This window comes from Barbatula barbatula (assembly GCF_947034865.1).
Source record: "Barbatula barbatula genome assembly, chromosome: 4".
NCBI classification, from domain to species: Eukaryota; Metazoa; Chordata; class Actinopteri; order Cypriniformes; family Nemacheilidae; genus Barbatula; species Barbatula barbatula.
The window spans coordinates 27,116,440-27,188,328 of record NC_136768.1 but is presented as its reverse complement, the minus strand read 5'-3'; the positions used below and the strand labels follow the sequence as shown (position 1 = coordinate 27,188,328).

The 71,889-nt window shown below is 40.4% G+C and overlaps 2 protein-coding genes across 2 annotated transcripts; one reads left to right on the top strand and one right to left on the bottom strand.

Annotated features, from left to right (window-relative positions):
- Window positions 1–36,871: 36,871 nt before the first annotated feature.
- On the bottom strand, window positions 36,872–53,796 carry LOC306893326 (C-type mannose receptor 2-like). The gene is made up of 8 exons (XM_079455106.1): window positions 53,718–53,796; window positions 53,400–53,438; window positions 47,136–47,486; window positions 42,940–42,993; window positions 42,705–42,840; window positions 38,321–38,430; window positions 37,695–38,039; window positions 36,872–37,591 (listed from the first exon to the last, which is right to left on the bottom strand). The coding sequence occupies exons 1-8, from the start codon at window positions 53,722–53,724 to the stop codon at window positions 37,224–37,226; spliced, it is 1,410 nt and encodes a 469-aa protein (XP_079311232.1). The 5' UTR covers window positions 53,725–53,796; the 3' UTR covers window positions 36,872–37,223.
- Window positions 53,797–64,512: 10,716 nt separating this feature from the next.
- On the top strand, window positions 64,513–67,469 carry LOC306893349 (uncharacterized protein). Its single transcript, XM_079455135.1, has 4 exons — window positions 64,513–64,717; window positions 64,938–65,249; window positions 65,456–65,598; window positions 66,635–67,469. The coding sequence occupies exons 1-4, from the start codon at window positions 64,636–64,638 to the stop codon at window positions 66,800–66,802; spliced, it is 705 nt and encodes a 234-aa protein (XP_079311261.1). The 5' UTR covers window positions 64,513–64,635; the 3' UTR covers window positions 66,803–67,469.
- The last annotated feature ends 4,420 nt before the right edge of the window (window positions 67,470–71,889 follow it).

Below are 71,889 nucleotides of genomic sequence, written 5' to 3'. Positions count from 1 at the left end.
TGTCAGTGTCTTCAAGAGATGTGCCAAGAGTTCCTTCTCCGTCCTGTCAAAAAAAAGAAAAGAAAAAGTATTTTCAAATCACTTCACTTATGTTTGAATATCTTTTCTACATTTCTGGATATGTAAAACAAAAAAGTCCTGCATGTTAACAAGGCAAATCCAAACATAATATAAAAATATACACTTATTTGGGTAGTTTATTTAAGAGTACATTAAGGGATCTCTAGGATTAGTAGTTAATTTAAAGGAGAAATTTGAGCGCTGGTTGTATCATGGACAGCTGGCTATCATGGATGGAATGAATTCCATTAGCTGCAGTTATTTCTGCAAAAGTGGGTCAGATCAGTTACTGAAAACAAAGATTCACATACTTTTGCAAGATTTTTAACACTGGATTATTTTGAGAAAGTACACATTTTTCTCCTTTGTTTGGTTTGGATTCTCTTTGTCTACCTTAAAAATATGATGATGTTTTATATAGGTTTAAGCAAAAACATAGAAAATTCTTCAGAGTGAATAATTGCTCAGTGAACATAACAACTTACAGGTGTAATGGCCACCTTGGCACGATGAGGTGCATGTTTAAGGGTTTCCCCAATGCAAGCATCAATCTGCTTTTCAGTTTTTTGGGGAAACTGTTTGGCACATGCACCTAGAAAAGAAGGTACAGTAATAAATGTTAATACATTGATACAACACAGAGGTGTCACAGTTCGCTATGTTTTCAAAACAGCAAAAAGAATGAAATGTCTGTCAAATTAGAAACCAGACCATTTATTTTCCCTTTCCATAGAGCGGATAAAAGGTCCTTTTAAAGTTAAAGTAAAATGCACACATGTAGGCTGTGTTTTACAAAGATGTAAAACTCTAACAAACGAGCTCACCATCACAATGTAATATAAGACATATTTCACACACTTTAAGCTCTTATTTTCCAAATGTAATAGGGTTAGTGCAACAAATCTTTTTGTTTTTAATTCGTAGGCCTACAGAAGCGTCAGCCTTGTACCGAACGATTCAATAAGAATTCATGTATTGTTACACTATTAGCAGACATGGTTTATCATTTTCTCCTTAAAACAGTTGCAGGAATGAGTAAGAGGAAAAGAGAAGCTTTGAAAAGCTTACTTAAAACAATGTGGTGGAGGGATGTTCCCATGAAGGCCAGCTTTCCTTTTCTGCCTTTCAGGCTGTAATTGGACCAGACCTCATTAGAAGCAATTTTACGGAGAATTCTTCTCACAACGTCCCCGATGCTGCTGCCGCCGACCATGCTCAAAAACTGGATCTATGTAACATATAAAGAAAAATATTTAAAAGCAATTGTTAGTGTTGCAATTTAAAACATTATCTTTAAAAGCACAATGGGTCTTTAAAGTACATTTTATTCCACCCCAAAATTAAATTGTTGTCATTTAACACTTAACCCAGTGTCGTTCCAAATCTGTAAAAAAAGTTCATCTTCGAAACACAAATTAAGATATTTTTTATGCATTCTGTCAACTCTATGGCCCTCCCATAGACAATATAATTAACATAATCAACGTCCAAATAAGTAAGGAGATTGGTAAAATAATCCTTGACATCAGTGGTTTTGTATTTCAGTGGATTTTGAAAAAAAATTGCTACCATTTGGGGCGAAGCGCTGAACGCATGAAGTTGGAAAAAAGTCTACTCGGAACTCAAAAGTGCTTGAGGTCATGTGCCTGGATAGCTTTTTCAGTGGTTCGGTCTGATCCTCCACTCAGAATGCATAAAAATATCTTAAATTGTGTTCCAAAGACAAAGCTTTTATGGGTTTGAAATGATATTAATGGCAAAATGTTTATTTTGGGGTGAAGTATCACTTTGACATACCATCTTTCTTTTTTCCTCTGTGCCCTCCAGTTTTAAAAGCAACACTTGCAGCTCCTGCATTGTTTTGCAGGGCCCCTCAATGTTCTCCTGTGGTGGTGTTGAGGTGGATGCAGGGACAGGACGGTTCTGCTGAATGGCCTGAACTAGGCGCTCAATAGAATTGGCAACGTCTGTCTGCATTCTTTCTATAGCTAGCAGCACCCGCTGCTCAGATTGCCTAATAAGTTGCTGGAGATCTGACAAATAAAGATAGAAAAAAAAGGCATTTTGACATTCAATTATTTACTCTGTGTATCATATGCGTGGTACTTAAAAAAAAAATAGGTCCCACTCTATATTAGGTGGCCTAAATTGGTATGCACTTACTAATGTAATTTGATACAATGCACAAATTATGTACATATTAGGGATGTTAATGATTAATTGAGGATCGATTGATTGTGGATAATTATTTACTCGACTAAACTTGAAGCAAGGTCATGCACATGCGTGCGAGTTATGCGCAAAACAAATACAGCAGACTCGATGCAAATTAATTTTAAAAACGCAATGGCTATCCACATATTACATTACTTGGCTACCAAAATAACTTATTTTTGCATTTTTCTAAAAATAAAAGATACTTCACTTGGACAATGGTTTATCATTTGCTCCGTAAATAAAAGTTTGTGAGCACGCCTGTCAGCCCGAGCTGCAGCCACAGCAGGCAAGAGGATTGACAGATCAAGGCGAAGAAGAGGGATGGGTAAAAAAAGAGTACTTATTTGTTTGATGTAAGTACATAGTAGTAGTAGTAATAAATTATAGACATTGGCATGAAGGTGTTAGCAGATGCAGTGCTTTGGCCTAATGTCGATAGTAATATACTGTAATTAAAAAGTGTAAAGATACAATTACCTGCATTTACTGCACCCTCTGCATGACTGGTTTCTTGGATGTCATGGGTATTTTCTGTAATTGAAACATTTTCTGTGTTATGGTTATTTTCTCATATTCCCAAACTTTATACATTTCACCATATGGTTTACTTAGACTTATGCATAGGTCATATTTAGGTCTAAAACCTGAATAAAAAGTTAAAACAAGCTATAAAAATATACACACCCTCTCATTTGATGTTTTTAAAGAAGTCTCTTATACTCACCAAGGCTGCATTTTTTGATCAAAAATACAGATAAAATAATAACATTGCAAAATGTAATTCAAAGCTAAATTCTCATCGGCTGTTACTCCAATCCTAAGTGTCAGAAATCATTCTAATATGCTGATTTATTATTAGAATGATTAATTTTATATATTTTAGAACCTATGATTTTTTCCAGGATTCTTTGACAAATAACAAGTTAAAAAGAACAGCATTTATCCAAGTATTTTCAAACAATTTAAATCTGTGCTATGACTTTTTATTAATTTAAAACATCCTTGGTAAATAAAAGTACAGTAAAAGTACAGAACAGTAGTGTATATTGTTAGAAAACATGAATTTAAAATAATTGTTGTTCCTTTTTAACCTTTTATTGATCAAAAAAATTAGTAAATATAAAACTATTAATCAGCACAACTATTTCCATAAATGATAATAAATCATCATATTAGAATGATTTCTGAGGATCATATGACACTGAAGACTGGATTAACAGTTAATAATTTTAATTACAGATGTAAATAAAATGTTTATGGTTATTAGTGTAAATTTTTTTTTACATTGTTATAATAATTCATGTTATAATATTATTCTGTATTTTTGAAAAGCAAAATAAACTTCTTTTAAAACATTAAATGAAACTGGTATATTAAACACACACACACACACACACACACAGATATAGCAGATGTTTAGAAAACTAAACATGAAATGCACATACCATGAAAAAGATCATTCGTAAAAGGTATGGCACATCTTCCTCAGATGGATGGGCAGTGACTGTGATATCAGTAGGTTTTGAGAAGACATGGATGTTTTTTTCCTTTGTTTCGGAGGCATCTCATTTTCTCCTATTAATTCAGGATAAAACAGTGAGTGTGCATTTTAATCACTATATTCTGAATAAACTACAAACAAAATATATATATTTCTTTAGTCAATACATACATTTTACTTCCAATTTTTTTTTTATCTCTCATTTTAGCTGTTCCATCTCAGCAACATTCTGTACTTAAAAGCTCATTATGCACTTCTTCTCAATAATTTAACATTTTTAGTTTTTCACCAAGCATGCATAAACACTGTTTTCTCAAAAACACAATAATTTATAAACATTCTGTTTACATATTATTATAGCAGTTTGTTCTGATTACAGTGTTTTCAAACTTTTTTAACTGATAACAACATAATACTATTTACAGTAATATAATGAATGAAAAAACAGTAACTTTACCTTCACTATCTGTCCAGTATCTAACTGGGACTTTTCTCTTGCGCATGTTTTCCACATCGTCCTCACTTTCCACATTAGATGTTTCCATAGCTTTTTTGGCTCGCTCTCTAGCTGTCTTGTAGTTGTCTAAGGACACAGTAAATTTATGTTTTATAATTTTGGTAATCAATTTTCATGTATGTAAAGGCAGTGTACCCTCCATATTAATTTATTTTTATTAAGTTTTCTCACCAGTCTCTGAGAGAATTCTTATTTTATATCGTTTCCAGAGCTCCTTATCTGGCCTGTGACAGGCCTTTGACATGGCATCTGCATTTCTACGGGGCCAGTAGCAAGTTAGAACCTAAAAAAAAGTTAAGAATATAATAATTTTTCTTAATAGACTTGTGTGTGTTTGTGTGTTGGTGTGTGTGTGTGTACTCTTACCCCATTCACCTCCTCTACCCATGATGCAGGCGTCACAGCAATTGAGTTTTCCTCGATAAAAACCACTACGTAGAAACGAACCTATTATAGACAGAAAAACACTACTTACAAATGAGGGTAAAGAAATATCATTCATGAAATTCAAGCAATTTGAGGAAAACATACTATGTACATATTTTCTTCTCTTTGTTAATCGAGATCATGGAGAAGAGAAAGGACAACTCGGCGGCCATGCCCATCCTCAAGAATCATTGCTCTTCCTTGTAAGCTTGTCTTTTCCAGAATCTCCATCTTTGATTGACCACATACAAAGGCTCCATAGATCCTTTTATCACATGGCTCGCAAAGGTATGATGTCAAGTTCAAGAATACTCTACATAGGAGCTTTCCAGAGTTAGTGCTTTCTAGAACTTCACAGCAGGATGTTGGGCTAACAATGTAAACATTGTTAGGATGTTTCATTTGAATTGTTATTTCTTCACCTGTTTCTATTGGAATCTGTGAACGTTCTTGGAGCCGTTTTGCTGCTTGGATTAGAACATGGTTTCCTGATCTAACCATCTTTTTCAGCTGGTGCAGGTAGCTTTCAAAAGAAAAAGCACTGCATTTGTCTAATGATCCATATGTGGTGGCATCAGCAGTGAGGTGAAGCAGTGAGTGCACATTGTACACTAAAAATTCCTCGCCATATATGTGACGGCCTTGTTCGACAAAATATGTGAGTAGTTCATGGGCATATGTCACCCGGTGACATGGCCGAGGGTTATTTACCACACTCCGGAGGAGCAGACACCAGAGAACACCAAGAGGCGGACAACAAGGATGAGTTTAAAAAGGTAAGTTTCTTTATTAATCTAAAAAGGGATAAAAGCAGGGGTGGGGATGCTCGTGGCTGTAGCGTGGACGCAATGAAGGACCACGGTTCCTGGTTCGTTCACCCGGTGACATCCTCCCCCACCGGATCCGTTCTAGTCCCGAGAACGGGGTCTAGACTCCTATTCTCTATACCTGATAGGAGGTACTCCTCGGGTCTCCCGCTGGGAGCGTCGAGCTGGAGCAGCGGGTTCTTCCTCCCTGAGTTCAGGAGTAGGGGCTCTAGGGAACATAGCCCAACCCACCCAAGGTGGTGCAGGGGCCACAGGCGCCGGCGGCTCCTCAGTCTCTTGCCGCGGATAGTTAGGGCAGGGGCGAAGCAAGTTTCGGTGCAGGATTCTTACAGGGCCGGCCTTCCCCTCTGGCCGGATGGTATAGACGGGCTGGTCAGGTCACTGTCGTTGCTCTACCACATAAGGCACGGTTTCCCACCGGTCGCTGAGCTTCCCCTTCCCCTGGCGCCGGTTATCTCGCACCAGCACCCGTTCTCCGGGTAACAAGGGGGCCTCTCTGGCAGTACGGTCATACAGACGCTTGTTCTTCTGGGCGGCCACGTCGAGATGTTTGGACACTTTCTCATACGCAGAGTGGAGTTGGCGGTGGTGTCGGTGTACCCATTCGGTGGTGGTGGCGGGGGCCTCGACCACTGCTGCTCCAAGGAGCAGATCCATGGGTAAACGCACATGTCTCCCAAACATCAGGTAAGCAGGGGCATAACCCGTAGTGCTGTGGACGCTGTTGTTATAGGCCTGCACCAGGGCCGGGAGGCTATCCGTCCAATAACCCTGGTGGTCCGCATCCAGAGTCCCCAGTAAACTCAGAAGCGTCTGATTGAAACGTTCGCATCCCCCGTTTCCCTGTGGGTGGTATGGAGTGGTGTGGGTCTTCCTGCATCCGTACAGTTGGCATAGTTCTTGGATGACACGGGACTCGAAGTTCGGCCCTTGGTCCGAACCATGGGGGCCCTCACAATTCGTCGGGACTTAAACAACACACAGCGGGGGCATCCTTGTACGTGCCTCCCCACTGATTCTTCCATCCCGCTCCAGAAAAAGTGCCGGCGCAGCAGTGATACCGTCCGTTCTTGACCCTGATGTCCTAGCCGATCGTGGTAGGCCTGGAGCAATGGGCTTCAGGCACCACCACCTGGTATACCATCTCGTGGGTCCTCGAGTCCAAGACAGACCTACAGATCACTCCTTCCTGCAACTTCAGTCGCTTCCAGTGCCCCAGAAGCTTCTTTAATCCCACGGGCTGTCCCCGTCGTTCATCCATCCCCGGGAGTTTGTTCCGCTCCAGGTAGGTCCGCAGGGTAGCCAACCCTTCATCCTGTTCTTGCCTCTCCTTCCATCGGTGGGGGTCCCATCCCCAACTTGCCGGTACTCCCTCCGATCGTGTTCCAGGTACCTCCACTATCCCTACCATCAGCCCTTCCTCTGATTCTGGTTCTGGGGTTCCTCCTTCCCCCGACGGTGGTAATCGTGACAGAACATCAGCATTTATATGTTCGCGGCCTGGCCGATACTGCAGCCGATAGTTGAAATTGGCGAGCTGAGCCACCCACCTCTGCTCCACCGCCCCTAGCTTTGCGGTTTGGAGGTGGACCAATGGGCTGTTGTCGGTCACCACCAACACTTCGGCTCCCCACAAGTAGTCCTTAAACTTCTCACACAAAGCCCACTTCAGGGCCAGCAGCTCGATTTTAAAAGAGCTGTAGTTGGCGTCGTTCCGCTCTGCTGGGTGGAGACTCCGACTGGCGTAGGCGATGACCCTTTCTGTTCCGTCCTGTCGCTGGGCCAGTACGGCTCCCAGTCCGCTGTTGCTAGCGTCGGTGTACAGTACAAAGGGTCGGGTGAAATCAGCGTAAGCCAGAATGGGGGCCTGCAGCAACTCCTGTTTTAGCCTCTGAAAGGCGGTCTCACACTCTGGGCTCCAAGTAATCGTGGGGGAACTCCGGCTCCGTGAAGAACCGGATCCGACCAGCAGCTGATTCAGGGGCTTCGCAATTTTTGAAAAGTCTTTTATGAAGCGTCGGTAGTAGCCGACAAATCCCAGAAAAGACCGCACCTGCCTGACGGTCTTTGGTGGAACCCAGCCCTGTACTGCGGACACCTTCTCCGGGTCAACAGCCACTCCTGCAGCGCTCACTCGATGCCCCAAGAACTGGACCTCCCTCTTAAGGAGCTGGCATTTCCCTGGCTGGAGCTTCAGTCCATACCGTTCCATAGCCCGGAAGACTTGCTCCAGATGTAACAGGTGAGAGTCAAAGTCGGGGGAATAGACGATCACGTCATCTAAGTATACCAAGGTGGAATCCATCAGCTGTCCCCCCAGACATCGCTGCATCAGCCTCTGGAAGGTCGCAGGGGCGATGCAGAGTCCGAAGGGCATGCGATCCCACTCAAACAGGCCAAAAGGGGTGGTGAAGGCGGTCTTCTCTCGATCTTGCTCCTCCACCTGTACCTGCCAGTAGCCACTCGCCAAGTCAAGGGTGGAATACCAGGCAGCATTGGTCAGTCCTGTAAGGGAATCCTCGATCCGGGGCAGGGGGAAAGCATCCTTCTTGGTGACCAAGTTCAGTTTGCGATAATCCACGCAAAATCTCCAAGAGCCCGTTTTCTTTCGTACCAGGACAATTGGGGCGGCCCATGGACTGCTGCTCTCCCGAATAACTCCACGTCCCAGCATCCCCTTTAGTAAGGCACGAACCTCGGAGTATAACGTCGGGGGTACCGGACGGTACCGCTCTCGACTGGGTGGAGCGTCTCCGGTAGGTATAACGTGTTTGACGATGTCGGTGCACCCATAGTCCTCATCGTGGGTGGAGAAGACGTGTTGCCACTTGGCCAACAAGCTCTGAAGTTGGTGGGTCTGCTCTTCTTGTAGGCCCTCCCCCTGCAGGGACTCACTCCGCAAATGGGTCGGCATGCTGTGGGTAGCGGGTCCATGACCAGATTCCTCCCTTGCCAAACCGACCTCAACCACCGTTGCGCTTACTTGGCAGAAGCGAACCTCCTGCTCCTCCCTCACCTGATGGGAACTCACTGGCGTGATACGGGTCAACCGTTGGTGACGATAGAGTTGGACAGGGTAAGTGTTCGTGTTTCTCACTTTAACTGCAATTCGGCCCCGACGGGCTACCGTTAACCCCCGAGCAACTTCGACGGTCTGACATTCCCAGTGGGGCTCGACAAGGACACACTCCTCAGGACCATCGGCCCGCTCAGGAAGACGGACCCAGACCACAGCCTCGCTCCGGGCAGGAATGGAGACAGCGTATCGACATGCCACTCGGCCAACGTCTTCCCGATCCTGTTGGGAGCTGGCGACCTGTACTCGTCGACAGTCGGTGATGACACGTTCCCACTCTCGCTTCTCGGCTACAGAAGTGGAACGAAGAGGACCCACGCGAAACGGCTCTTCCCAACAGTCCATGATTACGTTCATCCCCAACAAGGCTCGATGTTCCCCCAGACAGGAGTCCCGCACAATCACCACTCCCTTCTGTGGGATCGTGGTGCCCTGGATCTCAAAGTCGGTCACCTGATATCCGATATAGGGGATGTTCAGGCCATTTGCTCCTCGCAGGGTGAGCCAGGGGACTTCAGCTTCAAGTAAGTGATGGGCATCGAACAGATCTTTAGACAGACTCTCGGCAAACATGGTGACCTGGGATCCTGTGTCTACCAGGCACCGAACAGTAACTCCATTGACTTTAATCTCCACGAGGGGGCAACGTCCCACCAGGCCGTCTCGTGGAGCTGAGCTTAAAAAGGGGTCCATACGGGGGTTTCCGACCACTTGACCCACAGTGGCCGGTCGTCCTAAAAACCCCCCTGTGAGTTACGTCGGGGGCCGCATTGGCGGCTGTAGTGTCCTGGCTCTCCGCAGTTGTTACAGATCGGGCGCCCTTGCCCATCCCACTGGAACCTGGAACTGAATGGTCGGCCGGTACGTCTCCCCGGATCCCTCCCCCCGTCAGAATACGACCGGTCTCGGAGCAAAGGCGGGGGCTCTGGCCGTCCACGACGGATCTCTCCCAGAAGAGTCTTCGAGAACTCAGCCATTTCTTCTCGAACATCCTTCATCAACTCTGCACGTAAGGCCTGTTTCCAATCCGTCGGTTCAGGCAGTACTGGGGCACTAGTACCACTTGCAGCCATACACACCGGCGACTCCACGGTCTGGTGGTGATCCTGTTCCAGGGCTAGGGCCTCTTTACGTAGGTCTTCGAAAGTCAGTGCTGCGTCCCGTCGAAGCTGCAATCTCAGACTCTGTCGCACTGGACCTTCTCGTAACCCCAACAGGAACTGGTCTCTTAATAATGTCTCTTCGTCTCCTAGACCATGGTGCTCCCGACTCTTCAACCTGGCGAACTGTTCTCGTAGCCGCAGAGCGAATGCTCGCAGGGTCTGCCCAGGTCCCTGCTTACAGTTAAAGAACTGAGCCCGCAACACTGCCACGGTAGTGGAATCGCCATACTGTCTGGACAAGAACTCAAAGATCGCTTGTGTAGTGGCTCGGACGGCTTCAGGTGCTGCTCGAACTTCTCTCTTTGCCTCCCCCTCGAGCGAACTCAGCACAAACTGTATCCTCTGGGTTTCTCTGAGCCCTTGCAGTCCGGCCAGGTACTCGACTTGCACTCTCCAGTCTGTCAAGCTCAACTCTGAGCCGGGCCCACCGTACTTCTGAGCCCACGGGGCTCCCATAAATATAGATGCCATCGGCTGCCGGGCGGCTGGCAAATCCTCATCCGCCATCCTGGGTCCTCTGGCCGCTCAACCCCGAGTGGTAATCCTGCCGACTACGCCAAAAGTTATGTCACCCGGTGACAGGGCCGAGGGTTATTTACCACACTCCGGAGGAGCAGACACCAGAGAACACCAAGAGGCGGACAACAAGGATGAGTTTAAAAAGGTAAGTTTCTTTATTAATCTAAAAAGGGATAAAAGCAGGGGTGGGGATGCTCGTGGCTGTAGCGTGGACGCAATGAAGAAGCGGGGGCTGGTAGGTACTTCTCCGTCCTTCAGGTAAGGATATTCCTCTCTTGGTGGGCCTGTGGCTGTAGCGTTGATGAAGTGAGGAAGGGGGGTGCCGGTAGGTACTTTTCCGTTCTCCAGGTGAGTATACTCCTCTCTAAGCAGGAATACATCTACATCTTCAAGGTTATAGACCAGTTTCATCCATCAGAGACTCAGAGAAAACAGTTGTTCGATCTCACCACACTCGTGCATAAATCACTCTGGTAAATCCTCACACGTGTTGGTTTCACTCTATCAGACACTGCAAACTCACTCTCTCTTTACAGCGATTAATCAACTCGTTTCTCTCCTCTTCATAGGGTGAATGATCCAAAGGTAAGTAGTTCCAAACGATAAAACCCGTACTCGATGGTCTCCCCAGCTGGTACAGTTTCTGTTCCTCACTCACCACTCACTGCCACTACGATGATCCTCGGGTATTCCTACAGCGCTTCACAACTGCACGACCACTCTCTTCCCCCTTCCTCTTCTCTCTTTTACCATGCTTTCAGCCTCTCTCTTTATACTGAAGCACATGCTTCAATGAAGCGCTAATCATTAGCTTCAGCTGGCGCTCGTTATGGTGTCGCACCGGCATTTCTTCCCCCTAACAACGAGTCGCAGTCTCTCTTCGGTTCCTGGTTCGTTCACCCGGTGACACATACATGTTGAATGTTTGTGTTAAATGTGGAGACACTAGTATACACATTGCCACACTAAAGACCATGAAATGACTGTAAAGTGTTTCTGGTAGGACTCCCCGAAGAACAACTTTGCCTGTGTAGAGCATGAACTGTCTGAATTCAGTGGCCTTCCACCTCTCTAATTCATCCAAGCTGCGTGGCTTCCTGGCAAATACATGGGGTATGTCACATCTCAAATTCCTTAGCCTCTGATTGACCTCCCTCAGCTGAGCTGGCGATACCCGATGCCCTGACTTGCCCCGTGACCACAGTGGGAGCATTTTTCTCATCACTCCCAGGCAGCATTGGTGCATGTAGTCAGCAGGAAAAGACTTGACCATGTCAATTGGGAGATTGCTGAAAGGGGATGCAGTATTTTCCTGATGGTGTTCTGGCTGGTGTTGCTCTCTGAATGAGACATCATCTCTCAAAATAAGGTCATGCACCTGTTGATACGTTATGCGCCCCACCAAGTTTCCTTTTTGGGTGCATTTGTCACAGCCATAGTAACCCGAAATTTGTTTGATGCACTTCAGCATGGCTTTTGCTGGTGCATCACATGTTATACTTCTCTCAGCTAATATCCTCTAATAAGAAAAACCCCAAATTCTTGTTTGACACCATTAATTCTATGGTTTCGCCTTCTGTGTCTCCAACTGCGGTGCTCTCTCTGTCAAACAGTAATGTTTTCCTTAATTTCTTTGTAGAGAAAATTCAGAATATCAGAGCTAGCATTTCACCACCTCCTGCATATATCAAGGCTTGTACTTTGGCTCTTTTCCTTCCGTGTTTCTCTTTCAAACTAGTGTCATAAGATGATGTTACCACTCTCCTAGACAAGTTGAAGCCCTCTAATGGCCACAGTGATGTTCTCCCGACTATACTGTTTAAGCAGGTTTTTGATAGTATTGGCCCCTGTGTTGTAGAAATGATCAATACTTCTCTTCTAACTAGTGTGGTTCCTGACTTCTTTAAACATGCTATTGTTGAACCTGTTCTTAAAAAGCCCAGTTTAGACCCATTGCAACCTATTAATTATAGGCCTATATCCAGAGGCGGACAGAGTACACAGCTTCATTACTTGAGTAAAAGTACAGATACCCCTTGCTAAATTTTACTCAAGTACAAGTAAAAGTACTACAGTCAGATGTGTACTTAAGTAAAAGTACTGAAGTACATGTTTTTAAAAGTACTTGAGTATCAAGAGTACAAGAGTACATTGTCTAAATATTGCATTACTACTGCCACAGTGCTTACATTTATGTACAGAAACGTCCTACATGGAGTTATGAAAAATGTTAATACCTTGGAGAATGTAAAAGGAATTTAAAGTAAAATCAAGTAATTTTAATATTTTTACCATGTTGCTTTATTTAACATTTCTCACTTGCCAACAAGGTAATAGCACAATGGCAACGCTCTGACAAACCTCTACTAGAGGTTTAATGGATTTTTGCACCCACATTTGAACCAAACCGTTTAAAACAGAAGAATACTCAAGAACATTAAAAAAAAATTTACAGATAGCGTTTTACATTATAAATGAAATACAATAACAAGTGTAAATTATTAGATTTATTAAAATTATTAAATGGATGCCAACTAATTGGGAAAATAAAGACCTCCCCACTACCCATAACCTCACACTTGATTCCAAAACCACTGTTAGGCATTTTGTAAGCGGTTTCTTTATTTTATTGAAAATAAATGCCTGTATATGATCTTAAATGTGGAAAAAGCAGACAAACGAGTTTAGCCAAAAAGAGCTTCGAACCAACATTACGATGATGTCACGTCAAAACTACATATCTTCGGTCTTACCGACTATACGTCAATGAAGCTATGTGAATTAACGGTGTTTATACATTCTCAAATACACATGCTTCCGACGCCTATGCTACATGTACACATCAGTGTAAAGTAGTTTAATTATCTATAATGAGTCTCATTATGCACACGTACTTTGTTTCAACAATGTTTTCTGAACGCTAGGGCCATACACAAACGCCGCCCCTGAAATCAATAAACCTAAAACAGCAAAGAAGGCGATATAGCAATGTTCTGACACACCTCTGAACCTGACCGTGTTATACACGCAGCATAGAGCAAAGAAGAGAAAATAATAATGATTAAAGAAAATCAGCTGACCGGTCGCGATGTTTTCAAGTTCATTTCATGTTATATTTAGCATTTTATATGACGCTATTGGCTACTCTTCCCTTTATTCTTTATTCATATAAAAATACCCCCAAATCGCATGAAAATAACACACAAAACACATATTCTTCAATCGTGCATTTATTAGCTTCTTGTTTTGGTGAAGAAATGTCACTTTAGCTTCATCGCGGATGTCCTGAATGAGGAAGTGTACACAGGACGTGTCATGCAGACGTGAGATGATTGACAGCTGTACAGCAAATGATAGAGCTCTGAGGTCTGGGTGATTGTTGCTGATAGGCTGTCCCAATAAGTGGCGCCTGCACAATCCAATCACGTTTGAGAGGGAAAAAACAAATTGGTGGTTTCCGAGATTTTTCTTTTTTCCTTTTTAGAAGTAACGTGTACTTACGGTTATGGATAGAAATGTAGCGGAGTAAAGAGTACAATATTTGCCTCTCAAATGTACTTGAGTAAAGTCATGAGTACTCCCCAAAAATGATACTCAAGTAAAGTACAGATCCCTCAAAATTGTACTTAAGTACTGTACTCGAGTAAATGTACTCCGTTACTGTCCGGCTCTGCCTATATCTAAACTCCCTTTCATGGCTAAGATTTTAGAGAAAGTGGTAGCAGAGCAGCTTACTACTTTCTTAGAGATAAATGATATTTTTGACAAATATCAGTCAGGTTTTCGTAAAAAGCATTCTACGGAAACTGCACTAGTTAAAGTTTCAAGCGATATTTTGATGTCAGCAGATTCTGGGAAGCATACAGTGTTAGTTTTATTGGACCTTACATCTGCCTTTGACACTATTGACCACAATATCCTGATTAATAAACTTCAGGATCTATTAGGGATATCTGGATCAGCGTTAAAATGGTTTACATCTTACCTTTCCGGTAGAAGTTTTAGTGTTTTTATAAACCAGATCATGTCAGATACTGCAGGCTTATCGAGTGGTGTTCCTCAGGGTTCTGTCCTGGGACCGATTCTGTTCCTTCTGTATATACTCCCTCTAGGACAGATAATTAGTCAGTTTAAAGATGTCTCTTATCACTTGTATGCAGATGACATTCAGTTATACTGTTCTTTTAAGCCTACTGAGTTATTTAAACTGTCATCTTTAATCAACTGTCTGAGTGGGATCAAGCAGTGGCTAAATGATAACTTTTTAATGTTGAACTCGGCTAAAACTGAAACTTTAATCATTGCCCCTGAGCAGAGCATCCCTCTGATAAAACAACATCTCGGTGACCTAGGCTCGTCTGTTCAGCCGAGTCTCAGGAGCTTAGGTGTTGTTTTTGATGCGGCCATGTCGTTGGAGAAACACTCGAAGCAACTCATTTGAAATTGTTTCTTTCAATTAAGAAACATTTCTAAGATAAGACCTTTAGTGTCAAAGGCAGAACTGGAGATGATAATTCATGCTTTTATTTCGTCTCGATTAGACTATTGTAATAGTCTCTTTATTTGCCTTAATAAGAAGGATCTTGGCCGTCTCCAGACTGTACAGAACTCCGCCGCTAGGCTTTTAACGCACACAAGTAAAAGGGCACATATCACTCCTGTCTTAGCTTCACTCCATTGGCTACCAGTGAAATTTAGAATACACTTTAAAATATTGGTTCTAACTTTTAGAGCCCTGCAAGGACAGGCGCCCGCATACATCTCTGACCTGATACAGCTGCATACACCCTCGTGTAGTTTGAGATCAACAGGTCAGAGACTTTTAGTTGCCCCCCGTACTCATTTTAAAACAAGAGGGGACCGTTCGTTTCAAGCTGTGGCACCCAGGTTGTGGAACGCCTTGCCTCCTTCCACACGCTGTTTGGACTGTGTGGAAAATTTTAAAACCCAGTTAAAAACCCTTCTTTTTAAAGAGGCTTTTAACTAGACTGTAGGGTGGCTAGGCCGGTCTAATGTGTACTTCTGTCCTTTTGATTAGGCACTGTAATGTTTTTCATAAATGTTGCGTATTCTTCCTTTTGTTGTGAAGCACTTTGTGATTTTTATCTGTGAAATGTGCTATAGAAATAAAATTTACTTACTTACTTACTTAAATCTCAATCTCACGTTGACTCTTTTTTTCTCTCCATGAAAAGCCATTCATTAGAACAATGCTTAGCTCATTTGCTATGACTTTAATGAAGTCCAGTGATTTAGGCTTGGCCTCAGTAAGGGCGATGGCCAAAGGAAATGTGCTTGCTGGTTTTAGATGTACAGTGCAGAGTACAGGCCAGAAAGACTTACTAGTGCTCTTAAAGAGGGGCAGTCCATCTACATTGAGGGAAATCTCAAGCTCAGAGATGTCTCTTACATAATTGTAGGTATACCGATTCAAGCACAAGATAAATTGTTCAGTCACTCCAAATTTAACAAATTCTACTCCAGATACCATTTGGCTTTCAACGGGATCAGTTTTTAACAGTGTTTTAGCAGTGAATGGAAGGTTTTTATGACCTTGATTCCTAAGAATTTTAAGCAGTGCATCTGCAGCATTGTGCTTGATGTTATAGCCAGTGATCCATTTCCTTAACTCCTCAGAAAAATGTTCAGTGGGCATATTAACGTTTGCAGTCTTCTCAAAAAACACTTCATCAATGTCGCTACCAGAAGATTCTCTATCCATATTATCTGTGTCTACAGCCATTGTATGTTATATCGGTGTGTGACCATTGAGTGCATTGATCCCAGTATTGAAAAACCTAATTTCCTCATTGCCACTATCAAATACTCCAGTCATTCCATTTTCTAGGCCTGAGTCCTGGACTGGCATAGTCTCTCTGGGATTCTGTGCTCCAATGTCTAGCAAAGTACTAGGACCAGCGTTTTTTGCTGTGCACATTTTTCATTTTCCTTTGAGCCCTTTGCCATAGCCGTTTGTATTCTCTTTTCCTGTCTTCTGCAGGCATCCAGCTGTGTGACACAGCTCTGTGTTTTCTTCTCTGCAAATGGGTATAATGATGTTTACTTTTTGTAGCCAACTTTAAGATTGTTAATTTTGTATGCAAGCAAATTTCTGACACACCAGAAAAAAGCATTTGTATTATTTTACAAAGTAAAAGATTTATTGTAATAACTAGGGCCATGCGGTATATCGTGTTTGTACATGACATAAGTGATATGTAGGGCCGTTTTATCCGTTTTATTTTTCCCAAATTCCATTTTGTCTGTTTTAATTTTTGCAAATTCCGTTTTTTTCCATTTAAATTTTTTTTACCCTTTACTGTTATTTTAGTCGTAAAAAGTTGGTGAAGGCTGCTTACATTTTCAGGTAGGGCTCCTCCCTGTTCTCCGGTCACATAAAAGTCATGTGGGAACTGCTCAGCTCGGAACTGAGCGTCACATTTAAAAAAAAATTCGCTGACGAAAGCAGAGCCGCGGAGAGCCGCGGAGAGCCGCTTCGCCATGGTTTCAGTGTTTTGAAGGGGGTGTTTTCTGCGATTCCGTCCGCGATTCCGTGAACACGGAAATTATAGGGCCTTAGATATGGTATATCTACATGCATTCTAGAATGTTTACGTGTATGCAGAGATCAGCTGCTGTCACTGGTGACCTTGGTCCCCAGTATCAAACAACGGAGTGCACTCTGCTAGGCAGTTACATAATTTACATGCATTTGATCATTACACGCATTGTGTTCTGCAAAAAAATTAAATGTATATCGGTGGCATATCTGCATCATAAACGCTGATGCTGATATATCTACGACAGACACATAATGGAGAACATTGCCTACTTTGACTATTATTTTCATTGCCTTTAATATTCATTGGACAAAATTGACCAGGATTTGTCAATAAATTATAAAATATTAGTTCACTGCATAATTAAAAATTTCCTGATAATTTACTTACCCCCATGTCATTAAAGATGTTCATATCTTTCTTTCTTCAATTAAAAATAAATTATGATTTTTGAGGGAAACATTTGTCATGTGTGACCTTACTATGTATACAAAGATACATATTCCTCTTAATTATTCCTTGGCTGAAATCATGTTGAGCCGTTTTTGAAGCTGCATTGAAACTGCAATTTTGGACTTTTAACTCATTAGCCTTCCTGAAGTGCACTATTTGGTGAGGAAATATTCATAAAATTGTATTTCTGGGGTGAACTAATCCTTACACAATATATAAATGTGTGATATATATGTGATCAGAAGGTTGCCGGTTCTAACCTCAGTGTCAGCAGGTCATGACTGAAGGGCCCTTGAGCAAGACACCTTACCCCTGATTGCTCTGCAGTAATGTGCCACTGTATAAAAACTACTTGTAAGTCGCTTTGGATAAAAGCGTCTGCCAAATGAATAAATGTAAATGTAAATGTAAAGATGGAGCTATGGGTGTGGCGATAAGAGTATGTGAACCTTCTGGTTGCGAGGTTACGGGGGCAGCAGTAGAAAACCAAAGTGATTGAGAATTTACTGCGTGCTGTTCATTTGTTCATGTGCAGAGGACAATAAAATAACATTGTGAGTTATATACATTTGTGTCAACGCTTTAACACATTACAATGGGCATTTTAATTTTCAGGAACCGAGTATTGATCGTCCAAAATCTTACTTACGTACTCGGAGACAAAAAAAGCAACGCACCATTCGGCATATTCCTGCCGTAAACATTTCAAGTTTTAAATTAACGGATCACAAATAACACGTTAGCTTCCTAAAGAGGGAATTACTTTTTGAATCAGCAAGAAGCGCGTCAGCGCGGGCCTTCATGCTATCGCTGCGAGTTTGAAATCGCATGTAATCTAAAGATTCGGATTACAGCGCACGAATAAAATTGATTACTTCTGTATTAGTTTGGGTTTTGGTATTTCTTACTTTTTTATTTTGTTGTTGTCAGCCACAGCATGTTGCATAGTATTCGATGTTATTCATTTAAAGTTTGTATAGTCTTTTTGTACAATTGTGTATTCTTCCAAATAAGTTGGCGGCTAAATCACAGAACAAACCGAAATGTTATCATTATATTAAGTAACGTTAACTAAACTACCTAACACAAGAAGTGCTTAAATAACTTGAGAGATAATCAAATTAGCAGACGTTACTCACCGTTGAAGTTGTTGCCGCTTGACAGAAAAATGCCGCCAAATTCAGTCTGGATCTGCGCATGCTGGGATAGGTGGATGTCCCTCCCATCTGCTCTCGCTATTGGGGCGTATAACACCAAGGACTTTTGTGATTGGTTTAAAACACCAAGTATCCAGTGGTCCAGAAATATAGGATTATGAGATATAAGGTTTTACTGTTCGTTTATAATTTATTTGTATCATTATTTTATGGAAGATTTCGCCTGTTACCATAGACGTGAAGTCATTTGGGAACGAAACTAAACAACAGAGGACTGTTTGTGAACATTCTGTTGTTCTCTTTGTTGCTATGTGACCATAGAATAACCAATATAGAACGTCCCCCTAAAGTCATATCAGGAACGTTATTATATGACTGAAAGAGGACCATGTGAGAACGTTCTGTTATGGTCACAAATGTCTTCTTTGTAACGTTCTATTGTGACCATAGAATAACCAATATAGAACGTCCCCCTAAAGTCATATAAAGAACATTGAACTCCAACACTTTCATAACCAAAATAAAACGTTTTAAGAACGTCCCTAATGTTCGGTAAAGGTTTGGGACATTAGTTACCTTAAGAGTACTTTAAGGGAACGTTGCGCAAGGTCGCGAGAACGTCCCATCCTACGTGGGTATATGCTATTGCCCAGCCTCATAGCTGTTTTGTTAATATTTCTAATACGGAAAGAATATGTTAGCTTAAAGTATAATTTTTTGACTGGTTAAATTTTCGGTTTGTTCTTGAACGTAAATAGTAATATTTTGTGTTTATACAGTAACCTTCAGGGAGACTCGTATTAGGCTTGTTCAGTCCTCAACTGTTATACCCATCAATACATTCGAATGCTGCAGTAAGTTTACTGTCCTTCCCCTCTTAGTGTTGTGGTTTTTCTATTACAGTATTAATTTCTCCATTATAATATTGGGTTTTCTAATATAAAATGATAGATAATGTATCTGTTATGAGTTTGAACACCTGAACACACCCAAATATCTTATTAGACTAAGACAGGAAGTGCACGTACACCACACACACTTTTATAGACAAGTTTCATTTATCGCAAGCAGCCGCAGACGCTGGGTTACCCATTATTACTCTAAACCATGAGATCGTTTTTAATTAAGCTAATAATAAATCCCCGGAAAGGTGTTCAGATAAAGTGTAAACACAAAGTAGTTTAGAGAGAGTCTTCTCAAAAACAAGACAAATAATCCCAGAGAAAAGAAATGACATCAGCCCATCCAAGCTGAGGCATCTCATATTTGTAAATGCCAACCATGCCAAAGAAATGTCACCGTGAAATCAAACATGAACATTTTAAGGGTTTTACACAGTGCTGCAGTGACTATTATTAATGATTTATCTGTGCACACTATATATTTTTCAGAGTTCATTTGCACTTGTAGTGTTAAATTAAAAACAGTAAGCCCCTCTCCACTCTAAACCACAAGACATCAGCAACAAAACAAAGAGGTTGGACTATACTGACTGTCCAATGACCAGGCATGTTTATCCCTCTCCTGCAGGCCCAACTTACAACAAACCAATCAAAAAGGAAAGGCTAAATTAGGCCACGCCCTAAAATCTTTACAAATTTCAGAAGCCGTTCCACTTGAATATACGTCACCGAAAAGTCAAACGCAACTTCCGTTTCGTGTCAGCTAAATATTTTGCATTTATTTGTATTGCTGTGGTTTTGTTCAATTGAAGTTTTATCAAATATGAAGAAATGTTTATTTGATAATCATACCAATAATCACATTATTTAAATTTAGGTTTGTTCGCGACTCAGTCCTGACCTCAATTGTGGAATAGGGCTGGGTGATAAAATGATATCATCGACGGTACACCTTCATCAATAACAATAAAAAAAAACACAATCATTTAACCATTAAAAAAAAATCACAATCATTTAACCATTAATTCTATCCAAACATTGATCATTTTGTCTGTATAATAGAGTCATTAATGGGATAGTTCACCATCATGTAACCTGTTTAAATGACTTTGATCATAAACGAGGTAACGAGAGGATGGGAACAGAGACGAGACCGGAGAGAGTGTATGGAAAGCCATGACAATAACCGCCTCTCTCCACATTAAACTTGAGGTTCTGTCATGATCCTGCCACTATACTAAGAGAAACATGACATGATGCAGCAGAATCATGACAGAAACAGCAACAGATTGCATGTGTAGGACTATAGGTATTTATTAGTCCTGGGTGTTCAAAATTTGGAAGGATGAGGGGAACAAACAGTTTTAAAAGTAAATGAGTTTATTCATCAGATTTAAAAGTTTCTTTCCAGCTGGGGTTGTTGCTCTAAACACATAAGTAAAAAACAAACAACCACCAGCCTCGTGTGTAACAGACATTTATAATATATATGACGTCGATCTCTGTTCAGGCCCCTCCCCTTCCTTGGGGCGGGCGTTCATTCCTCTGGAACCAATCACCTCGTGACACGATAATCTGACTCGCAAACTGTTGGTTATCTGCAAAACATAATTTGAAAAGAGCCCAGCTTTTTTCCAGCCTTGAATGTGATTTATGACAGGAACGCACACACACACACTCGTTTTCTGAAACTCAGCTCCTGCATTCCTCACAGATCTTGTTTCACACTCCTGCAAACTAGTTTTCAAGATAAAAAGCAAGCACAGCATAAACATACTCATATCAATATATTTTGACAGTAAAACAACAGTAAATATACACTTATAATGCATAGAACATCGTAAACCCATCATATGCAGGGCACAAAACTTTGGATCATGTCTACACAAACATGGCTGAAGCTTACGCCGCGACCCCCCCTCCCCCACCTGGGTCAATCTGATCATCTTTCTTTGTTCCTCACCCCAAGTACACTAATCTCATTAATCGTGTGAAGCCATCAGTGAAGACCATCAATGTGTGGCCTGCAGGGGCAGACTTTTCACTCCAGGAAAGGTTTCTACACACAGACTGGAGTCTGTTTGCTTCTCAGGCCACCAGTGGCTCTCACACGGACATAGACAATTACACCTCCTCTGTATTGGACTACATCAATTCCACCATTGATAGTGTCACAACCCAGAAGCAGATCACCACGTACCCCAATCAGAAGCCATGGATGAACAAGGAAGTTCGCCTCCTGTTGTAAGCACGCAACACTGCCTTCCGATGATGCACAGGCCTATAGTACTTCTAGGGCAAATCTGAAGAGGGGCATCAAAAAGACCAAGCACTGCTACAAGCTGAGGCTAGAGGAGCATTTTTCCAATTCTGACCCTCGACGCATGTGGCAGGGCATCCAGGCCATCAGTGACTACAAACCCAAACACTCCACCCACATAGCCACAGATGCCGTCTTCCTGAACGAGCTTAATGACTTTTATGCTTAACACTTAACTCCACTGATGTTCACACTGAACTAAGCCGGATCAACGCGCGCAAGGCTGCTGGCCCAGATGGCATCACTGGTCGTGTACTCAAGGCATGTGCGGAGTAGCTCGCTGGGGTCTTCGAGACATCTTCAACCGGTCCCTCGCCCAAGCAGTGGTTCCAGCATGTCTTAAAACCAGCTCAATTGTGCCCATTCCAAAACATTCGAACCCAACGTGCCTTAACGACTACCGCCCTGTAGCACTCACACCCATTGTCATGAAGTGCTTTGAGCGGCTGGTCCTGGCACACCTAAAGGTCTCCCTACCACCCACACTGGACCCATACCAATTTGCCTTTCGCAACAATAGGAGCACAGATGATGCAGTGTCCATGGCGCTGCACTCTGTGCTCACACAGCTGGACAATAAGGACACTTATGCATGTATGTTGTTTGTAGACTTCAGCTCTGCTTTCAATACCGTCATCCCTTCCAAGCTAATCATCAAACTTGGAAACTTGGATCATCAACCCTACCTGCAACTGGATTATTGACTTCCTGACGAACAGGCCTCAGCTTGTTAGGTTAGGCCACATCTGCTCCACCACCACCACCCTCAACACTGGTGTACCACAGGGCTGCGTACTGAGCCCCTTTCTCTACTCCCTTTTCACACTCGACTGCAGGCCTGTGAACGGATCTAACTCCTTCATCAAGTTTGCAGACGATACAACAGTGATTGGTCTCATCAGCAACAACGATGAGACTGCACCAACTGTGTCACAGTCTGGTACGGGATCTGTTCTGTTGCTGAGCGCAAGGCACTGAAGCAGGTGGTGAAAACAGCCCAGCGCATCACAGGGACTACACTTTCTGCCATTGAGGACATCCAGAAGAAACGCTGTCTGCGTCGAGCTCGCAGCATTCTCAAGGACTCGTCTCACCCCGCTCATAGACTGTTTACTCTCCTGCCTTCCGGTAGGCGCTTCCGGTGCCTCCGGACAAGAACCAGCAGACTAAGAAAAAGCTTTTTTTCCCAGAGCTGTTTCATTATTGAACTCTGCCCCCCACTGATTCCACTACATCTCTTACCTTGAACTCCAAGCTGCTATAACATCGTTTACATTGCACTACAGGGCTGCATGCATGACTGAACTGTACACACCAGTACTTCATGTTATCTTCTCTACCGGACTGTTTACACACACACAGCATCATTTGCACTCTATACTGCTCACTTGCACATCTGAAATATTTAACTGAATGCTCATTTGCACTAATGGACAACTTTCATAACTGCACTAACTAATCTATTGCACTGTAACCTAATTAACTGCATTAAATCATCTTCTGGACTGCAACCTATTATTAACTTGTATACTGCCCCGTAACTTTAATAACCGCATCAAATCATCCACTGCACTGTTACTTCAACAACTGCATTAACTCACCTATTGCATTGCAACTTTAATAGCTAATGTCAATAATCTATGCACACTTAAATCACTTGCACTATTGTTTACTCTGAATTATGATCTCTTCATATCCACCTGTACATTAATGTTCATAGTGTTAATGTTCATAGTATATAGTCATCTGTATATATTGTTCATAGTATATACCTACTGTCATATTTTCATAGAACATACCTACTGTAAAATATTTTTATAGTCCATGCCCACTGTATTATATTCTCACTATTGTATTCTGTATTTATTCTAACTGTATATCCTGCACTTGCTAACTGCACTTCTGGTTAGACCTAAACTACATTTCGTTACACTGTACTTGTATATGTGTAATGACAATAAAGTTGAATCTGAAAAACTTACTTGGCTTTTTTGATGGTACACTTGGCATCTTCTCCTTTCATCTTTGCCTGGCTCTGTGATGGGCAGATATGGCCTGAGATGAGGTGGAAGGAGCAGAAGTGGAGCAGCTTTCATTCTGAGGCCTCCAGTCTGCAGCTCCAGCGCCTCCCGGAGTTCCTTCTGTGTCATCTGCCTTCGGTTCTTTTGTGCAGCCAGTTGCTGGTGCAATATAAAGGCATCGACCACAAAGTGGTAAAACAGAGATCGATAGCCCTTTCTGGATCCATCGCATGGTTCCACGCGGGGCGTTTTTAAAACCTTTTATACGCACAATCTTGTCATTTTCTGAATTTCATAAAATACTGATCATATATGCATTCTTGAGTCCTAGACCTTTCCAACAATATATAGTTTGTCATGATAAAAACAAATTTTGGATGAAAATTATTAAGTAAACGTACGTGTACCGCAAGACATTGAGCAGTACATACATGTTTCTTATGCACACTCTTGTCATTTATGAATCAATTACATAAATGCTTTTATAAAACAGTGATTTTTTGACCTTTCCAACAACATAAGATTTGTCACAATAAGAAAATAATTCACATGCATAATATTGAGCGCTGTGAATAAATTGTTAGAGACACTGACAGCGTTTAGTTTCATGTGTGTTCCAATTGTCATGGTGTATGTCCGTCACTTAGTGGCCATTTTCCAGTATTGAAGTTTGCGCAGTGTTGAGCTCTTGATCTCATTCATCGTAACCTACAGCAGAAGCCTGGTGTCGGTTCACAACGCGAACAAACTTTGCTTGGAGAAATATAAACCTGTAAGTTTATTTACTCTCTGTTAGCGTTCATATTATGTGTTCACATGATATTGATTCTTTAATCAATATAAAATCATTTTAACACCTAAAAAAACGTGTCACAAAAGTTACCGTTTGGTCTGGTTTTGTCTTCGTTTTAACACACATGATATTTATGTTTTTAAACTATTTTCTAAAACATATAGCACTCAGGTATTTTTTCTTAAGTTTTAAAAACATTTTATTTTAGTTGCATATTTTTATAAATATACGGTGTGGTTTTTAAAACGTTGTACTGCAACATTATCTAATTGTAACAAAAATGCAACGTTGTTAAACGTTGCAAAATCGTTTTGTGTTTGCTGGGATATGATCAATAATAACGCGCTTTAAAAGTACCGGAAGCGGAAACAAAAGAAACAATCGCGTGGGAGGGGCATGTTTAAGCTCGAGGCTATGGGCGGGAAACACTTTTATTGGCCCTTTCCATCCTCCCATCTATCTGTGAACTGACCAATAGAAACAGTTTAAGGGTTTGGCCGACGGAGACACGCATACGCACATGTTACGCTAAACAGTTGCATGCTGGAGTGTATAAATACCCCCGCGCGGTGGCGCTCGGTTATTCTTCATTGAGTTTTGACAAACTCGCAGGAAACCCTGATAGCAAGAGAACCGCTGAAAACCATTGAATCAATGATATAAACTGTTGATTTGTTCATGTCATCGAATCAATATCATTTTATATAGAAAACACATGAAGATCAAATCCAGTGGGATCAAGTGATGTCATCAAGTCACTTTATTTATAAGGGAGCTAAAGCAGTAAACAAACACACATCACTATCATCTGTTAATAATTCACTTAAATGATATATTATCCTAAATAAATGTCATTTATCTCATTTGAATATTTAAAAATCACATATGAAGCAACACAAGTGTCTCATGAGAGCAAGAAATCATTAAATGTTATAAATAGTTGACTTGTGGTTGTTAAAGACATTGAATCAATATCACTTTTCCAATAAATGTTGAATAAACATTGAACCCCACTGACATCAGTGTTTGCTTTAGTTGAGCTCTTGACTTAAGAGTTTGTTCAACATTAGAGTCAAACGGTATTAAATGAAGAAACATCTTAAGCTTACTTTGATAACTAATGTTAATCTATTGGTCCATAAATACAAAGATGCTGAAAGCACAAACATCTCACTGACACACACCTCACACAAACCTCAACAATGATGACAATCAGCAAACTAATTCAGATCAGCTGCAATGCATGCTGGGAGTCATGAAAGTTTGATGCAAGTATGTATTTGTAGTGTGCCCTGAGACGCTCCCTGTTGCTAAGCAACTAAACAAAAAACAGAAAATGAACAAAAAAGAGGCTTGTGTATCATCAAGTGATTTAAGATTAGTGACTTCTGTTGACACACTGATATCTGTTTAATATCTCTTTATTTCCTTTTTCTTATGCAAATGAAGTTGAGTTGTTGAGATCGAGGAAGACTGATCCAGAGATGATCTCCTCCAGACTGAACCGCTCCAGCTCTGTGTTCACCGCTGCAGTCATTCAGATGATACTGACCTCCTGGAGCCCAATTCTGATAGCAGACGACCTCTCCTCGTACCCAGATCCAGAGATCCATGAGACAGTAATAGTGTAACCCCAGCCACACCTGAGCAGTCGAGGCCTGATGAAGAACTTCAGTCACCATGAGCTGAATCTCCTGTGAATCAATGAGGTTAAAAGTCAACATTTCCATCACTTAGTGTATTTCTACAGAAAGTCAGTTTCTTGATAAAGTTTCATTAAAAGTTATTTTCAGATAAATTGAATAAAACAGAGTCGTATGAAAAGAATGATATTAATATGAATGAGAATCTTACTTTTCATCTCTTGTGTGTTTCTCTGGTGAATCTGCTGCTGTTTGTCTCTCTGTGTGTTTCTATGTCTTTATATCACATCTGATCTTCAGCACCTCACATCATTTGTTTATTTCTCTGGAAAGACTTATTTTCATATTTGACATCCTTTATCATTTGTATAATTGTTCACCTGTTGTCTGTTATGTAATGAAAGAACTCAAATGAGAAGAAACAAGGTGTGTGTCTCTTATTTGCATGTGTGATGTGTGTCAGCCAGTGAACACAAGATATTAAGAGACACAGCAGAGGTTGATGTGGTTTATTAGACCATCTGATGTGGTCAGAACAATGACGTTCAGAGAAGCAGAGATGATTCTCGATGAGGCTCTCAGATAGTGTCCACAGACTCACTTATTCCTCTTTATTCCATCCGTCCATTATTATTATATTAATAGAAGTGTGAGTTTGCATTATTTCTTATGACAATATATACACGTGTTCAGTTCTCTTCCTCATTCAAGTGTAGTTTGCCTGAAGCTCTTGGCCAACAAAGGTGTTCTGTACTAAAACTCTTTCCAGGATATCTGCAATGTTCCGGTATACAAATGTTGATGTCACAGGGGTCCGTTTATGCTTATTTTTGTTGTGATGGTTGTTTAAATTAAAATGTTGTTTCTAAAGAAAGCAAGCGCACATGTATTATCTTGAAGTAGATGAGCACAAATGTCTTATATTGTGGTGTTTTGTTGTTGTTCAGTTTAATAGACGTAATCTTGTAAGTAGTCTCCATCATGAGTTGTGTTCTTCACTCTCGCTGTTCATATGAAGGTGTTTAAGCTGTAACTGTGCTTTTAGTTCGACTGCACATTTAGTTTTATGGCCTGGTCTGAACTCAAGTTGCATTTCTATTATTATTCTGTATATCATTTCATAAAATGCTTTGACTGATGATAGAAGCGCTGTACCTTTAAATGATTTCCCTCAAGCCCCGCCTCTCGACAGTCACCTCCAGCACATAATCAGTGTCTGCAGTGAGGAGTTTGTTCTGTCAGTGACTGAAAGAGATTCTGTCCTCCTGAAGCGTTTCCTTCATTTTATGAGCAGATTCCATAAGTTTGCGTATAGTTCACTATGGTTCTTCATACACTTTAAGTCAAACTTGACTGATTTTAAAGCATACAACTCTTTGAGTATTGCGTAGTAAAAATCTTGTCTAATCGAATGATGTGTCGCTTTATAATTTCACATATGTTCCAACGTTAAAGGTTATAATGGCACAGATCCAGTAAAACACAAGATATTTTAACCGTCTTAAAGAAAATGAATTAAGATCGTTCTTCACTAATTCACCCAATAAAAACAACACTTTAACTTCAACTTAATCTCGAACGAAAACAATACAAATACTAACAAGTGGCCTGTGCGTGCACCTAAAATATGCATCTGTCTGACGGTGATGTGTCTGAGTGTGCATCTTCAACAAAAACGATGTTGATACATACAGTATGCTCACGCTTTTTAAAGTGGGTGTACGGAAATCCTTGAATTTTTTGTGGGTATGGCATGAAATGTGCTGTATAAATAATCTTGCCTGGCCTATGAGAGTCAATGGTGACCCAAAGCAGCTTAGTTACAAACTGTCATTAAAATATCACAAGAGAGAAGATGAAAACATTCAATCAATACTTTTGTGTTTTTTATCATTAATATTGAAAAATAATGTCATTTCAACAACATCATTACACAGCAAAATCCCCAGAGTAAAATGAACTATGCTCAGAGAACATGTGGTCTGACTCTAGAGAGAGTTAAAGTAACTCTGAATCAGAGTTAATGAGATAATAATGTGATGAATGAAGTGATGGTTGAGCATTAGGGATGAACACCTGATGATAAGGAGAAGAATCACTGAAGGACAGAGAAACACACAACTGACTTCAGCCACAGCATTACATGAAACCAACTGAAGATCTCTAGATCTCAGCAGAAGAGGATTAAACAACATTACCAGCTTCACTTATTACTAACCAGATCCACTTTATGTCTGTCAGACCTCTACAGAAGCTCTTATTGAGAATGAACAGAGGTTTAGATGTTGATGTTTGGTCACTCATGAACATACACAACCACACCTGCTTGAATACTCCACCGTGTCATAAGAACACAAGCCTGTATGTAAACAGTGTTAGGAACACAAGGAGAAGAGCTTTAGCATGATGACCAAACACACGGTCATCTTCAGACGCAACAGTAGTGGAGAGTCATGAGCCGTAACCAAGAACTGTTTTAAACAGACACATAAACTGCATTAAATGAACAACTGTGACAAGGCAAAGACAAAGTAGGAACATGTAGATGACTTTTCACGTTCAGTCCTTTCAGTTTTGCAGCAGGGATCTTCAGATAATGAACAGAGAGCTAGAAATGAAAGAAGTAATGTTTGTTAGGGATCCAGGGCACCTCAGAATGACAAACACACACAAAGATTTATTATAAACAACACACACACCATCACAAATCAACACAACGTGCAGACACACAAACCTTGAGCTCATCGATGTTGACGTGAATGGCCGGGACCATCCAGGTGTGAAAGAGATCAGACAGGATCTTGTGAGCGATGGAGTCCGTGATGAAGTGAAAGTGAAGCGGGTTTCGTCTGATACACGGGGACAGGACGGACATTTACATGTAAAGTCAGACAACGATGTGATTCTTCATCGTCCTGCTTGTTCTTTGCCATGTTCTGCCATTTCATCCGTAATGTGTGCGGACATGTTTATGTTCACACAGCCATCACAACTTCAAGGCTCAAAATATTGCGTCACATACAAATGATATTTTTGGTTGTCGTTAACATTTTACTTTATTTAATTTTCTATCAAATATAGTTTTTCATTAAATCTACTAAGGCACTTAATCTATTTTATTACAGAGTATTATGCAAATGAGCAGCGGGATTAGGATATTCGCTGAAGATTCTCGTGTAAAACATTTAAAGCAAATATAAAAGTTGTCGGGTTTAGAGATAAATGAGGACGAGTAAATAAAAACAGAATTTACATTTCGAGTAAGAATTCCTTTAATCTTTTCTTTTCTGAAGATGAATGCGATATTAGTGTATAACCAGATGCTGTGTGATAAAACTGTCATGTTAGTTCACGTTAGGTGTTGAAGTACAAGTTTAAGCTTTTGTCCGATTCATTGATGTACTGATGCACTAAATGAAATGAACTGCTAATATCACATCACCAACAGTTGTAAGAAATCCTTCAAGCTTCAATCCAGAGTCACCTCACTCCCTACATAGCAGACAGCCACCCTTCTCAGTCTTCATTGAAAAAAATGTCTTTCAATAATTGTAGTTTCAAAGGTCATTTGTTTTTACAAATCAAGCTAAATCATCACAAAGAGTACCATCCCAAAATAAGTGCATGTGTGTAAAGAGGTCGAAAGGAGATTTGATCAGAGTTTGTGAAGTGTGTCGTGTTGACAGGGAACGGTCATGCAGTTGGTAGAGGATATATGTGTGTCTGTGCATTTACCTGTGAACCAGGACTGACTTGACCAAGGTGACCACATCTCTGCTCGCGTTGTAGCCAGCACACACAATGGCGATGCGAGTGGTCTGTAACTGCCATTGATGAAAAATAAATAAACACTGAAGTTTTATATCAGGTTTGATGATTTGTTTTTATCACACTGTTATGTGTTTCAAGTCTTCTTCAATGCAGTGCTGTTGCTAGGGTCACAAGTTCACCTTAATGAATAATTTAAAGGCGACAATTAAGTAAGCAGAGAATATATTTTATACCTGGTGTGCTGTCCAGGGAGAGTGTTCTGATGTCGGTATTCTTTCCTGAACCCAGAGCACTCCCCCTGGTCTGGGGAGAGGGATGCAATTGATGAGCATGGCAGTTTGTGAACTGGTGGAAACAAAATGTGTCCTCTTAAATAAATTGGTCACACATTGATATGCAAATTAGTCATTTTATTTAGTGTGGGGAAATGGGAACGGCTGTTTTTAATGCATTGCACGGCTGCTTCGTTGTCGCAGTGAACTGTGATGCTGTTGGTTGACCATTCTTTCAACCGAAAGGCTGCGATGACCAAGGGATATAGCTTGATTTGGGGAAGATTTAACAGCTGATGGTGCCATGTGGATGCGAACCAGCGACCTTTGTAATATGCTCCAAAACCGGTGCATAAAAGTGTCGGTGAATAATTGGTATATCGTCAAAACCATGTCGTTATTAAAAAAGAATAATCCGTTCCATTGTTTCAAGAAAGTTATCCACAACCTCAGCTCGTAGCAGCATAAGTCGGTCATATCCAATCCTCGAATGCGTGGGAGGATGACGTGAGAGAGAGAAAGTAGGAGATGAAAGGGCGGCCTTGTGGTATGATGCGCATTTCGAAATTCAGGTGACCGAGAATAGACAGCAACTCGTGTTTAGAGCAGTTAGGATTGTCTAGGAGGTGGGTGGTGCCCAGAATAATCCTGTCAATTTAGATGAATCTAAATTACCGCCTAGAAATTCTATGGATGTGCTTGGTCCCATGGTTTTTCCTTGTGTGAGAGTGATCCCAAGCTCGGTGAAAAGCTTTTGGACCGTTAAGAGGTGCATGACTGGAATGGAGTTGGGGCAGATATTATTAGAAAATCGTCTAGCAGGTGAATAATGTGGGGGATTGCGTAGTTGTTGGATAAAATCCAGCAGATCGCTTCTGACAGCATGTTTAAGATTTTTGGGCCGCTTCTACAGCCAAAAGTCAGGTGGAAGGGGGAAATACAAATTTTTGTTCCAGCGTATGCCAAATGGGCATTATTTTGAGTTAATGGGCATTATTTTGAGTGAATGGGCATTATTTTGAAGGTGGATGTGATATCAACTTTGGCTAGCCAATAACCGCAACCTGTTTCTTTAATCAGTGTTATGGCTTGGTCGTTGTCGTGTTAATGGAGAGAAAATTTGTGGGCCGGAATAAGGATGTTAATGCTTGGAAATGCGGTGATGAGAGGTGTTTTTTACCAGAACATTTTTCTGGTACGGAAAACGCAGAAGGGGGGTTCAGATAAGGGGCCGATCATGAAATTTGCATCGATTTTGCTTTTGATTAGACGGTCGACTATCTCTGTTTCGGCGAGAACTGACAGGAGATTATCGCAGATGCTTTAAAATCGTCCGTGGTGCAGTTACAGGTGTAGATGAGATCAAGCTGGTTTCCTGATCTGTGAGTGCCGACTGTGGCGAGGCGCGTGAGTTCAAACGAGGCAGAGTCACACCTCTTCACATTTCTGACCACTTCTTCATCACTTTCAACATGCTCCACCCTACATGCATTACGCAAACACCAACACCTGTTTATTTTAAATGGAACCCACTCTCTCTCCCCTAGCACCCTCTCTGCTAAAGTGTCCTCCTCTCTTCCCTCCAACTTTACATCTCTTGGTTCTGACACTGCCACCGACACCTTATGCTCTACAATTACATCTTGTCTAGATGATCTCTTTCATCTGTCCTCCAGACTAGCTAGCTGTCCTCTTGCTGTTCTAGGGGACTACCAGTCACTACGATCCTCTTTCTCTGCTAGTGTTACCACAGCAAAAACATCTTTTTAGACCACCAAGGTGACTAATGCATCTAACACTCGGCAGCTTTTCAAGACCTTTGCCCCTTTTCTCCTCCGCCCACTACCTCTTTGACTGCTGAGGACTTTGCTGTATTTTTCACTGAGAAAATATCTGCCATTAGCCAACATTTCTCAGAACCGCAGACCTCGGTACACACTACCCTCACTTCAAACATCGAACTCTCCTCTTTTTCCCTCACCAGACTCTCTCTCGCAAGCCCACCACCTGTCGGCTTGAACCGATCACATCCCATCTCCTTCAGGCCACATCCACCTGCACTCACACACATCATCAACACCTCCCTGCTCACCGGCACTATTCCATCCACATTCAAACAGGCCAGGTCACTCCCCTACTCAAGAAACCCACATTGGACCCTAATACTGCCGACAGTTACAGACCTGTTTCTCTCCTCCTTTTTATTTATGTGACCGGGGATTTAAAGTTACCACCAGAAACACAAATAGCGGTTCACTTTCTTTGTGGTTTATTTATTTATAATTTTCAACAGAATAATTTGTTCTGAAAAATGTTCCATGAACGTACAAAAACACCTCCGGCTTACCACTTTCAAAATTTAGACCGGAAATAAAAGATCCGTTTGGAAACACAGAGCTGAGTATAAAATTTAAAGAAACCTCACAGCTCGATATTCTTCGGTGTCTAATTACCACGGGTGTGATACACAGTTTTATAGTCCAGTTGGGTGTCAACAAAAACTGCAGCACTGCAAAAATACAGCCGTCAAAGATTAAACACAATAAGAAATTACATTACAGAGAATCTTATGCATCGAAACGCATGCAATATTTCCACCGTACGATATGAAAAATACGGCAAAACGGCATTGGGAATACTATACAAAAGAAACACAAAAACATAAATACATGATAACATCCATTTACATTTCACTTGTAAAAAGAAAATAGAAAGAAATAAAACTCACTCAATGATGAGCTCACACTTCACGCCTCACTTTCTCTTTATGAGGGCTGTAATTCCCAACATAATACTGTAAATAATCAGACAAAGTATCGATCACATGAAAACACATGAAACATTTGCAACATGTAAAAGTATGAGACATTTTGTAAAACCGCAGTTGAACAAGCCTACACCTTTGCACACTACTTTGCACACGTCAGGAATCAGCCCTTTAACTCGTTATCGACAGGGTAGAACAATTACCTCCGCTACTAAAGATAGCTTCGCAAAGACCTTGCCAGATCTGACTCCTTTAATAACCATACCAATAAATAAAGAATCGCTCGATGTCATGACCAGGAAATTGGGTACTATTTTCTCTAATACATTAGAAGCTGTTGCACCTACGAAGTCAAAAAAGATTAATGAGAAAAATATTGCACCGTGGTACAATAGCACCACTAGCGCCCTTAAAAGAGAAACTCGCAAACTAGAGCGCAAATGGATAAAATCTCAATTAGAAGTCTTTAAAATGGCGTGGAAAGAGAGTGCAAATTATTATAAAAAGGCACTAAAAGCAGCAAAGGCTGAGCACCTTCGTAACCTCATAGAAACCAACAAAAACAATCCAAGGTTTCTATTTAGCACAGTCGCTAAATTAACAAATAAACAGACTCCACCTGACCTGGCTATTCCGCCGCACCTCGGTAGCAATGAATTCATGACATTTTTTACAGAGAAAATCAAAAACATTCGTGACAAAATTGTAAAAACTCAACCTCCAAATCTGTCCTATGAATTAGCACCAACCATCGCTCCAAAACAAAGGCTCCAGCGTTTTTCACCTATAAAACAGGAAGATTTATTTCAATTTATCGCAACTTCTAAACCTACAACTTGCTTATTAGACCCCATACCAACTAAATTATTAAAAGAGCTACTACCTGTTGCAATTGAGCCCATTTATAACATCATCAACTCGTCAATTAATCTAGGCCATGTCCCAGGACCCTTTAAGATGGCCGTCATTAAGCCTCTAATCAAGAAACCAAACTTAGATCCAAATGAACTTGGAAACTATAGACCAATTTCAAATCTCCCATACCTGTCTAAAATACTAGAAAAAGTAGTGTGCACTCAGTTGTGCTCTTTCTTACAAAATAACAACATGCACGAAAAATTTCAGTCGGGCTTTAGATCGCGTCATAGCACTGAAACTGCGCTCGTTAAAATGACAAACGACCTGCTTATAGCATCAGATAAAGGTAACATCTCACTCCTGGTCCTGCTTGACCTTAGTGCTGCGTTTGATACCGTAGACCATAACATACTTCTAGATCACTTACACAATTATACCGGTATTGAGGGACAGGCACTACAATGGTTTAGATCGTACTTGTCAGAAAGACATCAATTTGTCCATTTAAATTGGGAATCATCCAATCTAACGCAAGTAAATTATGGATTACCTCAGGGATCGGTTCTACGACCCGTGCTGTTCTCCATATACATGCTTCCCCTCGGAAACATTATAAAAAAACATGGAATTAGCTTCCATTGCTATGCGGATGATACTCAGCTATATATCTCATCAAAACCAGATGATTCCTCCCAGCTATCCAAATTGGCAGAGTGCATTAAAGATATAAATCATTGGATGACCTGTAATTTCCTTCTTTTAAATTCTAATAAAACAGAAATATTACTTATCGGACCAAAGACACGCAAACCGAATATTTCTGATTATAAACTGCAAGTTGAAGGATGTACTGTTACTCCAACAAATACAGTAAAAGATCTAGACGTTATATTAGACCGCAACCTGTCATTTCGAAATCACATCTCAAATGTCACAAAAACAGCCTTTTTCCACCTAAGAAATGTTGCCAAGTTACGAAATATTCTTTGTGTTGCTGACGCGGAGAAGCTTATTCATGCATTTATGACCTCAAGACTTGACTACTGTAATGCTCTACTTGCTTCCTGCAAAGGCGATCAAACCACTTCAGCTGGTTCAAAAACGCAGCAGCACGCCTCATCTTCCAACAGCCCAAAAGGGCTCATGTGACACCCCTTTTCATCTCTCTCCACTGGCTACCGGTTGAAGCCCGGATCAGATTCAAGTCACTGATGCTTGCCTACAGGACTATCACTGGATCTGCACCAGCATACTTTCACACCCTACTACACTCCCGCACCCCATCACAAACCATGCGTTCAGCAAACAAGCGGCGTCTTGTAATGCCTTCTCATAAGGGCACTAAATCCCTTTCTCGCTCATTCTCCTTCACAACTCCTTCCTGATGGAACATTCTTCTGTTGAAACTAGTCACTTTGTATTAGTACCATTGCTCTTTTATGACATATCGCTTATTGCTCCCCGAACTCTGTGTAAGTCGCTTTGGATAAAAGCGTCTGTTAAATGACAAATGTAAATGTAAAAAACCTGTAAAGTTAGTGTCAGGGTGTTGGGACAGTTCAAGAGGTCGATGGGTAATATTAAGCATTTTTATTTGCAAACTTTTGTACAGGACATATAATGCAGGCGTGAGCTGCGCAACAAAAAACGCAAATGTGATCCGAAAACCCACAACACCACTTTTCAACATATCTGTACCCTCTTAAGATCAAAGAAAGCATTGTGTGTTTGTCATATAAACTTATATAAAAATTACATAAAAAATATATATGTTTACTTGACATTAAAAAATATCACATATTTTGAAGGGTTTAAGGTTATTGTTCTGTAGTGAGAAAACTGAAATCTGAGCTGTGGAAAAATTATCAGATATAATGACATATAAACACACAGAGAGAAACACACAAGTTCCTATTAAACTGATTATTTTGATCGAGTCTGTGAAAACAAATCGACTTTCATCAGCGAGCAAATTGAGGGATGAGGGAACTCAGATAGCAGGTCTGTAAGATGTCTGCTAAAGATTTAGTCATACGCCTCTGAAGATCTGGAAAACATCTGCTGTGTAAAAACATCTGCTTAACATCTTATAAAGAGCTGTCGTACATCCATTCTGAATCATTCACATCTTACAGACATCTTCTGAAGGTCTATATGACATCTGACGTCTCAGAGACGGATGAGCAAACACCATCTGCCAGATGTCTTGCAGATATCAAATAGATGTTTGCCAGATGTACGTGTGCTATCAGAGAAATGTGTTTCTGGAAAAGAATAAATGCTAAGCGCTACATTTGAAATTCTTTGATCATTCAATGATTGTTGTGGTAAAGGAAACACTGGTAGTGTTAAACCAGTAAAGGGTGCTGTGGTGTGTAATTTTAGGAGTATTGACAGAAATGCAATATAATATACACAGCAATGTCTTCAGAGGCGTTTAAAGATATTATATGATGAAACGTTATGTTATTATTGCTTCAGAATTAATTATTTCTATCTACATTCTCTCCCATTACATGAAATTCACCATGTTGTTTGGTGAGCCGTTATATGCCATTACACTTGACCTTTAACCTGTGTTTATTCTCAAACAACTGAAAATAGTGTTGCAGTAAGTGAAGATGGTGACGGTGTTTGTGAAGATTCAAGGGTCTTCGTTTCATTCCTGTTCTTGTTGTTGCTGTGTCCATCAGATATTCTGTTTCATTATCTCATTCACTTCATCATTCACTGTCACATTTAGCAGCCTGTAGTATGGACACTAAGCAGTGTTCATTTCATCTGGGATAACCCATGTGGGGCCCACGTGGAACCGGTGGACAAAACTTGCTGAGGCCCAAATACACAGACCACATCAAACCCATCTGAGAACCACATGACTTTGCTGGCTGGTGGAAGCAGAATGTCTTTATTTGTGCATCCATGAATGTGAATAAAATGTCATTATTTCAGTTAAAGTGCCACATTAATAGGCTGACACATCCATATAATAATTCTAAAGATTTTTAATAACTTTGACGATTGAAGTGAAAAGTCAGGAGAGAAAACAGTGTCTGTAGATCAGAGTTTATTTGAACTGATCCGTCACCATTACATGAATCCAACACATACAGAATGAAAGTCAACCTTCACCAGATTTCGCCTCAAGTACAGAATAATCTTAAGGAATAATGTTATGTGAAGCAGAAAAACCCTTTCAGTCATGATTTATTCATGATAAAGCACTAGCCTCAAGTACCTTATTGGTTACTACAATAAAAGCATTAAAGCCAAACAATGAAATAAATGCAAATGGCTTGAAATAAAAATAACTTTAAGCCTTCATTTCTCCCTGACGTTTAAATGATCTCTATCGCTGAATAAAAAAACAGAAAGTTAACCAAGGAACAAAAAAGTCTCTTTATTCCTCTTTTGTGGTGCAGATGAAGTTGAGTTGTTGAGATCCAGGAAGACTGATCCAGAGAGGATCTCCTCCAGACTGAACCGCTCCAGATTTCACTTCACGTTCACAGTCATCCACTGCTGTTTCCATCCCCTGAGCCCAATTCTGATAACACACGATCTCTCCATTCACCCAGAACCAGATCCCCACAGAGCAGGAGTGACGTAACCCCAGCCACACCTGAGCAGTCGAGGCCTGATGAAGAACTTCAGTCACCGTGAGCTGAATCTCCTCTGAATCCACTGAAACCAGATCAACATGATTCTCTCTGCAGTAACTTAAAGCTTCAGTCCAGCTCAGATTCTTCTGGATCAATATCAGCCCTTCTGAACACACAACAAAACACAAACACTGTGACTGAACTGAGATCAGTTTCATCATGAAGAAACTTCTGTCATCAAACACACACATTGACTTTTATTAACTCACCTTCATGACACACATAAGTCTGAGAGTAACTGCAACCTGCATCATTCCATTGACCCTCAGCATTCATTCTGGCCTCTGTACATACTGGACCAGAACCAACAGGATTATCAGGTTGACCAGACTGCCAGTATCTGAAGCCGGAGTCAGTGTTATCTGACCACTCCCACGGGCTCCTGAACAGACCAATCCAGACAGATGTCTGAGGATCATTAATGATGTTGTGAATCAGTTGATGGTCAGTCTGGTTCCTCACACTGGTCAGATCAGTATGATGCCGTCTGCAGAATCTCTGAGCTTCACTCCACGTTTGACTAGAAGAATCAATGATGATTGCTTTACTGCTGTCTGTTGAAGAAAAGAAAGATTCAAGTCTCATGATTTTCATTGATTCTCATTACAATCACAGTTAAATCCCAGACTTAAACTTAGACTACACTTCAAAATAAACTTTCATCAATTTAGAAGAGGCCAGTTTAGTCTCCAGCGGTATTACAATAGTCCACCTACAGGGACACTACTAGCAGCATGATCATTATATACTTACTAAATCACACTTAAAATACACTTAAACTTTACTCATGTACACTGTTTTATAAGGTTTGGTGTCAGTTAGGTGTAAAACTCACTTGGTGGAGCATTAACACACTCATAAGACACATTCAGGTATTTGAAAATTCCAACACAAGGATCAAGGAAAAGTGCCAGATCCAAAGAACAACTCGTTTTTCCATCACATCTGTGAGAATAAAAGCAAAAAACAGCTGTTGTGTTCTCTTATTGCATTGCTAGTTGATGAATGTCCACTAGAGGGAGATATTGTTCCAGACATAGAAAGTATAAAATGTGAAGAAGAGGAGTTGATAGGGATAACTGAAAAAGATCAGGACGCATTTTGTACCGAAAGTTAATGTGATTGCTGAGTGACAGAAATTTCACCAAAGGGAGCAAAGACATGACGAATATATACTTCAGTATGTGGCCGCGCTTCGTGATATGGTGTCATTATGTGCATTTGGTGACAAAGAAGATGAAATACTAAGAGATTAAATTGTTGAGAAAGTGCACAGCAGTCGAATTCATGAACGTTTACTACTTGAAGCGGATTTGACGTTAGACAGAGCAGTACAAGTGGCCGTTCAAGTGGAAAATGCCATGGCTAATGCGAGTGAATTTGCAAAACCTGCCGACTTACCACTTCAACGGCTATATGTCAGAAAAAAAAGAAACGACCATGCATAGAACCAAACAAGTTAAAAACCTTGTTTCCTCTTTATTTCTTGTTAATTAGTTCATGCCCTGCACCTGTCCCCACCTTGATTATTTCCCTATTTAATGCCCTAGTGTCTTCTGTCTTGTGTCGGATCATTGTTATGTGTCAGATGTTGCACTTGTCTCCAGCCTTGTCACGTAAAGTAAGTTGTGTCGTGTCGTGTCGTGTCGTGTCGTGTCGTGTCGTGTCGTGTCGTCCCTTAAGTTGTATGTTAGTTTAGTGTAGTCAGTTTATGTTCTTGTGTACCCGTGCTGTTCTCTTGTTTTACTCCCTCGTGGGTGTTTGTTTTGTTCCTGTTTTGTACTTATTATTAAAATCCCTTGTTAACCCTTCATCCGCTGTCTGCGCTTGGGTCCTCTGTCTCTGTTCCCGCAACACATTCATGTCACATTCTGCATGCAAATGTTATCGCTGTGATTCCAGCTGCCATTTAGCAAATTCCAAGCAGTGCCCTGGTTTATATAAGACATGTAAATTATGTGGTAAAACGGGACATTTTGTAAAAGTGTGTCGTTCTGGACGAAGACAGGACTTCAGAGAAATCGAAGTCCCGGAACTGACTGTTCTGTACATGACTAACACAATTGCGGCGGCAAACAAAATTGTGTGTGACTGTCATGATTCCGCTATCATGTCATGTTTATTCTTGGTCTTGCAGCGGAGTCATGGCATAGCCTTAGGTTTTGTGTGAGAAAGACATGACTTTGTTTTGATTCTGACTTGCCATGTGCTTTCTCGTGTCTCGTCAGTGTTTCCCGCCCTTTTGTCTCGTTAACCTTCCCTGAGTGTTTCAGTACCCGCACCTGCCCCTTGTTAATTATCCTGTGTTTGTTCCCCTATAAGACATCCTCGTGTTCATTGTCCTGTGCTCGTTCATTGTATGCTGTACATGTTTCCTGCACCATAGGTAGAGCATGTCAAGTTCTGGTCTGATTAATGTTAAGTTACCTAGTGTTTTGTTATTTTTGCCCCCCTTGTGGGAAGTGATTGTTTTCGGTTTTTGTATTTAGTTGATATAGAGTTTTCCCCCATCGTGGGTGTTTGTTTTGTATCTGTTTTGTTATTAAAGTCTGTTTGTTAACCCCTTCATCCCCGTGTCTGCCTGCACTTGGGTTCTTCCACCACGTCCACCCTCCACGTTCACGACAGTGACATTGAAATGGGCACATTTTCTGGTACTACAACGCAAGAACTAATTGTTGATACTGGATCATCCGTTTCTTTGCTTCCAGAGCATATATATATATATATATATATATATATAAACAATACTTCTCTGAACTGCCCTTGGAACAGTCAGATCTGCATCTCGTCACATATTCAAAAGATAACATTCCAGTGCTGTGTGTGGATCTTAGGGAACCCAAAAAAACAATCGTTGTGGACAGCTACCCCATTCCACACATTGAAGAATTCTTTTCACAGTTGAGAGGTGCTGTGATGTTCTACAATCGACATGGCAAATGCATACCATCAAGTGCCACTGCAAGTGGTCTCTGGTTTTATAACACATGAGGGTTTGTTACGGATTAGCATCAGCACCAGCGGCGTTTCAAAAACTGATGTCTACTATTCTCAGGGGTGTTACAGGCGTCCAGTGTTATCTGGATGACATAATTGTGTTTGGTGACTCTGTTACTAGCCATGATGCTCACCTAAAAATAGTGCTGCCCAAACTACAAGAAGCAGGTCTATATCTGAATGAGAAGAAATGTACATTCCGCCAGGAGAAGCTCACATTTCTGGGACATACCATCTCCAAAGAGGGACCGATGCCAGATCACAGCCACTTGGAAGGAATACATAATGCTCCACCACCGTCGAATGTGTCTACACTAAGATCATTTCTAGGCCTCACCGCTTGGTATGCTAAATTAATTCCTAACTATGTAGCTGTTGATGAGCCTATGAAAGATGTCCTTAGAGGAAATTCAAATTTTGCATGGACTGATGAAGCACACAAAAGTTTCCACGACGTAAAATAACTGATTGCACAGAGCCCCGCATTGGCTTTATTTGATCCCGCTTTGCCCACAATTGTTACAACAGATGCCTCAGACTACGGAATAGGTGGCATCCTGACTCAGCTTCATCCAGATAAGTCTGAAAGGACCTTGGCTTTCGTATCCAGAACCTTGACATCGGCAGAAAGGAAGTCTTGTGTTGTTGAAAAAGAAGCCCTTGCTTGTGTCTGGGTCATTGAGCGTTGGAGAACATACCTGTGGGGCAAAGACTTCAAATTTAGATCAGATCACCAAGACTTAACCACCCTTTTGACTACTAAAGGTATGGGACGAGCTGGACTGAGGATAGCACGATGGTCTGCCAGATTGCTCTGCTTCAACTATACTATGGAGTATAGACAGGGGGTTGACAACCAGGTAGCAGATTGCCTTTTCGCACCTTCCATTGCCAAATGAAATGAATTCTGACTTTGACTCTGAACCAGAAACTGTTGCTGCTATCACTAAACTCCTGTCAGCTGTTCCTGTGGCTGAGTTTGCTGCTGAAAGCTCCTCATGTAATGAGCTCGCCAAACTTTGTCAATACATCGAGTGTGGCTGGCCCCCTACATCCAAAGCCCTGCATTCTGACATGTCCAGGTACTTTCCAATACGAGACGAACTGTCTATTTTGGACTCGTATGTATTTGGAGGACCACACAGACTGATTGTGCCTCTTAGTTTACATTCTCGTTTGGTCACCCTCACCCATTGTGAGAACCAAGCAACGGCTTAGGGAGCTATACTGGTGGCCTAAGAAGGATTCGCAGGTACAGTCCACAATTGCAACTTGCGTCACCTGCCAACTCAAAGATAAAACTGCTAGAACCACAAATGCACCACTTACCCCTGTTGACTATCCAGCAGGTCCATGGCAGAAACTGGGCATCGACGTTGTAGGTCCTTTTGACATTGGTCCTGTTGGTTGTAGATACGCTATCACATTGATTGATTACCATTCAAAATGGCCAGAGGTAGCATTTTCGCCTCATGTGACTGCATCTACCATTAATGGTTTCCTGAGGTCAGTGTTTGCAAAAAAGGGAATCCTCTGGAGATTGTTACTGACAATGGGTCTCAGTTCGTGTCAACAGAGTTCAAAATCTTTCTATAAGAAAGAGATGTAAAGCACATTCGTACTTCTATACATCACCCGGAAGGAAATGGAGCTGTGGAGCGCTGGAATGAGGTACTGAAGGAGGCTATTCTGACTGCAGAAAGGAAGAGAGCTCCTTGGACATCGTTCATTGAGGATTTTCTGCAAACTTACTGAGCCACACCCCACGCCAGGAATGTATCCTTTTGAGCTGATGTTTGGAAGGAAAATGAGAACGAAATTGACAATTCTTCCAAAGTGCAATGTGAATCCTGCGATGAAAAAGCTGTCAACAAAGGTGATGCGAAACCAGAGGAAAATTAAAGCATACCTGGATACAAAGCGTAAAGCAAAGTATCCGGGGCTAAAAAAAGGCGACTTTGTACAGGTGAGAAAACCTGTGCATGTGAGAAAAGGGAAATAAAAATTCAGCAACCCTATGCAGATTGTTAGAAGGAAGACATAGAAAGTAGAAAATGTGAAGAAGAGGAGTTGAGAGGGAGAACTGGAAAAGAAAAAAGAGACCTGTTCGCTACTCGGTGTGCTCTCATTTATCTTTTATGTAATTACACAACAACAGCAAAAAATATAAAATATGTATATTTTAAAGAAAGCTCTTTAATAATGTTTTCTGTTCTCACCGAGTAGCCATCGTACTTAGAGATGTGCTCAGAGTGCACTGAACATTTGTGATCTGGTCAGCTGGTCTTCCAGTAGAGCAGGTCTGTTGGTCTGTTCGCCCATAATTTGCTGAAAGGATTTTAATGGTTCCCTGATCTGTTGATAAAAAGTCACATCACAGACAAATGTGTTTGACAAATCTTTATTTTCTCTCCGTGTTATGTGGACTTGATGCATGAAACTCTGAGAACTCACCACAGCTGAGAAGAACAGTCTGTGATTGACAGATGATTAAATCCTTAGAAACACCTGAAGTCAGAGATGAGAAGTGAATAATATGCAGTGATGCTACTGTGTTACATTGACTGTCTTTCAGTATTACAGTTTTTCTCGATTGTTTACACACAAATATTGGTACTTGAGACACAATGACCACAACATGTAACTAATTCACCAACCCCCTGAACCAATTCTGCTAAACTACAAGCACAATTCCTGCTTTACACTCACATTGCAGATCTAAAACAAACTTTTTTCAAAACACTACACACAATTCTCTGCATTTGGCACAATTTTCGGGCAGAAAAATCTCTTGTTTTCACAAGGAACACACTGCCATTCAAATATGAACACTGACTCATCACATGGGCAAACACATGTCACAAACGCCTATACCCGCTTCTCCAAGCTATAGAAGACACATGTGGAGATATAAAAGCTGATGCTTTTCATGGCTGGACTGAAAAACATTGCTTGTGATGTGGATGAGGTGCTGTGGTCAAACCCAAGAGAAGATGCATCATAGTTTTTTTATTGTAACTGTATACAGTCAATTCTTCTGTTGTTTTGTATGTACACCACTGTATGTGCCACTTTGCGTTGGTTGAGATGTACACTGTACATTGTTTTTGTTGGAAAAATTAAATATATTTGTTATTGTATATTTGTGTGTTCGGACTATAAAATCTATTTTATATATATATATATATATATATATATATGTATATATATGTATATATATATGTATATATATATATGTATATATATATAAAATATTTTACAACACACTTATATGTGTACTGTCTGTAGTAAGTGTAACACTGAACCATATGTAACGGAGGTATTTTTCTCTATGGGGACTTTTATTTTGAAAGGGTTTTTCTCTGCCGTGCGCCGGGAAAGATAAAGAAGAGACGTCTGGGAAATAAGGAGAGCATCAGTTTTATTTCGCGAGGCAGACACGCCATGTTTTTGTACTAGAGGTCGACATTTTTTCCGTTGCAGCTGTAGTGTAAGACAGTGGTGCACGTTCGGATTAAGTTTCGTGATCTTCGTGTACATCAACATTATGATGGGAAACTGTAGACGGAGCTGGAAACAGAGGTTTTACTCAATCGCATCATCGGACAGAGATCGGGGTTGGAGATCGGTTGAGAGCACGAGAGAGAGTTGCTAGAGCCGTGAGTTTTCTTGGAACACGTATGAATGCGTATGTGAGCTGATCGTTTGATTTTGAAGTAGTGATTCGTTTTTTGAAAGACGTTTTTGTGTGTGATCTAAACCAGTTAGCTATGCGCGCCACGTGCGAGCCGAACTGAGCTGCGCCATTTTTGCTCCGGACATTTCCTGAGTTTCCCCGGGCCACGCAGAAACTTTCTGTTTTATATATTTTACGCGCACACACACATACATGAACATTACACTGATAACGAACTGAGTTCTGTGCAATTGAGTGTTTGAACTTTCAATTTGAACTGTGTTTGTGATAACTCTGTTTGTGAAGACTGAATCGTAGAATTGATTCATGAGAATCATTTAAGTGAATCATCTGTGTTGAACTGTGTATGTAATTGAGTTGTGGTTTTGTACACTTCGAACACTTTTGAGGTGTTAAAAAAGGGGTTTGTTTTGCAAATGTGAATCACTTGGTGCTATTGCAAGAAACGAGAAATCTTGAACTGTTTATTTGAATTTTATATTTTTTTTGTTACCTTTTGTTATTTTATTGAAACAGGCCCTTCCAGCAGAAACACAGTTTACTAAGGGCAATAAAATAAATTACTAATTGTTCAATTTAGACATTGAATAGTTGTTTTTGAACTTACCTTGGGGTAGGGGCGTCTCACTTACACTGTTAGGATTAGGTGGGTGGGAATGTGAATTTAAACTTATTCTTCACCACATACACTTCAGGAAGCCACCGTGTTGACACACTCGCCTGCAGCCTACACTGCCTACTCGTTTAATACCTTCGAAAATGGTGTAAGGTAAAACATATACACATAGAATGCATACTGATGCTCAAAGCACCGGAGTGGGGAATAAGATTCCTCCGCTCTTAAGTCTTCCAGGGTAGTGTGTTAACTTTCCCCTACGAGGCGAGACATACAGTCCCGTTACACATATAAAGAGCAAAGTCATTATGATGAATGGAGAAGTGTTTTACATTCATCATAGTGTTTTATAAAGAGCACATCAGTGTTCTACTGGTTCTTATAAATGTCTTTTCATATGATGGTTTGTCTGTGTCATTTGAAAACAAAATTCCATTTTGAGAAGAAAGAACATTTTGCAGGAGAATTGAGGGGTTTTGCCCATTGTGTTTGTTTTTTTTTATTTGTGTGTAGAGTTCTGAGAATATGAGGCATGCTTTCAGAAAATGTGTGTAAACAATTGAGAAAAACTGTAACCGTCTTAAATCACAAGTGTCCCATCCTGTAGAGTTCAGCTCCAACCTGTTCATCTGACCCACATGTGTTCTGTGTCTTAACTGTGATGATTATTATTGTTTCTTATGATCACGTGTGTTCTGTGTCTTAACTGTGATGATTATTATTGTTTCTTATGATCGCGTGTTCTGTGTCTTAACTGTGATGTTTATTATTGTTTCTTATGATCGCGTGTTCTGTGTCTTAACTGTGATGATTATTATTGTTTCTTATGATCGCGTGTTCTGTGTCTTAACTGTGATGATTATTATTGTTTCTTAACTGTGATGATTATTATTGTTTCTTATGATCGCGTGTTCTGTGTCTTAACTGTGATGTTTATTATTGTTTCTTATGATCACGTGTGTTCTGTGTCTTAACTGTGATGATTATTATTGTTTCTTATGATCGCATGTGTTCTGTGTCTTAACTGTGATGATTATTATTGTTTCTTATGATCGCGTGTTCTGTGTCTTAACTGTGATGATTATTATTGTTTCTTATGATCGCGTGTTCTGTGTCTTAACTGTGATGTTTATTATTGTTTCTTATGATCTCGTGTTCTGTGTCTTAACTGTGATGATTATTATTGTTTCTTATGATCGCGTGTTCTGTGTCTTAACTGTGATGATTATTATTGTTTCTTATGATCACGTGTGTTCTGTGTCTTAACTGTGATGATTATTATTGTTTCTTATGATCGCGTGTTCTGTGTCTTAACTGTGATGTTTATTATTGTTTCTTATGATCTCGTGTTCTGTGTCTTAACTGTGATGATTATTATTGTTTCTTATGATCGCGTGTTCTGTGTCTTAACTGTGATGATTATTATTGTTTCTTATGATCGCGTGTTCTGTGTCTTAACTGTGATGATTATTATTGTTTCTTATGATCGCGTGTTCTGTGTCTTAACTGTGATGTTTATTATTGTTTCTTATGATCGCGTGTTCTGTGTCTTAACTGTGATGATTATTATTGTTTCTTATGATCGCGTGTTCTGTGTCTTAACTGTGATGATTATTATTGTTTCTTATGATCTCGTGTTCTGTGTCTTAACTGTGATGTTTATTATTGTTTCTTATGATCGCGTGTTCTGTGTCTTAACTGTGATGATTATTATTGTTTCTTATGATCGCGTGTTCTGTGTCTTAACTGTGATGTTTATTATTGTTTCTTATGATCGCGTGTACTGTGTCTTAACTGTGATGTTTATTGTTGTTTCTTATGATCGCGTGTTCTGTGTCTTAACTGTGATGATTATTGTTGTTTCTTATGATCGCGTGTTCTGTGTCTTAACTGTGATGTTTATTATTGTTTCTTATGATCGCGTGTACTGTGTCTTAACTGTGATGTTTATTGTTGTTTCTTATGATCGCGTGTTCTGTGTCTTAACTGTGATGTTCACTATTGTTTCTTATGATCGCGTGTTCTGTGTCTTAACTGTGATGTTTACTATTGTTTCTTATGATCGCGTGTGTTCTGTGTCTTAACTGTGATGTTTATTATTGTTTCTTATGATCGCGTGTGTTCTGTGTCTTAACTGTGATGTTTATAGTTGTTTCTTATGATCGTGTGTTCTGTGTCTTAACTGTGATGTTTATTGTTGTTTCTTATGATCGCGTGTTCTGTGTCTTAACTGTGATGTTTATTGTTGTTTCTTATGATCTCGTGTTCTGTGTCTTAACTGTGATGTTTATTATTGTTTCTTATGATCGTGTTTTGTGAAGGTTTGTTGTCACTCACCGTTGTAGCAGATGAACTGTGACGGCACATTACAGTCCTGCTGACGCCACGTTCCATTTCTCGTAACAGCACAATTATTTGTGTCAGTCGATGGTTCAGTTTCCCAGTTCAGATATTTCACAGGATCACCCAGAGACCACTTCCATTTATTAACATCTGTTCTCTTCAGTCCAATCCAGACATTCACCAGACTGTTCACGGTCTTCATCAGCTCGTTCATGTCATTGATGTTGTTGACTGTGGCTAGATCTGTGTATTTCTCTCTGCAGTATCTCTGAGCTTCAGTCCAGGTCTTATTCATGTTTATATAGTGATAGCGGCGCTGAATGCATTCAGATATTGAACCGAGAGCTGAAAGAGAGAGTTTAGATTCAAACACATTCACTCAGAGCTGGATCTAAGCAGGAGTGAGCTGACAAAACACGATCATCATTTACTGTGCTAATAGAAAGTGACTAGTTTCGACAAAAACTAGACCACTACCTGTTGAGAGAAGAGAAGGGGTGTAGGAGTGTAGTAGGGTGTGAAGGTTCTTGATGGGGTGTAGTAGTGTAGTTGGGTGAGAAGGTTATTGATGGGGTGTAGGAGTGTAGTAGGGTGAGAAGGTTCTTGATGGGGTGTAGTAGGGTGTGAAGGTTCTTGATGGGGTGTAGGAGTGTAGTAGGGTGAGAAGGTTCTTAATGGGGTGTAGGAGGGTGTGAATGTTCTTGATGGGGTGTAGGAGTGTAGTAGGGTGTGAAGGTTCTTGATGGGGTGTAGTAGGGTGTGAAGGTTCTTGATGGGGTGTAGGAGTGTAGTAGGGTGAGAAGGTTCTTGATGGGGTGTAGGAGTGTAGTAGGGTGTGAAGGTTCTTGATGGAGTGTAGGAGTGTAGTAGTGTGTGAAGGTTCTTGATGGGGTGTAGGAGTGTAGTAGGGTGTGAAGGTTCTTGATGGGGTGTAGGAGTGTATTAGGGTGAGAAGGTTCTTGATGGGGTGTAGGAGTGTAGTAGCGTGTGAAGGTTATTGATGGGGTGTAGGAGTGTAGTAGGGTGAGAAGGTTCTTGATGGGGTGTAGGAGTGTAGTAGGGTGTGAAGGTTCTTGATGGGGTGCAGGAGGGTGTGAAGGTTCTTGATGGGGTGTAGTAGGGTGTGAAGGTTCTTGATGGGGTGTAGGAGTGTAGTAGGGTGAGAAGGGTCTTGATGGGGTGTAGTAGGGTGTGAAGGTTCTTGATTGACTGTATTAGGGTGAGAAGGTTCTTGATGGGTTGTAGGAGTGTAGTAGGGTGTGAAGGTTCTTGATGGGGTGTAGTAGTGTAGTTGGGTGAGAAGGTTCTTGATGGGGTGTAGGAGTGTATTAGCGTGTGAAGGTTATTGATGGGGTGTAGGAGTGTAGTAGCGTATGAAGGTTCTTGATGGGGTGTAGGAGTGTAGTAGGGTGAGAAGGTTCTTGATGGGGTGTAGGAGGGTGTGAATGTTCTTGATGGGGTGTAGGAGTGTAGTAGCGTGTTAAGGTTCTTGATGGGGTGTAGTAGGGTGTGAAGGTTCTTGATGGGGTGTAGGAGTGTAGTAGGGTGTGAAGGTTCTTGATGGGGTGTAGTAGTGTAGTTGGGTGAGAAGGTTCTTGATGGGGTGTAGGAGTGTAGTAGCGTGTGAAGGTTCTTGATGGGGTGTAGGAGTGTAGTAGGGTGTGAAGGTTCTTGATGGGGTGTAGGAGTGTATTAGGGTGAGAAGGTTCTTGATGGGGTGTAGGAGTGTAGTAGCGTGTGAAGGTTATTGATGGGGTGTAGGAGTGTAGTAGGGTGAGAAGGTTCTTGATGGGGTGTAGTAGTGTAGTTGGGTGAGAAGGTTCTTGATGGGGTGTAGGAGTGTATTAGCGTGTGAAGGTTATTGATGGGGTGTAGGAGTGTAGTAGCGTGTGAAGGTTCTTGATGGGGTATAGGAGTGTAGTAGGGTGTGAAGGTTCTTGATGGAGTGTATTAGAGTGAGAAGGTTCTTGATGGGGTGTAGGAGTGTAGTAGGGTGTGAAGGTTCTTGATGGGGTGTAGGAGTGTAGTAGGGTGAGAAGGTTCTTGATGGGGTGTAGGAGGGTGTGAATGTTGTTGACGGGGTGTAGTAGTGTAGTAGGGTGTGAAGGTTCTTGATGGGGGTGTAGGAGTGTAGTAGGGTGAGAAGGTTCTTGATGGGGTGTAGGAGTGTAGTAGCGTGTGAAGGTTCTTGATGGGGTGTAGGAGTGTAGTAGGGTGAGAAGGTTCTTGATGGGGTGTAGGAGTGTAGTAGCGTGTGAAGGCTCTTGATGGGGTGTAGTAGGGTGTGAAGGTTCTTGATGGGGTGTAGGAGTGTAGTAGCGTGTGAAGGTTCTAGATGGGGTGTAGGAGTGTAGTAGCGTGTGAAGGTTCTTGATGGGGTGCAGGAGTGTATTAGGGTGAGAAGGTTCTTGATAGGGTGTAGGAGTGTAGTAGCGTGTGAAGGTTCTTGATGGGGTGTAGGAGTGTATTAGGGTGAGAAGGTTCTTGATGGGGTGTAGGAGGGTGTGAAGGTTCTTGATGGGGTGTAGGAGTGTAGTAGCGTGTGAAGGTTCTTGATGGGGTGTAGTAGGGTGTGAAGGTTCTTTATGGCGTGTAAGAGTGTAGTAGGGTGAGAAGGTTCTTGATGGGGTGTAGGAGTGTAGTAGGGTGTGAAGGTTGTTGATGGAGTGTATTAGGGTGAGAAGGTTCTTGATGGGGTGTAGGAGTGTAGTAGGGTGTGAAGGTTCTTGATGGGGTGTAGGAGTGTATTAGGGTGAGAAGGTTCTTGATGGGGTGTAGGAGGGTGTGAAGGTTCTTGATGGGGTGTAGGAGTGTAGTAGGGTGAGAAGGTTCTTGATGGGGTGTAGGAGGGTGTGAAGGTTCTTGATGGGGTGTAGGAGTGTAGTAGGGTGTCAAGGTTCTTGATGGGGTGTAGGAGTGTAGTAGGGTGTGAAGGTTCTTGATGGGGTGTAGGAGTGTATTAGGGTGAGAAGGTTCTTGATGGGGTGTAGGAGGGTGTGAAGGTTCTTGATGGGGTGTAGGAGTGTAGTAGCGTGTGAAGGTTCTTGATGGGGTGTAGTAGGGTGTGAAGGTTCTTTACGGGGTGTAGGAGTGAAGTAGGGTGAGAAGGTTCTCGATGGGGTGTAGGAGTGTAGTAGGGTGTGAAGGTTGTTGATGGAGTGTATTAGGGTGAGAAGGTTCTTGATGGGGTGTAGGAGTGTAGTAGGGTGTCAAGGTTCTCGATGGGGTGTAGGAGTAGGGTGTCAATGTTCTTGATGGGGTGTAGGAGTGTAGTAGCGTGTGAAGGTTCTTGATGGGGTGTAGGAGTGTAGTAGGGTGTGAAGGTTCTTGATGGGGTGTAGGAGTGTAGTAGCGTGTGAAGGTTCTTGATGGGGTGTAGGAGTGTAGTAGCGTGTGAAGGTTCTTGATGGGGTGTAGGAGTGTAGTAGGGTGTGAAGGTTCTTGATGGGGTGTAGGAGTGTAGTAGTGTGTGAAGGTTCTTGATGGGGTGTAGGAGTGTAGTAGGGTGTGAAGGTTCTTGATGGGGTGTAGGAGTGTAGTAGGGTGTGAAGGTTCTTGATGGGGTGTAGGAGTGTAGTAGGGTGTTAAGGTTCTTGAGTGATCTGGCAGGAACATAGGTCTGCATCAGCGAGTGGAGATACGATTGCAATTGCAATAATCCAGTTTGGACAAGACAAGAGTCTGGACTAGGACTTGTGTAGAGTGCTCTGATAGGAAAGGTCTAATTTTCCTAATGTTGTAGAGGATGAATCTACAGGACCGGGTGGGGCTGGCAACATGACTTGTGAGGTTAAGCCGATCATCGATTACTACCCCCAGGTTTCTGGCTGTGCTGGACGGTATAATCGTTGATGAGCCTAGTTGAACGGCAAGGTTGTGGTGAATCTATGGGTTGGCTGGGATCACAAGCAGTTCCGTTTTTGCAAGGTTCAGCTGCAGGTGATGATCCTTCATCCAAAGCGAGATGTCACTCAGGCATGCCGCGATGCGAGCAGAGACCGTCGGATGGTCAGGTTGAAATGACAAGTAGAGTTGTGTGTCGTCGGCATAGCAGTGATAGGAGAAGCCATGCTTCTGAATGACCGAGCCGAGGGATGTCATGTAAATGGAGAAGAGTAGCAGTCCAAGCACTGAGCCCTATGGCACCCCCGTGTTGAGCTGTTGGGATGCGGAAACCTCATCTCTCCAGGATACTCTGAATGACCTACCCAAGAGGTAGGACTCAAACCATTGCAACGTCATTTCAGAGACACCCATAGCACTGAGAGAAAAGCAGCAGACAGATCCAGTAGGATGAGCAAAGATGACATGGATGATGCTTTTGCCAGTCTCTGGGCTTCGATGACTGAGAGCAGTGCAGTCTCTGTGGAATGACCGCTCTTGAAACCAGACTGATTGCTATCCAGGAGGTTGTTTCGCATGAGAAAGGAGGAGAGCTGGTTGAACAACTCGCTCCAGGGCTTTGGCAATGAAGGGAAGAAGGGAAACAGGCCTGTAGATTTATTAGCATTGTAGGGTCACGGGTGGGTTTCTTCAGAAGCGGTGTTATGCGGGCCTCTTTGAACGCTGTGGGAAATGTCCCAGTGGTGAGCGAAGAGTTGATGATGTGGGTCAGAGCAGGCACAACCGTTGGAGTGATGGCCTGGAGGAGATGGGATCCAGTGGGCAGGTGGTAGGGTGGTTGGAACCAATGACCTTGGAAACATCAGCTTCAGACAGAGGAGAAAAGGCGGGGAGCACACACACGTGTCAGGGATGTGGGCGGGTTTGACAGGTGGTGGAGTAGAAAACTGGCTGCTGATGGCAGTAGTTTTCTTTACGAAGAACGATGCAAAATCAGCAGCTGTTAACTCCGATGAAGGTGAAGGAGCAGGCGGACAGAGGAGAGCAGAGAAGGTTTTAAAGAGCGTGCAAGAGTCCGGAGAGTTGCAGATCTTCGAGTGGTAGTAATCAGTTTTTGCAGAGGTGACGTCAACAGAGAAAGTACAGAGAAGAGACTGGTAGAGAGAGAGGTCAGCAGGGTCTTTTGACTTGCGCCATTTTCTCTCAGCTGACCGGAGGCTGGCGCGATGCTCACGCAGTAAATCCGATAACCAGGGAGCCGACGGGGATGCACAGGCTGGTCCAGATGCAAGAGGGCATAGGTTGTCCAAGCAGGATGAAAGCGTGGAACACAGAGTGTCTGTGGGATTGTCTGTATTCAAAAGAGAGAGAGCTCATCAGAGGGGGGGAGTGCAGAGAAGACAGCAGAGGAAAAACAGGAGGGAGGGAGAGACCGCAGGTTGCGCCCGAAAATGACCATCGGTAAGACATCTGCGATGTCCGGAGCGGTGAGGTCGAGGGTGACGAAGAAGTGATCAGACGTGTGCAGCGGGGTGACCTGAGAGTGATGAGTGGAGCAGTACCTTGTGAAGATCAGATCTAGATGGTTTCCAGACTTGTGGGTTGCTGATGTGGAAACCTGATCGAGGAGAAATGATGCTGTCAGGTTGTTGAAGTCAGCAGCCTGTGGCTTTCCAATGTGGATGTTGAAATATCCTAGTACCACCAGAGGAGTACCGTCCTCAGGTAAGGATGAAAGAAGAACATCCAGCTCCTCCAAGAAATGTCCAAGTTGACCTGGGGGACGCTATATAACTACAAAATGACTTTTAACAGGGTGGGTGATAGTAACAGTATACACATATTTAAGAGATGCAGAAAGGAAATAGGGAGAAGCATTAAAAGTATCAATAAAGGATTAAGTATAAGTGCAAACAAGTAAGACAAAAAGTGCAAGGGTTAATACAAAACAAAAGAAGTGCAATACACAAGTGCCCTGTCGGTGTGTCCCGGCTCGGTGGAGTCGCGCGCAGGGAGAGTTGATGTCTTTACTCTCTTCGGTCTTCACACCATGAGGTACCGCTGCCGTGGTGGGTTGTCGCTTTTTAAATACTCGTCTAATTAATTTAATTCAACAGGCCCCGCCCTCCGATGACAAGTGCACACAAAGCATACCAATTTAAACTAGCCCGAGAACGGAGGAATTAAATAGGAGGAACTAAACCAGCGTGAAAGAGATACAGGTGAAACTAATGAGTGAGCTATAATTGGGAAATTAACTACAGCAGTGAGGGTAAATATGTGAAGGAAACCCGATGAGAGGGAAAGCCTGACAGAGACACGTAGGGTGAAACAAGTGACGCAGACACCAAACACGTGCGGAGCTGTCAACCCAGCTGCATCAAATCAAATATAAAACCAGAAACACAAACTCACCGATGACAAGAAGACTGAAATATACAATCTGAGCCATTTCTGAGGAAGAAACACATTGAAAACCTCAAATGTTAAACTTCTGTTTGTTCACAATTTTAGTATCCAACATTAATTCATTTGCAAAATTAAAAATCTAATAAATCTGTTAGTTTGTTTAGTTTCTGTCATGTTTAAATGTCAATGAAGTTAAAAGTCAACATTTCCATCACTTAGTGTATTTCTACAGAAAGTCAGTTTCTTGATAAAGTTTCATTAAAAGTTATTTTCAGATAAATTCACGTATGAAAAGAATGATATTAATATGAATGAGAATCTTACTTTTCATCTCTTGTGTGTTTCTCTGGTGAATCTGCTGCTGTTTGTCTCTCTGTGTGTTTCTATGTCTTTATATCACATCTGATCTTCAGCACCTCACATCATTTGGGTATTTCTCTGGAAAGACTTATTTTCATATTTTACACCCTGCTTATTTGTGTCCTGTTGTTTATTTTGTAAGGAGAGAACTCAAATGAGAAGAAACAAGGTGTGTGTCTCTTATTTGCCTGTGTGACGTGTGTCAGCCAGTGAACACAAGATATTAAGAGACACAGCAGAGGTTGATGTGGTGTATTTCTTAAATATATATATATTTAAAACAACAAACGTAAAGATTTCAGGCATGACTATAAAAACAGGTCTGGTAGACTTTCGTACAGTCAGCGGGTTGTTCAGCCGTTCCCTTTTGAGAGAACTCCACGCTGCATGGGTTGTCTTGTGCTTCCGGGGGTAACAGGTGTAGGGCATGAATCAATACCAAGGAGACGAGAGGATGGGAACAGAGATGAGACCGGAGAGAGTGTATGGAAGGCCAAAAGGGCCATAAATGCCACTCTCCACACAAAACATGAGATTCTGTTATGATCCTGCAACAAAACCATGAGAAACATGACATGATGCGGCAGAATCATGACAAATGAGCTAATGAAGACTGTAAATAACAGACCTTATTATATCTGGATTGGACTGAAGAGAACAATAAGGACAGTACATTATTTATTTGTGTACACTGCCGCCAGCTACGTCTTTCTTATTATTCTGTATCGCTAGCTAGAGTGTACTTCTGTACTTCCTGTGTATTTTGATTGAAAGGGGTTCCGTCCTATCAGCCATAACTACACCGGTCACACAAAAGACCTACCTTTTCCGGTTTGACCAATTTGTCGTTGTGTTTTCTGACTTGTTATTTAGTTTCCGGAATTGTATTTGTGCTTTGTGGTTTGTTGATGTGTTTTCAGATTTGGTGTTGCATTTTCAGATTTGTAATTGTGATTCAGGATTCGTTTTTTGGCTTTTAGATTCGTTTGTTTTGCCATTTGTTGTTTTGTTTGGCACTTTACGGCTTCCGTAGTATACTGTGTATATAACATATAGTGAACATATATATAAATGTTTTATTTAATGTCCCTTTGTGGTGTTTTGTCTACAATAACTATGTCTTTACTAAATTAGTTTTGTTATTTTGTTTTTTCTTCAATAAATCATATATGCTTTTGTGTTTTTTGTTGTGTTGTGTTTGAGTTTTTACCACCCCCACTTTATCACTAACGTGGTTCAGAAATCAGATGTTCAACAAAGGTTTGGTGCTCTCGCGACTAACTAGTTAGTATTCCCACTGATGCATTGTGTTGTTTCAAATGTGATATTTTGAGTTGGCTGTGACAGTATACGTTATTTTCAGTTTGTGTGAAGCTGTACCACATTTGGCCTTATAAATGTCATCTGTTAAGAGGTCGAATATATAAAATCAATGTCAAGATTTCTTTTAAACCTACTTGACCAGCATGAATGACATGTTTTTGGCAAAGGCAATGAGGGAAGTATATGTCGTTTATGTAACACGTTGCTTAGCATCCCTATAAATCTAAGTTAGGGAAAGCGGTTGTTTGTTATTTTAAGTAAAATCTTATTTGACTATCAAAGCCTTGTTCACTCTCCCCTTACTGCCAGCTGTCGAGGACCACAGACACAAGAATTACACACAATGACTTTACTAATCCACACAAAAGGTGCTAAAATACATTATTGAAACAAAGATCCATCATTTTGCAGGTATTTTAATTAAATGTTTGGAATGTCTTGTGGTGTTAATGTGTGAATCTTGTATATATTGTATATAATGTGTGTTTTGCAGTGTCAGGTGAAACTAGTGGTACAAGTTTTATACTTCTATTTGATTGACTCTTTTGATTAGACGTCAAGAATCAGTGTATAAAACTCAATAATGGCCTTGGCACCATGAAATGTCCTGCAGATAATTTGTTTTAAGCTGAATATCCTGTCCTTTTGCATACATCGAATGTGAATCCTGAACACTGTCTTCCAGTGTTTTGCCTGGTTAATTTAAATTGCAGATCAGGTTTGAAATATTTACATATTAGGACCCTGTTTCTGATACATACCCAGATAGCAAGAGAGCAAATAGAAACCATTGAATTTTGACTCTGGACTTTCACAAAGTCAATTTTCTTAAAGTGCTTTCAATAATAATGTTTTATTAGCGTTACATATGCAGGTCTGTGGACTCGAGTCGCATGAATTGGGCTTGACTCGAACTCGGACTGATGAAGCTACAGCCACAACCTTGGATCCTTAGGGCACCAGAGGCTGTCAGTTCAAACTTCACCACTCCACTATTTTTGATTGGTTCATTCACTTAGGATGCTGCTTTGTGATTGGTCCCTATGTCTAAACCCCGCCCAACACCTAACCTTACACAATTCATTAAAGTTCACACAATTAAAAAGATATCATGCACAGTTCAAAAGATTTCATAGACAAAAAGAATCCATACATGATACAAGACACAACATTTCCTCACTTTTCTCAAATACTACTGGTCCAAAGGACATCAATCAAAGTATGGATGGTGCAATAGGCTTTCCCCCAGATAATGAGCTCATGAACTTGCTTGTCCAGCTCTCAAAAAGTCAGTAGGGGTCGCCTGGAAAAAGGCGAAAAGTTTACGGAACACGGTTACTCTATGTTAGATGCTCTCCGAAACGCTTTCAAGACAGATTTAAATCCGGTCTGTCAAACCACGTGAGAAGGTGGTTTAGAACGCATTCCAGACGAAACTGGACACGCGAAAGTGTTCATGCATATTGTCAGCGCTTTACTCCTCATCTCAGTTCGAGTTCATTGTTTTAAATATGTACAAATTACAAATCATGCTTTGACAGAGCTGCCTGCTTTAACAATCAATGTAAAGTCTGCAGTTCCTTCATGTTTCTTCCATCTTAGGAACATTGTTCGAATAAGATCTTCGGTCTCAAAAAATGAGATGGAGATGCTTGTCCATGCCTTTATCTCCTCTCGAATGGATTATTGCAATGTTCTGTATACAGGAACGACTACAAGTTGTACAGAATCCAGCTGCAAGACTTTTGACTAGTTCTAGCAAGAGGGAGGTCCAACATTTCCCCGGTTCTTAAGGACCTTCATTGGCTCCCTATTGCCTTTAGAGTGCAGTTTAAAATGTTAGTAATTACTTATAGAGCCTTGCATGGCAAGACGAAAGGTGACCGTGCTTTTTGTGCTGTGGCTATGGAACTCGCTCACTGAAATACTGAGATCAATGGGCTTTGTAGACTCTTTTAAAAAACACCAATGACACATTTTTTGGACAATTTCTGAGACATTTTGTCTCTAATTGTTTTTATATTTGCATATATGTATGTTTGACTTGTTTTTCCGATAGTGTAAAGCACTTTGTGATTCCTTGTCTGTGAAAGGTGCTATATACGTAAAGTGGTGTAGCTGTCCAATACCCGATGGGCTTGCCTGATTCACACAGTGAATGCCGCCATCATTGAATGCCTGTCTGCCATCAACACGGCTTTTGCATTGGGGTTAAAAACAAAAGTCTGCTAATTCTCTTTTGTGTATTTGTTGACTTCAAGGATCTCCTATCCATAGTTGCATGCTTGCATAAATACCCCAAAAAAGAGACCATTGACCTTCCCCAAGCATTGGCATACAAAGATGCTGTGTGTGACCTCTTAAAATAAAAACGCAGAGTTGTGTGGCAGAACTTGCACACCACTGCAACATTGATCTAAAGCACTTTTTGACACGTATAAAGCAAGCTGTTCAGGACGTGATTTCAGTGTATAACCTATTGGATTCTGACATGTTTCCATCACTGAAATCTGGTATTCAGGATACCCTCATTGTACCTGTTAGCAGCTGTTGGTGCGTGAGGTCTTTCAGTGCTCTTATTCGTCTCCACACCTGGCTTAGGAGAGCAGGCTTCATCAACTGGCAGTTATGGCAATCGAGAAAGATGTCTTTGAGCAAATTGAACCATGATAAAATGATCAATAGATTTGCTACTCTCAAGGAGAGAAGAGGCAGGTTTATGGTCCTCATGAAAACCAGTAACTCGGCTACAAAAGGAAAAACTTTGTCCCTGCTTCTCATCAATTCTCATCTTCAATTTAGCTGTTTTGTATTTATATATGTTTTTACTTTTAGAAGTAAATCACAGCACACACATAGTTTAGCCATTGCCCAGCCTCATAGCTGTTTCGTTAATATTTCTAATACGGATAGAATATGTGAGCTTAAAGTATAATTTTTTTGACTGGTTACATTTTTCGGTTTGTTCTTGAACGTAAATAGTAATATTTTGTGTTTATACAGTAAACATCAGGGAGACTCGTATTAAGCTTGTTCAGTCCTCAAATGTTATACCCATCAATACATTCGAATGCTGCAGTAAGTTTACTGTCCTTCCCCTCTTAGTGTTGTGGTTTTTCCATTACAGTATAAATTTTTCCATTATATTATCGGGTTTTCTAATATAAAATGATAGATCATGTATTTGTCTGATTTAATATGTGCTATCGGCCTCATGTATGAGTTTGAACACCTGCACGCACCCAAATATCTTATTACACTAAGACAGGAACTGCACGTACACCACACACACTTTTATAGACAACTTCAATTTATCGCAAGCAGCCGCAGACGCTGGGTTACCCATTATTACTCTAAACCATGAGATCGTTTTTAATAAAGCCAATAATAAATCCCCGGAAAGGTGTTCAGATAAAGTGTAAACACAAAGTAGTTTAGAGAGAGTCTTCTCAAAAACAAGACAAATAATCCCAGAGAAAAGAAATGGCATCAGCCCATCCAAGCTGAGGCATCTCATATTTGTAAATGCCAACCATGCCAAAGAAATGTCACCGTGAAATCAAACATGAACATTTTAAGGGTTGTACACAGTGCTGCAGTGACTATTATTAATGATTTATCTGTGCACACTATATTTTTTTCAAAGTTCATTTGCACTTGTAGTGTTTAATTAAAAACAGTGTAAGCCCCTCTCCACTCTAAACCACAAGACATCAGCAACGAAAAAAAAGAGGTTGGACTATACTGACTGTCCAATGACCAGGCATGTTTATCCCTCTCCTGCAGGCCCAATTTACAACAAACCAATAAAAAAGGAAAGGCTAAATTAGGCCACGCCCTAAAATCTTTACAAATTTCAGAAGCCGTTCCACTTGAATATACGTCACCGAAAAGTCAAATGCAACTTCCGTTTTGTGTCAGCTAAATATTTTACATTTATTTGCATTGCTGTGGTTTTGTTCAATTGAAGTTTTATCAAATATGAAGAAATGTATATATATCTGATAATCATACCAATAATTTTAGGTTTTTCCCGACTCAGTCCTGACCTCAATTGTGGAATAGGGCTGGGTGATAAAATGATATCATCGACGGTACACCTTCATCAATAACAATAAAAAAACTCTAAACAATTTAACCATTAATGCTATCCAAACATTGAACATTTTGTCTGTATAGAGTCATTAATGGGATAGTTCACCCGAAGATGGAAATGTTGTCACCATCATGTAACCTGTTTAAATGACTCCAACTGTTCTGATTTACATTTAGGCATTTGGCAGACACTTTTATACAAAGCGACTTACATTGCATTAGCCTTTACATTATACATAGGTATCTGCAATCCCCTGGGATCCAACACACAACCTTGTGTTGTTAACGCAATGCTCTTACCACTTCGTGAAATCCTCAGAAGAGAGGACTTATGCTCTGATCCAGGTCTGAGAGGAGATTCCCCAGGAGACCATGTGCCATTTCATCAGGAGTACACCCAGACATTGCAGGGGGGCACGTAGGGCCATGCACATTACTGACAAACATTATGAGTTACTGTGGTAAAACTTTAAAAGTTGAATGAGCCAATATTTAAAAAAAAATACAGTGATTTTACTGTAATTCCTGCCCTGAATGTGTTTATAATTTTGGCTTTCATTGACCATTGTCACATTATTTTGTTCTCACAAGTTATGCAAAGTAAGTAAGTGAAGAGATTTTACCTGGATATTTTGTTGATTGAGATGTAATGTAGTGTGATTTAGGTTTTCTCTTATTTTTTTTGAGCAGTGTATATATATATACTATATATCATGTTCCTAATATATTACCTCGTGCTGAATAAACACTGTGAAACATGTGATTTCAAAATATTCCTCCCTTCAAAGGTCAAAGGTGAAAGAGTACTTGAACAAAAATTGTTTAGGTGTAAAGTAGCGAATTACAAACACTCTATTTTTGAGTAATATTTCAGAAAATTTACTTTAAGTAGTTTTAAAACTGTACTTTTACTTGAGTACTGTGTCGCTACCTTTACTGCGCTATTCTTCCTCACTTTGTTGTTGCTATTCATTTATATGTTTAATTGTCATGTGATTGGCAATGGAGAATAATCAGTACCGTCATAGAAAACTTGCGTCAAGTTTCATTCCACTATAAGAAGGCCACGGGTGCTCTTGATCCTGTTGCGGATTATGAACTGTATTAGCAGCTGAATCGTGTTCCTCCATTTTCTACCCTGGATTATTTCTCTCAGGTCAAGCAAGGTGCAGTGCATTGTGGTAATTGACTCAAGTACTTTACCCCTCTGCAGGTGGATGCTGCACCCTGGTGGTGGGTGAGGAGAGACCCCCTCATATGATTGTAAAGCACTTTGGGTGTACAGCAACACACAATAAAGAGTTATGTAAATGCCTCATTCAATTACTTCAGTGACATCATGTACCGTCACTTGTACTTGAGTGTAGCAGTACTTGTACTTAAGTAGAAATTTCCAGTACTCTTTCCATTATTGTATGTCCTTTTCCCCACAAAACAAAGGCATGTCTGAATCTCACAGTGATGTCACCATCGGCTTTCAGAGTCCTGTGAGTTGAAACTGTGATCTTTCTATTGTACTGTGAGCTTAGAGGTTTAGATGCGACTGGTTTGTCATTGGAAGTCACCGTTATGTTGATGAGTGTTTGCTTTAGATGAGATCTTGACTACAGTGTTTGACTTCCTCTGACTGCTGGAATTGTGTGTGTTGACTGGGAAGGATGCGTCGAATGCAACCTTGTGTGTGGTCAGAACCTGCTTGAAGTCCCAGAAGTCACTGTGCCGTTTCCATCAAAGTTCGCTCTGCTAAGGCTGCCTCGCCAGACCGGTCTCCACAAAAACACAAGTCTGTATTTGCATTGAGAAACAGCCAATGAAAGGCAAGCATTTAAACTACAGTATTATTGAAGTGTTTTCGTAAGCCTGCCCCTGTTCACCGGTGTATTATACTTTCTCTTCTGCTGATAACTCAACCCCCTTTAAAATCCACTGCGTATCCTTTAATAAAATGAGAATATTCCTTATCATTTACTTAACTAACATTTGTGGTTGTTGGGTAAAACAACGCACACACGCATTTGCGTCCTCAATTGTCTTCGTGTCTCGCTCTGAGTGAGTGTTGCGCCTTTTAATTAACTTGTAATTAACTTGAAAGCCAAATTTTTCATGTTTTTGTTTGAATTGGAATATTTCAAGTTGGATGTGAATCTGCTATCTTTGGTTCACCTTTAGCCGGGTAACTAAGCTGAATTGTTTGGTTTTAAAAGTCTACCTGTGTACATAAGAAGGACACCTTTAGGGGAGATTCACATTTCGCGTCTAAAACTGTGTTGAAAATGCAAAAGACGCGAAATGTGAACCATCCCTTACTATATTAAAACCATGGTTATCTTTTGTAGGGATCTTTGCATGGTGTCCGTTTCTGTGCCTGTTGAACAAAGCTCCTTTTTCATTTTGTTCACGAGTGAGAAGTAGAAGCTCATGTTCGTTGTCATTCACAAAGGAGAAGCAGCGGTTCCTTTCGTTCATGTACGACAAGATCTCTCATCTCGTGAACGAGAACTAAAAGGTTCGTCCAAAAAGAATGATTTCTTCACGAACGTAACATCACTACCAGGTTCTCAGTGGATGTCCTCACTATAGATCCAGTCTCATTCAGCTTGGCGTCAATGTTTGTTGGCTTTGTAGGCCAATGCTTCTCTTCAGGTTGGAACTGGCTGTGCTGTACAATTCAACATTTCCAGATCTAAAGGTTGAGTTACGGTCTCCCTTTTGGAGCTTGATGTCATCTTTGGAAAACACTTGATATATGTTAGTGTGTCTTGTTAGGATTACATAGTGGGTGTTAACATGTGTTTCAGTTATGATTGTAAACAGCTTCCGTGATAAGAGAACAAGACGCTGATTCTCGATGTTACACTTCAACCACGCCAACACATTTTACAAGTACCAACATGGAATTACTGTAACTGAACTCGGTCGCGTTATTGAAATGTTTCCCGTTATCTAAAACATTACTAAATAAAACCTTTTCTTGTACACGTATTCTTTTGGCCTAAAATTATAAACAAACACACATATACATAAATGACTCATTCTACAATAGACAGGTGCTTGTTAATCAATGGTTTAATGATAAAGTTTTATGATGCAGACATTATATATATATATATATATATATATATATATATAAGAACAGGGCGGCTTCCATATCAGTTTTCAATGCATATGTGGCATTGTGAAAAGATTAAACATAAAATCATAACACACAACAAAAAAATGGACAACCCTGTTCAATTTTGTACTCGACAAAAGACTCTAAGATGCATTTTGTCCACCACATTCTCTAAAAATGTAGCATGTCCTGCATGAAAACAAACATCAGAGGCTCTACACTATCATGTTCTATGAAATGTGTACTGAAGAACTGTTCCAAGGCCTCTGCAGCTTCATCATCCTCCATCTGCACATTATAAGTGGAAGCTGAACTGAGCCAAGAAGATCCCCAGAGTTCTCCAAGCACCACTGACTGGCAGTTTTAAGATCCGTCATGACACCCTCCTAAGAAACAACAATGCAGAAGATGATAAATAAAAATATGCTGAACAATAATGGCCACAACCTCTCTAACAAAACCTACTTTTCGTGGAGACTGAACCACCTGCTTCTCCGATGCAAACTCAGATGAAAAGATTGGTTTCATCTACCTAAAAAGCAAATATTAATTTTAGTTACCTTTAGGACTACCTTTTTAAGGTTTAAGTGGGCAAACAATTTCCCATGCCTGGAAAATAGTGATTGAATGTTAGATTAATCCTTTCTCATAAAAGCTTTAAATATTCAAAATACAAACAATTCCATACCGGTCCAGTCCAAAGTTCTCCATTAACATGACGCACCACCATTTCCTCAGCTCTACCATGTCCGGCTGCTCAAAACATAAAAGTCAATGCCCTTTGTCTCAATGAAAGTCTCAAAGTTATTGAAAACTGTACTAATACTTACAATTGTGTAGTCAAATGGGGCATCCAGCACAATGTACAATGCAAACTATAAATGAAAGAGATGTCAGTATTATGGCAAAACAATATAATATTAACTACAAACATAATGTACTTACCATCAACATAAACACACCACAGTCGTTGCCATATGATTGTACTGGAAAACCCTTAAAAATAATGAAAGGAGGGAATAAGCAGAATTTCATAGAAAGATAGATACATAAGACTTATCAAGCATCGCGTTAGTTCAGGCAGGTCACGTCAGTTTAGATTGATCCAGCTGACAGTCAGCTGTTGCGACATGCACCAATCCTAATCCGACACACAACAGCGCAGCATTTAAATTCCCATTCCTTCCGCATCACAGCCTGACAGTAACTACAGTTTCTCCCACCCTCCATCCCCAACTTCACCTCATTTACAAATCAAATCTGTGCTTCAGTGATTACGCGTTCGTGTATCACATGTATGTATTTCATGGTTCTGTTCGATACTCATGAAAGAGTTTCGACTCTCGGATCTCCCCGCCCCGTCCAGGAATTCGTGCCGGACGAGCGCGCGGAGTCTGCCCAGAACAGAACCATAAGCCCAACAGATGCTTTACTATTCAATAAAATATGTTTTCAAACGTAAGTGGTCCTGACTGAAAAAGAGATGGATGGGATAGATAAATGGACGATATGATTTAGATTTGAGTAGACAGACGGATATATGGATAGCCAACCTTTTAATCCATTTTATGGGTTTTAACCTATGTGCAATGCCCCTGTCAAAAATGCACAAAACAAATACCTAAATAATAATTGCTGTGTAGAAATATACGGTTGTACAAGCTAATGTACTGAATGCACAAGGTTATTGAATATATAAATAATCCGAATCATCTGAATATTTAGTTTACAAGCAACGCTACTAAATTAATGTTACATAACGTTAGTTCTTCAATAAATTACTGTATGAAGAACAGGTATCATACCCAAGTATCATAGATGTGATAGATCTGTATCATTGATGATTATAAGGATTAAGTTAGTTTTCGAAAACATTAACTTATATATTAAAACAATACTTTTACATCTATCTAATACTGTATGAATCATGAAATCAATATACTTACAACATTCGTCTTATAATGTTAAAGACATTTCGATTACATTTGTCAAATAATTCATAATAACACTTTTACTTCGACTTAATCTTGTTCGAATTGAATATAGTTAAAACAACACTTTCACTTCGACTTAATATTGTATGAGAATAAATACATTGAATATTGAATAAATATACTTACAATTGGCCTGTAGGTCCATTTGATTCACAAACGTGTCTAATAGCGCATTTGTCGGAGTGCGCATGCGCTGCTGAGTCTGCGTGTGTCGGAGTGCGCATGCGCCGCTGACAGTGCATCTGGCCTGAGAGCGCATCTGGTTTCCAGACAGACTCTTCTCAAAAGTTTTCACACAGCGGCCTGATGTGACTTCTCGCTGAATTTGTGTGAAGTGTAGTTGTTCTCAGCTAAGAAGATGGCAAGCGTTGTGAGGTGCTGTGTACTGTTGTTGAGCATCTGTTTCAGTCGCCTCTCATCACTAGCATCATTTGACACAGGTATGAACAGCCTTTATAACTTATTGATGTTAATGTTACAACTTACTTTAACATTTTTACAATAAGTTCAAACCTACCGTTTACTTTTTTAGACAATTTAAGACCTAAGGTCGTGTCTCATGTTGTTAGGAGCACATATAGGTCAGAACAAGTCACTATTGCACCTTAATGTATTGAAGATCTGTGAAGATCAAATCTTATTATTGTCTTCTTCATGCAGTTATGGTGTTAAAGGGAGATCATGGGAAGAACATCAACATCCAATGTGCTACTGACAAGACTCCCCAGGATGGCGTGTACATGAAATGGAAGAAAATAAATGAATCAGAACAACAGGAAATCTTCTACTATTACAAGGATGGCACTTTTACTGATAAAAGAAATGACAAAGTGACTTTACATGAAAACCATTTCCCCAAACTCACTGCCACCCTCAAGAATCTAACTGTGGCAGACATTGGACTCTACTGGTGTGAATTTAATTTAGAAGAAAAGAAGACCAATAGCAGCGTCACATTTCTATGGGTGACGGGTAAGTGCATGTTTAACACATTATACACATGTTTATTATTATTAGTGTAAAGCATCATGAGTTCATTATAGAATGTTGTTTGTGTCTGACAAGGATTTGACCTAAACTGTGAACACTTATATCCAGAGGCAAAGAGTGGGACCTTTATTTGTATTAATACAGAATATATTTGACATTGATGATATCTTCTTTTCACTCTGTTGCAGAAAAAAATGAAACTATTATTGTTCACAAAGAGAAAAATGAATCTATTCACGATGAGAAAAAGTGTCAAGCTGTGACGGTTCTCTGTGTGTTGATAGCTCTGTTTGCAATAATACTTTGCATCCTTGGTTTCCTCTGTGTGAAGGTCAGTACAACCCCAAACACACACAATGAAATATCAAAAACTAGCATAAAAACAAAACGCATCTGAAGTCCAGTTGTGTTGAAATCTTACTGTAATAAACATAAAAACGGGATGTTTTATAGTGTTTTTCACATGTCTACTCTGTGTCTTTAGTCAATAGGACATGATTCCTCACTTATGGCTTCCAGATATTGTTAAACATTTCTGTGTGAAAATCCAAAACTTTTTAAAGTTTTAAAGTTAAGCTTTAGAGTTAAACTGGTTTTTGCAGGTTTGAAGACTCTAAGACAGTGGTTCTCAAACTGGGGGGGGCCAAGGATGGTTCCAAGCGGGCCACAGATTTTGTGGCATTTTATGAAATAAGAAATTTGACATTTTAACCAAAACGATTTGTGTTTCAGCATTGTATAACTGAATATGTTTTTGGTTTAATTTAAAGTTTAAGATTTTAAGTCTTTATTTAAGGGGGCAGCAAAGCAATGCACTCTACACAAAAGTGATCTTACAAAAAAAATGACTAAGAAACTATTGTAGAGTATAAGTAGAGTATAGATTGCACAAACCACAAATTGATCTTACCACTGCACAATGGACAAAAAACACAATGCAAATATTTGAGTATTTAGAGTTAAAAACTCTTTATATAATTCTGAATTGAAACATAATCTGACACTCCTGCACTTTTTATTTCATAAATGACACAAATGACAATAAACGCCCATTTTTTAAAACGAAAAAAATATCAAAATATATCATTAATCACACAATGACCTCACAACCTTTTTTTGCTCGTGAAATGACATCATTAAAACTAAACGCTGGAAGCCGCTGCCAACACAAACAGTAACAAACTTTGACCGTAGATAAAAAACAGTAGTTACTGCATAATGTGGAGCGCTAGCCTGTCACATCATATGCTACGTTTTCTCTTCGTTTACCCATGAAGCCTTTCACAAGTACCCTTTCTTCCGTTTAAAGCTAAAGAAACACTGAAAGCAAAGGTCAGAACCCTTACATACACTTTTGTCATTTTCAGATGAAAAGAAGCCGTGAGTCTGACACTCCATCAAAAAAGCCTCCAGACTCTTCAATTTATGAAGAAATGACCAGAAACAGACTGGGTACTACATCCACATTAATAAACCCTGAGTACCAACCTGCCAAGCCATTCTCACAAACACCTGCGTTTCATGAGGGTTTGTAATGAAACTTCCTTAAGCTCATGCAGAGATAGCGTTTGTCTTACATCAATGAGATCAAAAGATTGAAATGTGTTCATTGAAAATCCAAAGTGCTAAATGACCAAATGTAAAATGTGTTGAGACAACAGAAAAAGTCACTTATTCCTATCAGTGCAGATTTCATTGGCTTTAAACGTGTTCTGCACAATATCTAGAATACAGTATAATGTAATGCAGTCAACATTGAATCAGTCGTGCAAATATAAATATATACTGCATAAAAAGATCATGATGCTAATATACTTGAATGAGAACGATCAAAATGTCAATTTTGTTCACAGTAAAGTGTTGCGCTAAACATTGTACACATATGAGTCAAATGTAGATATGAAAATGTCTGTAGCGCTTGTTTATGATCTTCATGTTTATTTCTCTTATTGGGTTTCCACTGTCCTCTTCCTGTGGGTCTCTAAACTGCGGCTGCTTTGCAAAGAAACCACTGTCATGTTTTTGGTTTGACACAAATGTCAAAATCGATTAACAATGTAACAAGACCAGTAGATTTGCTCTTACTTACAAATCCATGTTATCGCTTATTGCCAAGAAAATAAAATAATCATAGTATACAAAGTTTTGGTGTCCAAATAAAGTCATTTTCTTATCTGCAAATAAAATATTTTTAAGCGCTATAAAACAATATTTTAATTCAACTTTTGTGCTTCTGTGCATGTGTAACATAAATCCATTATTCTTTTACCGAAGTGTTGTAGAAAAGTGCAAATATTTCTTTATAGTGAGTCTTGTTATTCCACAACATTATGTGTCACTTGTTTTAGTAAACTTGTGAAGATGACGATGATCTACTAGCATAAGATATGAAAAAGTATATGTGTGATGTTCATTTTCTCACAGCTTGAGCTCTGTGGTCTGTTTTATCTTCCTGCTCATCTTCAGCTGTGAAGCTATAATTGTTAGTCAAATGACACCAAGCTTAGGCTTGACCACAATGCTCAAACTAAGTGTAGAAGGCTTGTGTGCAACTAAGCATGCATATAAAACAACCAATTTTCTCTTGTTTAGACGGAACCTGCAGAAGTTAATGTGACCGTACTTTATTAAATATAAAAGTTAGAATTTAAACACATGCAAATTTAGGACTAATGATAGTGTGGTTTCAGTTAAAGTAGTCCATTAGGTCATCTAAGCCATTAAGGGGTAAACCATGAGTGCTCGGTCGTAATATAAAAAAAAAGTGGCATCCTGTTACCAAAGGTGCTTAATCTGTTTACATTTATTTCATTGCCATACCCTGACTGTCCAGACGCTCTTTCATTTCATAAAGTTTAACGGTTTTAAATGATTAAATATTTAATCTAAATCAGATGTTTTATAAGGAGAAATATTAGAGATGCAAGAGACTCAAGTAAACGTTTCCATTTACTCTCCGTTATATAGAAATACAACTGTGATATAAAAAAATCTCCACATCAATGTGACAACACATCATGTCGGTATACTTCTAATAGCCTTTTGTTTAAAGGCATCTTTTTACTATGTACTAAAGGTCAGTATCACTGTTGTTATAGATTTTGTAAATGTAAAAATGTATTTTTATTTCAGTCAATACACATCGCATTGTAATTGAGTTTGGTGATGATTCTGTCTCTGACCGCTCACAATAATCAGATTATTGACAGTTTATTGTCACAATCATTGAACGAAGCAAGTTACTGAGTGTCAAAAACATCAGAATGAGTTTGGAAAGTGAGAGCTTGACCTATATCTCAGTCTCAGATGTCGCAAACACTCATGCATTCGTTGTAAGACTTATGCAATCGACGCTGTTCTCAAGACACACATCCATTTTCTCACGCAAGGCCATATCTTCAGTTGTGTGTTCTAATAAAAGGTGTGAGTGATGCAAACTACATAACGTCATTTTAGACAATAGTATCCAGGGACTGAACAGAGGGACGGTATGTATGTGCGAGTGTTTTGTGTATATATTCACGACTTGAGTTTGTATGTAATCATGAATGATTTGTGAGTGTGTATGGATGCATCAAGCCTTAATGTATGCAAGAGTGTTTTATATGTGTGTATGTATAGGTGTAGGCTATTAATGTTTACATTTTTTTGTTTCAATAAATCACAATTATTGTGTTCACTGTTTGCTTTAGTTCATGCCAGTGAGAAAATTATCGGGGTCCCTGGCTGAGAGCCTGCTGGGGGTCCTGTAAAGTGAATAGCACTAGCTTGCTTGCAGGGACTGTTGTGTGCTGTCCATCTACTAACTTCAGACATACAGAGAAACTAGGTCACAGCTCCTTGTGTTTTGGGGCCTTGAAGGCTGTGGTTTTGCAAGAGTCAGATGGCTTGTATGTGAGGCCCTATATGAGCAGAGGTTTTAATCTCTTAGCTTCAGTTTCCTGTGGATGACCTGCATCTTCCTTTCTAACTATTTCAAGATTTAGTGACTGACTTCAGTTAATTATCGTCAAAACTTAACCTATTAGTTAAAAATGTGTATTTAAAAAGTTTAACACATGTAAAAGCCGTTTTGCTATGCACAAAGATAATCTCTCTTGCTCACTCTTTCTCTATCATGGGGACTTCCTGTCGATACATATTGTTGGTAACACTTAACAATAAAGTCCTGTTAGTTATTATTAGTAAATGCATTAGGTGACGTTAGCTAACAATTAACAAGTTTAGAATCAAGGCCTCATCTGGCACGCCGAGTTTTGCTCAGCGTCAGTTCAAATCACTTCACTACTGGGACATACTAAAACTCAAAATGTAGCCCTTCATTACTTTATTTCTTATGTAATGTTTACTGTGAAGCCTCCCTTATTCAATTGTATTAATGCTGTCAAGCGTTACTACCCAGGTAACACAGTTAGGTTGCAAATCGCATTCTGTGTTCCGCATTTACTTTTGAAATTTGACCGTTGGTCAGCTCCCGTGGCATCATGGGATAGATAAGTGTCGAGCCAATCCACACTCGTGATTCTTGGCCGGAAGTAGTAGACCATCCGGGTATTTCTCGCATACTGTTTTTTTTGTGCATACTTTCGGAAATACTACTCATGAGATTTTCACCTACTATATAGTATGGAAGAGGGAGATTTTGGCCGCAGCCCATATTTGTTGCCACGATGTACCAAATTACATTCCAGTGACGTAAATTTGTGATTCCCATTTTCGTCGTGACGACGTTACATTGGACGTTGCTGGGACGTGATGATGACCTTCTGAAGACATAACGTACCATATTCGTGCCAAGCACGTCCTAACAATCTCACAGACACGTTATTAAAATCACATTTAATTTAAACAAGTATTGAGTCTTTAAACTCATCTTTAATAGCTGTCAGAAGTCAGATTTATAGCATCCGTCTTGACAATATAACACATTTTACTCCGATCACACATTTTCTATACCGTAATAAAAATAAATGACCAGATTCAGGATCTGCACTTTAAATTTTCACCAGAAACAGTAGGCCGTCTGAGAACTTTATGAATACTCATTTCAGCATACTATCATGATTTTGGACATGCTAGGTCTAACTGTAGTTTATCTAAATTAGTTTGATGATCGTCGCCATTGCTGAGGATTGTATGTGTCGATGTCTAAGTGTGTCAGTATATTTTCATGTTTCTTTTGTCTCCGGATCTTTGCATTTGTGAACCAAACCATTCAAATCAGTCATGAAAAAGGAGCTTTAACATTGGTTAGTATTACGCTATATTTCAGTTTGACAGTCATTATAAGAAGTAGCCTACTTCAGCTTAACTCTAAAACATCGCTTTCCTTTTAAATGCATAAGTGTTCTTGTAGAAACATTTAATGGGGTCAAGAGCCTAACTTAAGCGAACACCGATCACAATAAGGGTGGTTTGTTTGTAAAAGGGATATTGATTCAATGTAATTACCATTGTTGACAAATCATCAGATTTTAACATTGAGTTAATGGTTATCATCTGCTCCTTTGCTATCAGGGTTGGAACTAAACTGTGCAGATCACCGGCCCTCAAGGAGCCCTGATTTACATCATTTGAAACAAAGGAAAATCTGAATGAAAATCTCTTGTCACTTTTTCCCGAAGAGAGACATGTTTTGCATAAAAGTCATTGTAGGAAGGTATTATGTAGGAAACCAAACCTTGAATGTAGAGAAAAGAAAGACCATACTTACCTTCAGACTGTTCCTTCAGGTAAACGTTGATTCTTTGTAGAGTTATATCACTAAACTGACGTGCTGATTTACTTCATTGAAATGTGTTTGAATCCTTCTGTTTCAGATTGATATTCTTCTTTAAATCCACCAGGGATGGAAATTCTGTTCCTTCTGCTGATTTTCTCAGGTAAGTGTGTGTGTGGATATTTTATTACTGCCAAAAAGTTAAAAAGTTACACACTTTAACCCAAATTTACTTTTGATCCTTTTCAAAATATTTCATTTTAACATTATATCTTGTCTTGATGGCTTGCACACTGTTCTATTTCAAGGGTGGTTTTCTTTTAAAGGTGCAAATAATATTATGTGCTGAAAACTTTATTTTTATTTATACACTGTTTTAATTGGAATATCCCCTCGGATATGTAACCAGATAATTAATGTTGATATACCTGTACTTCCCTTAAAATGTGTTGATTTGTCAATGTTATTTGCGTTGAATCAATATCACTTAATGATAACAAACGTTAAAACTTCAAACGTTTAGTGACTACGTCTACATGCAACCGCTTGCCTTCTACTTAACAATTTGTGTCGCATTGCTTTAGGTCTGCACCACCCTTTTCAATCCAATTGGTATTTCATTTGGATCGACTTGGGTCGGTTCAAAGTCACCATTGTGATGATCAGTGTTAGTTTAAGTTGGACGCTTGACTATAGACTATCTTTTGCAGTGTCAGATGTAAATGTCTAGACATGTTTTTAGACATCGCATAGACGTCTGGCAAATTTTATTATTAAAGTTGTTAAAATGGAAAGATCCATGTATTGAGATTGGCTATTGAGATACTCAGGTAAAATTAACTCTATAAAACAAGAATCTACAACCCAACTAAAAGAAACACTGATCACGCTAATGATGACTTA

Bases quoted from the DNA above. Each gene is read 5' to 3' on its own strand.
- LOC306893326 (XM_079455106.1), bottom strand. The intron at 42,994-47,135 runs GTGAGTGACAAC...CTCTGACTTCAG, and splicing joins ACAGTTCATCTGCTACAACG to GTGTTTCTAAGGATTTAATC. The intron at 38,431-42,704 runs GTGAGAACAGAA...TTATTCTCACAG, and splicing joins CTAAGTACGATGGCTACTCG to ATGTGATGGAAAAACGAGTT.
- LOC306893349 (XM_079455135.1), top strand. From the start codon at position 64,636: ATGGCAAGCGTTGTGAGGTGCTGTGTACTGTTGTTGAGCATCTGTTTC. The intron at 65,250-65,455 runs GTAAGTGCATGT...ACTCTGTTGCAG, and splicing joins CACATTTCTATGGGTGACGG to AAAAAAATGAAACTATTATT. The intron at 65,599-66,634 runs GTCAGTACAACC...TGTCATTTTCAG, and splicing joins TTGGTTTCCTCTGTGTGAAG to ATGAAAAGAAGCCGTGAGTC.